General features: G+C 48.8%; 2 protein-coding genes across 4 annotated transcripts; both read left to right on the top strand.

Annotated features, from left to right (window-relative positions):
* Positions 1–230: 230 nt before the first annotated feature.
* MAPRE3 (microtubule associated protein RP/EB family member 3) lies at positions 231–48,175 on the top strand. Of its 3 annotated transcripts, none has more exons than XM_029232115.1 (7): positions 231–665; positions 43,126–43,253; positions 44,307–44,452; positions 45,047–45,248; positions 46,546–46,700; positions 46,827–46,979; positions 47,220–48,175. In XM_029232115.1, exons 2-7 carry the CDS (start codon positions 43,133–43,135, stop codon positions 47,286–47,288), a joined length of 846 nt encoding a protein of 281 aa, XP_029087948.1. In that variant the 5' UTR covers positions 231–665; positions 43,126–43,132; the 3' UTR covers positions 47,289–48,175. The 3 variants fall into 3 exon arrangements, with proteins under 3 accessions (XP_029087948.1, XP_029087949.1, XP_029087947.1); XM_029232116.1 differs by having other exon boundaries at positions 485–665; positions 45,047–45,203; positions 47,220–48,152; XM_029232114.1 differs by lacking the exons at positions 231–665; positions 43,126–43,253 and having other exon boundaries at positions 43,772–44,452; positions 47,220–48,149.
* Positions 48,176–52,024: 3,849 nt separating this feature from the next.
* Positions 52,025–60,437, top strand: TMEM214 (transmembrane protein 214). The gene is made up of 17 exons (XM_029232376.1): positions 52,025–52,190; positions 53,178–53,377; positions 53,939–54,089; positions 54,377–54,511; positions 54,759–54,841; positions 55,292–55,397; positions 55,509–55,590; positions 55,911–56,012; positions 56,386–56,527; positions 56,959–57,050; positions 57,344–57,392; positions 57,587–57,700; positions 57,936–58,053; positions 58,583–58,679; positions 58,863–59,031; positions 59,157–59,308; positions 59,505–60,437. Exons 1-17 carry the CDS (start codon positions 52,046–52,048, stop codon positions 59,629–59,631), a joined length of 2,064 nt encoding a protein of 687 aa, XP_029088209.1. The 5' UTR covers positions 52,025–52,045; the 3' UTR covers positions 59,632–60,437.
* Positions 60,438–60,948: the final 511 nt, after the last annotated feature.

The raw sequence follows: 60,948 nt of genomic DNA, 5'->3' as shown, positions 1-60,948 counted from the left end.
AGACAGATAAGAATCCGTCATCTAGAGGGAGGAGATATGGCGATACATGTATATGTATAGTTGGTTCACTTCGTTATAAAGCAGAAACTAACACACCATTGTAAAGCAATAAAGATATTAAAAAAAAAAAAAAAAAAGAATCCGTCATCTGGCTACTATGGAATCAGGTGTAAATGGTTGTTCTTTCTGTGATCAGTTAGGGTGGAGGAATTGTTACCCCGTTGCTAAGGAAAGAGGAAGGGGCTGTTTCCAGTTGCCATGGTGACAAGGTAAGAGCGTTCCCTCGATATCGCCGTAAATTTATGAGGCGGTGTCCTCTCCTTGTTGCTATGGCAACTTAGAGGGACTGTTCTCGTCGTCCCCACCTCCCATCGCAGTTGCTAACACAAGGTGGAAGTAGGGGCTGTCCTTCCCTCTCCAACCAGTTGCCTTGGAGACGGCTGGTGCCCTGGCCCCGCCCCGCTCGGACTGACAGCGGTGGCCGCATCGCGCCTGCGCAGTGCTCTCTTCCCCCGCAGTCTCTGTGCGTTGAAGCCGGAGACCGCGGCGGCCTCTGTTAGGACCCTCCGCCCCAGAGCCGCCGGCCGGAGCCGCAGCCTCAGCCGCAGCGCCCCCGCCGCCTGTCCCCCTCCCCCGCTGCCTCCGCCGGAGCCATCTCGCGCACTGTGAGTCCAGGCCGAGGCGGCTGACGCCGTGGGGCTGAGTCAGCGGGAGGCCCGGGCCCGAGCTGGGGGAGGGGAACCGAGTTGCCCCCCTCGCCTCCCGACCCGCGCACCCGCCCCCCAGCTGCGTCTCCCCCACGCCCGCCTCCCTTCCTCCACCCCTCTCTCCCGGGCTTCCCGCGGCCTCAGCCGTCAGGCCTCCCCGAGCCACTCCCCCTCCCCTTCTCTCCCCACAGACCCACCTTGGGGCTTCTTACCCGCTGGATGCGGCGCTACCGCACCTCTGCTCTGGACAGACTTTTCCCCAAAAAACTGCCCCCCGTTCGCCCTTGTCCCTTCTCCTTACTCCTCTTGGGCCTGACATCTACGGCCTCTCGGGTTTTCCCCAGTGATATGCCAGAAAAAGAGTGACAAGGGAGAGAGCGAGGGGAGACTGGGGGGAGGGGGGACGTTGTGCCTGCCCAAACGTTGGGGCCTCAGGTTTCCTACCCACACGCTCCTGCCCCGGCTGGCGTGGGGAAGCAGGTCTGGACAGTACTAGCTGGCTGCTAAGAGCCTGTGGGGCTTTCCGAGTAGATTTGCTGGGAAGCGTTCCGCCCCATCATCATGATGCTTAGTGAGCACTCGCTAGTGCACGGTGGCCTTCTAGTGGGCTGAGCTCTGGCTTTGGCGGGCGCTGTGGAGAGGGACTGGAGAGAGTGGAGGGAGGGGAAGAAAAGGGTGCGTTTGGGAGCTGAAGTTCCTGCGCTTCCAGTGCGTTGTTGTGAATAAGCATCTTGCAGTACTCTTTAACATGCTTTCCATCCCCCCCGCCCCCTTCCCTTCCCCCCCCCTCCCCGCCCCCGCAGTACAACATGGATATAATGGGAGGTTTGGAAACAGGCCTGATACCCGTAGCAAATGCTTACTGTTTGTATATTGAAGGGTTGTGATCTCTGATACCTGTAAATTCCAAGTGGTAACCAACTGGGCAAGAGTGAGTTTTAACATAACATGTGCAGAGCGGAGAAGGAGGAGGAGAACTGAGGTTTCTCTCTGGTGTAGGGCTGAGGCTTGCACCCCCTGTTTCCTGCAGCTGTGTCTCTGTGGGGACTGTCACCTGATAGGGGTTCTAGCATATTTGAACAATTCCCTGGGTTATGTTTGCTACCCATCCACCTGCCCATCGTGCATTCCCTGATCTTGGAATAGAGCAGGATCCCAAACTGTTTTCTTTTTTCGGAAGAAATGGAGCTGAAGTTAGAGTTGGTGCGCACAGCCAGAAGCTGTCTCTTAATAAACGTGCCTCAACTCGAGGGCTCCTAACTACTGTGTGTACCTCATTGCCAACTTCCTTTGATTCTTTTTTTTTGCTTGCAGATGTCAGTGTACTGTTAGAAAATGTGTGTAAATATCACCCAGTTAAACTGTAGAAGAGGCTTTGGGTTTTTTTACTTTAGGGTGCAAAAGGCGTAGATGGTTCAGTTCTAAAAATCATGGTGAAGAACCCACAAATTTGGAGTTTCTGGCTTGCAAACGGTGAGAAATAACGATTTTGCGCCTTGACTTTGCTCAATCATGGCCTATTGGCAGCCTCCTCAGAGCCACTCCCCGCCCCCATGCCCATCAGATTAGTTTACAGTAGCAAGGACGGCTGTCGCCCTAGTTTTAAACATAGAGATGAAGTTCAGGAAAACTACTGCCCCCGTGCAGCAGCGCAGTTTCTTCTGTTTCGAATGCCAGTCTGGGGTTTGGTGGGATGCACCTGCCTGCGGGGCGATGGGAACTGTGGGGCCTGAGAGTTACATTCCTTCTGTGCGGTCCTCTCTGTGTTGCATAGCTCACCGAAATACCCGAGCAGGGCAGGAGCAGACAGCTGTGCTGGAGAGCTGCTCCTCCTGGGTTGAGTGTATTTTGGGAATCAGCCATATTACTGGGGTGGAGGGCTGTGAATTAAGAAGCCAGAAGATGTGTCAAGGCTAGATAGATCAGGAGGGTGTGAGTAAAATGTCCCCTTTACAGTTTACTGTGGGATAGGACATTTCCAGAGCATCACAGTGGTTTTTATATAGGTTAATTTGCCTTTAAAATCCATACCTGTATTTTATGAGATAATGATGGAATGCCTTTTAAACTGCTGCTGTTGGGAAACAGGACTAATGCCTGTGTCTCATACGTTGCCTATGCAGTTGTTACTGAGTGTAATTGTTAAGATCAGGGAGAGGGACATGATTTGAACCAAATTAGACCTAAATCTATGTGATCTATGTTGTAGTTTTGTAGCACTATATTTCCTTGATTCTAAGACACACCAGCAATTTACCAGCAGCTTTTAGGTAAACTCATTTAACACTACCAGATCAAAATATATATGTTGAGTCTACGGTGCCTCCTAATTTCAGGAACATTAAAATAGCCAGGAAGCGGCAAGATTTGAAGGAGGGATTTGCGTGTCTTAGAACTGAGAATGATATTTATAATATTCCTGGGGATGTGATGATCCTGAGAGCGCATGCATTGTGAGGACGGATTTCCTTAAGTCCTTTCCCTAAGCCAGCCTACTCTGTGGGGTCGTGTACGTAAGATGATTGACTGCAGTTAGGCATGGCAGTTGGCTATTGAAGAGAGGAAAGTTCCTATGTGGGGATCCATCCCAAGGCCTTCATATGGTACCCTCCAGAAGCAGAGCCAACTAGCTGGCAGCAAACATCGTATGAGCTATACCTGAATTTAGCCAAGTAACATCTTTCAGAAGCTGAGCAGAAAATGTAATTTTTCTGAACCAAAATGCATCTGATTTGTTCACAGACATATTTGTAAAGACCCTAAGGCACGTGTCCTCCCCCACATAGGATGTTAAAAGTGGAGAGGACTTCAGATGGTTCAGTGTTCTCATTTCCAGATTTCGGTATGAGACACCAAGAGTTAGTGACTTGCCTGAGGTCACCCAACTAATGTAGGAAGTATGTGAAAACATTTTGTCAGCTGTGTACACCATGCAAATTAATGTTGGTAGTTATTAGTGGCTGAGTCAGGATTAGAACCCAGATTGCCAGTCTAGGGCTATTCTACAATACCATGTTACCTCATCCCTCATATTTAATATTCTAGACGGTTTTAATAAAAAATAATTTAGTAGTCTGTAATTAGCCCTGTAGACAAGGGCTTGTTTTTTGTCTGATTGCAAAGCCAGGTGAAATTGAGTGTCACACTGTCTAATTAAATATTTATTCTTGCCATCTCAAAACTATTTTTTCCCCACGCATTTCAACTTCAAGGAAGTTTTTCCTTTCTTAAATTTACATCATCTAACGTAAAGCAAACGCGAAGGTGGGTGTTTGAAGTCTTCGCAACTTATCTGTGAGGCTACTGCTGTATTCTAGGAAGCAAGGTGGAGAGGGCTGAAAGGGGGCCGAGAGGAGGAGCAAACTGGATTATCTTCCAGCTCCCAGAATGTAACCTTCTGTGGTTCCTGGAAGCCATAGAGATTTCTAACCCCTATCCTTGAGAAAGGGAGGTGGTCTGGCCTCTGGAAGCAGACAAACCTGCGTTCAAATCCCAGTCCCACCACTTCCTGACCATGTGGCCTTGCGTGAGTTATGGAACCTGAGTGCCAGTTTTCTCATCTGCAAGCCTGAAATGATACCCATCTGTTTTACAGGGTGGTTGGGAGGATTAAATGAAAGGAAGTGTGTAGAGTACCTGCTTAATAAGAGATAGCAACCATTAATTTATATTACTAAAGTATAAAATAAAAAATAATGCTTTCCAAATTTTATCATGACCTAAGTCCATCTTGGCCCCCCAGTTCAGCAACCCCCATCTCCCAGCAGGCCTCTCGGTGTGTTTGACATGCACAGAGGGATTTATCCTGTGAAGACCTGGCACTTGCAGTGTTATTTCAACTGCCAAAATAGGAGTATATGAACTGCCCCTTTGTCTCCATGTATTCAGCTGACCTGGTTATCTGAAAGGCTGGCAGGGCGGGAGCAGTTGACTGGGAGAGCAGAGACTTCGTGCGTTTGTGTATGTCATGGTGGCGGTTAGTCCTCCGCTGGGGAGGCCAGTCTGGGGAGTGATCTTAATTTGAAATGGAAAAGCTGCTGAGCTCTCCCCCGTGAGTCAAGCTCGCAGTGGCCTTCATTCAGTTCCTCTACTATTAGAGGTGTAGCTTTAATTGGTGACTGCTCAGATCAGCTCTGCATCTGGGAGATGTGGAGGGCCCAGGAGAGGAGCTATCTGCCTTAGGAGGGAAACCTCCTTGCTAGTGAGGAGAGGTAAAGGGAGGGCATTTGGGGTGGCAACGGTTCCAGATGGAGTCAAGGCAGAGACTGCCACGTAATTAGGGAGCCCGGGGAAGCCATTCAGGTGGGACACAAATGAATTTTTAAGTTCCTAAAAATTTCATTTGGAAAGAAAATACTCATAAATAGGCATCTTAGGACTGAAAATTTAAACACAATAGTTTTAACCTCTGGGAAGTGGAATTTGAGTGTGGAGGAGTGAAAAGGACACTCAAAGGAGAACTCCTTTTTTTCATATATAATTCTATCTGTGAATTGTTGTAAGAAGCATGTGTGCTTTTGTAATTTAATGAAGACCAATAGAGTTGGTATTGGTTGTTTTTCAGTAAGTACATTTTGGTGAGCAAGAAGCAGTTGCCTTTACTTGGAGCCGTCAATGCTTGGGGCAGATAGGGTTAGACTGCTTCCTTCAAACAGGCCAAGCCAGTTTGCACCAAACCAGGCTCGTAGGTAAGGACAGGACCCTCCAAAGTGGCTGCTTCCTGGCAGCCCAGGGTACTTCACTGACCTCCTACCTCACCACCTCTTCCTAGTCTCTTCACTCCCTTCTTGAGAATTGTCCCTTCCTTCTCTTGAACAGTTGAAGTAATCATTGTTATTCTAATAAGCTATTTTAATTTTCAACTATTGATGAAAATGGCATCTGACCAGATGACCTTTATGAAAACTCTGTGCCCCTTACTTAGCATGAAGAGGGCTTGAAGTATAACGGCGCCCAGCTGAAATGCTGACCTACTCTGTTATGGTAGCCGCATTTTAGATCAGATCGGGCTGATAGAGCACCACTTTCCCACAGTGATTTATTAACTGCTTCCCCTAGGAACCACTGATAAGCTGACAAAATTATTAGGTATGATTGAGCTTTAATTTTTCTCCTAAGTTGGTCAGTTGTGTTTCCTAGCCAGGTGTCCTGTTTATTATAGAAAGATGACACACCTGTCATTGGACACGTGCTTTGACTTGCTTAACCAAGCGTTAGGATGGGTTATGATGAGTATCCATCACGCAGTCTTCCCTTTGGCCAAGAGTACAGATTTGGGCGACAGTTGGCCAAGGTTGGTGAGGCTTCCTGTGGCCAAGGATGGTTTTTCCTCTGTGTAGAGTGGACTGGCTAATAGGGGCCTAAGTCCAATATCTTGTTCTCACTAGCATCGTGCCCTACCAACTTTCCTAAACGGGTGTAACGTTACATCGGTGTTTTGAGCTCTGGACACATTATTTGCCTGAAGTAAATAAAAGATTTGGCCTATCTAAATGTTGTGACTCCACGTAAAATGATTTTTTTCCTGAAACTATTTCTTGTATATAGGAGATACATACCAGTTGTGTGATATGTTTAAAATAACTGAGCAAGAAGCATGGCTTCAAATTTGCCCAAGTAGTTTTGACATTATGTATCAAAAACGTTAAAAGGAGCATATGTTTAGATCAGAGATTGCTGTTCTAGGAATATTGCGAAAATCAGAGATGTATATAAAAATACCTATACAGTGATTTTTATTAATGCAACATTATTGATTATAATCATTATTAATAACATCAAATAGTTAAAACAACCAAAAGGATCAATAATTAGGCATTGGTCAGTTCACCTAGATGAAATACTGCACAGGCATCAAAAATCTTGTAGAATATTTTTTGATATCAGAAACTTTTGATATAATCAATGAAAAAAGGATGCAAAATTGTGTGTCAAGAATGATACCAACTTTATTTTAAAATATATGAAAAGGTACTAGAAGGGCATATGCCAAAACCATAAGTGATTATCTTTAAGTAACGAGATTACTTTTCTTTCTGAGTGCTTTTCCGTGTGTCCCAAACTTTTCTGCATTAAGCAGCTATAACTTTCATCACAAAATTTTTAAACCAGCGATGTGTAGCTTCCATGTAGTAGAACAATCGCTGAGAAAATCTCAAGGTATTTAATTTTTTATTATTTTGTTTCACTATGGTCATGATTCAAGGTAAACACTTCTCAAAGGTGTTCCTTTAGATAGTACTTCATTTCTTCTTTGAGAGAGAGCGTGCCTGGAGTGTTACTGTGTGGGTGTGTGACTTAAAACCGTAGTCTAGAAACTCTCAAGTCCAACCGTCCAAATGAAGTAGTCTCTCTTGACTCAAATGAGATGTAAAAAAAATTATGAAAAGAAAGTGTCTTACAATATAGTCTTCTTTGCCTCTTAACTTTTGCTGTTTAGATTTATCAGATTTCAGTAAAACCCCGTGTACCACAGGGCTCCATTTGGGTGGGCTTTTTCTCCCCATGTCTTAGCAGATTCTCTGGTGTCCTGGTTCCCCCATGTCTCAGGGGCCTTATTTGAGGCTTTCTCCCTTGTTTTGGCGGTTGTGCACCTATCTGAACTATCTGTTCTGAAAGACTCCACCCAGGCCTGCAGCAGCCTCCTTCCTCCCTTTGCCCTGGCCATATTCTGTTCCGCCGTCAGCTCAGAGGCCCTTTTTCTTCCAGGCGTGGGTGGAGAAGGTTGGGTGGCCACCTGGCAGCAGAAGCCCACTGCGGGGATGGGCTGGGCGGGTCCCTGGAGCTGCTGACTGTGATGGGAGGGGCTGGCCCGGCCGCTGCTGTCCTCTCGTTCATTCTCCCATCCACGCACACACTGTGCATGATCTCTGTGGCCTGTCCAGTGGGCTGATACCTGCCCTCTACCAGTGGTGGTGTCGGCCCACCTCTGAGCACCGGGACGTAGAGCTGAGGAACCATGTGGTTTATCACACAGCTCGGCCTGTGCTGCTATATAAATGTTTTCTAAGCAGGGTCTGCCTCTTCTTCCAAGTGGTTCTGACTCCCCAGACACCTGTCCCAGACAGGGTGGAGGCCTACCCTGCCACCTAGGATTATTAGTGAACATGTCTTTGGGTGTGGCTCGCTGGGGACACTCCACCACCTGGAAAGAGCGACTGTGGGAGAAGCATTCATCTTCTCTTGAGGGTGTTGTCCAGGTCACCTGGTAATTTAAATGGTATTTCCTGCCTGGTAAGAAATGAAATCTCGGCTGCTCTGAGTCAGCAGGATCATAGTTGAACTGCTGTGTGTTGTGCCATGTGAAAGGGGCAGGCCTTGGACCACTGGATGAAATTAAATGTCCCTTCCCGTGTGGGGAGTGTCTCACTGAAGGCTTATCTCCCGTGGTGTAACATGCACTGTGTAGCTAGACTTTTCTGCAGCACCAGACTCTTGGCAGACAGCCGTCAGCCCCCACTCCCGTCCCTGCAGATTATTGCCACTTATCAGGGTCTCTGATTCAGTCTGTGATCTGTCCTGATTTTAGATGGGTAGAGTTCACTGCTGAAAGCTCCCAGTTTGGGCATCCTATTAACACCTTTAAGTGACAGGACCACTGCTAAGTACGGAGATGTGTTATGCTGGCCCTAAAATAGCAAGGTACAGTGTTTTGAGAGTTGATAACATTTGTATTCCCCAGACAGTATAGTTTCCAGGTTTATAGGTTATTCGTGTAAATTTGCGTATTGTCTTCTTAAGGCCTTATTCTAAGTATACTCTCAATAAGATCTCTCCAAGTCCTTTCTGTTTTGTATTCTGAGCCATTATGGGGTATAAAAGAAATGAGATTCAACCCCTGTCCATGAGAAACTTCAGTCTGGTTTGGAAGATAAGGTGGATGTGTGGAATGATTAGCATGCATGACGACACTGGGGGTTGATAATACATCTGTGCTCCTTTGTGGTATAAGCCATGGTCTCTGCCCTTAAGGAACTCAGCTAACATTCTGGCAGGAGAATTGGACACAAAATTATATAAATCGCTATCACACAATGGGGCGGGAACGCCAGCAGTGATGGGAAAGGGTGCTTTGGTAACCCAGGCAGAAGAGTGACCCTGAGCGTGTAAGAGCTGGGGAAGCCTTCAGAGAGGGAAGCATATCGGAGCTGGGTATGCAGGGTAGCACAGGATCCCACCCACCAGAGGACAGGTCAGTAGGAGAGTTGAGGCAAAAGAAATGAAAAGAACAGCATATTGTGAGTCACTGGCACTACAGAGTCTAAATTCAAAAAGGGCTCTGAGAGGAAAATAATCATTGTGAACTGGAGTAATCAGAAAAGACTTCACAAAGGGAGCAGACCCTGAGCGTGTCCTGAAGATGAGAAGGCTTTGAGTAGACAGGACACCAGAGAGGGCTTTCCACGAGGCAAGGTGCCGCGTCTTGGAAGGAGTGACTGGCCAAGGATGGTAAGTAGGTCACCTTTACCAGACTGAGGCTGTGAGAGTTTGCACAACACTGCGAACATTAGTCAGAAATTAGGAAGTTGAAGAGACAGTTTGGAGATAAGTTTTGGTTTAGGCATGGAGAACTAAAGATGACAATTGGAGACATCCAAGTGGAGTGATCACAAAAGCCCAGAAGCTGAGGATGAGGTTGGATGGAGCTATGGGTGTGAGAGTCAACAACACAGGAGCGATGGCTTCCCTGAAAGGGGGTTTCTCCAGGGGTCTCGGGTACAGAGCACAAAGACCACAGCCCCAAGTAGTAAGCTTTGAGAATTGTCCATAATTAGGAAAAAAGTGAAGCAATGTGGGGAAGTAGGAGGTTTCAGAGCAAGGGAAGAGAGCTTCAGTGCTGCTGGTTTAACTAGACTCAAGGATCCATCCAGAAGAAAATCATGGCTAGGGTGTCACTCCAGTGAAACGCTGGAGATGGAAGCCAGATTGGGTAGCGTTAAGCAGGGAACTGGGTACAGAGCAAGTAGAGGCAATAGACAGTCACCAGAGAACGGCAACAGGGAAGGGGAGAAAAGTAGTAACCAGAAGAAGCAGCGGGATCAAACTTTTTTTGTTACAATTCTGTTCCTTATCATCAAACATATATAAAATTTTAGTAAGCATGTATTTTTTGTTTATGTAGCTTTTGTGTATTGAAGTGTGCTTCATCTACAGATTTCTCTATATCAGCATAATCCATAGATTTGTCACTGCAAATATCCCATTCCCTCTGTGGTATTCCATTATAGCGATACCAAAATGTGCTTAACCATCAATCTATTATTGGGCAATTAGGGTATCTCCAATATTTTGCAAGCGTAAGTATCTCTGCTCTGAACATCACTGTACAAATTCCTTTTTTTTCCTTTTTGGGTTATTTCTTCAGAGGTATATCCTATAAAGCAGAGTTACTGAGGCAAACGGTACAAACCATGTTAGGTTTTTTTTAGTTGACATATAACATTATATTGGTTTCAGGTGTGCAAATAATGATTCAATATTTGTATACACTGCAAAAAGATCACCATGATAAGTCTAGTTAACCTACATCACCATACATAGTTACAATTATTTTTGTTATGATCTTTTAAGATCTGCTCTCTTAGCGACTTTCAAATACGTAATACAGTATCATTAACTATAGTCACCATGCTATACATTATATTCCCCAGGACTTATTTATTTTATAACCGGAAGTTTGTGCCTTTTGACCACGTTCAACCAGTTCCCTCACCCCCACCCCGACCTCTGGCAACCACCGATCCGTTCTCTGTGTCTATGAGTTCAGTGTTTTTAGATTTCACATATAAGCGAGATAATACAGTATTTGTCTTTCTCTGTCCAATTTACTTGCTTTAGCATAATGCCCTCAAGGTCAATCCGTGTTGTGGATGGCAGGATTCCCTTCTTTTCTTTGGATGAATAATATTCCGTTCTGTATATATACCACAGTTTCTTTATCCGTTCATCCACTGATGGACACTTAGATTGTTTCCACATTGTTGTTGTTTTAATGGCCTTATTACACATTGTTCTCCATGGTGATCCAACCAACTTACAATCAGAGTAAGAGTTTAGTATTGACTTGGAATAATTTCTGAAAATAAGGAGACATGATCATGTGTGATGGTGGAAAGGAAAAGGAGTTATTTGAGGAAAATAATCCACATACAAGAGAGAAAGCGAGCAAATAGGAATGATCTTGAGAACACCAGGGAAGGGATAACTTTGCAGGAGAGGGAAGGACTCCCTTCCTCTGAGACTGATAGGAGGAGAGTGTATAGCTCTTTGTACCCCTGACTTGCAGGGTGAAGTCCAGGGGAGATAACTGGAGTTCCTACTAATAAAAGACCTTTCCCTTAGTGTGAGACAGAGCCAAGGCTGCTTGCTGAGGTCGGGGGCGAGGTCCTGGAGGTCTGAATTAACCACTGTGAGAAATGAGCCTGGGCGTTTGAGAGGTGAATGAAAGTCTTGTTGTGCAAGGGTGAGGGCTGAGTTGGGCCCATGAATTCCTAAGGGCTAAGTCTCTGAAGTCCTCTAGCCTGGAGAAGCAGCAGTAAGTGGGGCAGCACGAGGACGGGGGTGGCTTAGCATGCTCGGGGCAAGGTTTCTTGGGAGGCAGAGTTTGAGATGGCAGTGAAGCAGCTGGCCCTAAGGTCAGAGGTGGAAGGAAGCACTGCAAATCTAAGACAGGCACTGGTTGTCAGCAGAATGAGGGGGAAAGTAATTACAGGCTCCAGTGAGAACAGAAAGGGGGGTTGGAAGGTGAGTGATGAGCCGTGAGGAGGTTTTTGACAGAGGAAGATTTTAATTTTAAGAGGCTGTTTTTACTTTTAATTATTCACCTTTGTAGAATGTTTGGGGGTGTTTTTGTTGTTGTTGTTGTTGTTTCTTCCCTTAACATATGGGCACGTATTACTAGCAACATTTTTGTAGCTAAAATCTCTGGTGTAGCGCTGTGCTTCCAGGGTGTGGCAGGATTACCTCTGAGGTTGATGGAGGTGAAACGCAGATGGAGGAGCTTCACAGAGTCCGGCTTGATAAGGGGCTTGCACCATGAGGTGTCTTTGGTTTCAGCCATTGCTCCTGTGGTCACAGCTTGTCGCTACGGAGTGGCACCTAACCACCAGCCCTTATCCACCCACATGGTTTTAGTGTTTAAAACCTGAGCAGGCTGACCTTCCCTAGGCTCAGCAGTCATATTTTCGATGCACTGTTGTGTGGGCCTGGCTGTTTCCGACTCTGCCCGGGAGCCCTACCGAGCCATTCCTCTCTGGCCTCTGTCCGTGAAGGTTCTTCCTCCAGGCAGATACAGCCCCTTGCCAGGGACGCAGTTTTGTGAGTGGACTGTGGGTTCCGTTTCAGCCTCACTCATCCCCTCCCTGGGTGCTTTGTGCAGTGTACAAACTGTACAACTGTATAGAGCAGCTCTGTTTCTCTCTTGCCTGTTTTGAAACTTGGCCTAAGGCCCTTGCCTCCTGCGACCGGTCTCCTTCTCATGTCCTCCTAGATCATCCACTTTGACCCTGACTCTGACTGACACCCTTGGTTGTGGCCTCTATTCCACTTGCCATATTCACATTACCATCATACCGCACAACTAAAGTGCTTTACACAGCTGACCATGCATAGCAGTCACAGGGGCCAAGCAGGGAACTGAGCAAGGTGGAAACACATGGAAAGGGAGTGCCAACATCAACACAGGGACATGGAAAAGCCAGGGCCAGCGCTCTGCATCCTTTCCAGGGCCTTCAGCTGAGTCTAAACCTTGCCTGGACATTTTGTAAATGGTGTTTCATTAAAGCCAGGACTAAGCAGGAGTACGGCTCCCAGCCAGTCCCTACCAGGAAGGAACAAACAGCTCGCCAGTGCAGGCCTCAAGCCAGGTGGGGTAGGCACTAAGGTGCATTGTTTTGCATGGAGAATTAAACGGGCCCTTTGTAAACATAGCCCCCTGCCGTTGCTCCTTTCTCTTGCCTCCTAGTCAGCCTAGGTCTGAATAATTAGCCCTTGGCCCATCAGTAGCAAAATGAAGAGGAAGACTACAGCTAATAGGCTGCAGCACGCTTGAGAACCTTGAACTCGGAGTTAGGAGACTTGGGCTTAGAGTTACGCGACCTTGAACAAGGCACATCTCTTCCTTGATCCCCACTCTCCTTTTCTATTAAATGAGGGGTCTTTGCATATGCCGTTCTCTCTGTCGGGAGCATTCTTTCCTGGCCTTTTTGGGCCGAGTCTCCGTAACCTCACTGTGTCTTGGCCTAAATGTCCTTCCCTAGGGGAAAGTGTTCTGTAACCTCCATCCTCACTCCACTCTATGTTGGGGACCCCACGACAGGGTTTTTCAAATGGTAGATTACAACCACTAATTGGTTGTGAGACCAATTTATTGGGTTGTAACCAGCATTTTCTAAATGAAAAGACCAGGGAATTCCCTGGTGGTCCAGTGGTTAGGACTCCGTGCTTCCACTGCAGGGGGGCACAGGTTCAATCCCTGGTCGGGGATCCCACAAGCAACGTGGTACAGCCAAAAAAAAAAAACAACAACAACAAATGAAAAGACCAGAAAATATCAGAGGGCATCACTCATAGTAAGAGTAAGAATTGTTTAATGGAACTTTTGTTTTATTATCTATGTCTGGGTGTGTGTGTTTGTGTATGTATTGTATTGAATATAAAATGTATCTTTCACTAAGAGGCAGAAAGCCATTGCTTTCAAAACACCCTAGTCGTATATGTTTACTATACAGCACTTAATGAGACTATAATTACATAGTTATTTGTATGATTTTATGACCACTTACCTATTTCACTAGGTAACAGGCTTCATGAATCAAGGATCAAGACTGACTGACTCATCCATATGAGACCTAGAAATTGTGGAGGCTCAACAAATAATTGCTGAACGAGTGGATTTCTGAGGGGTACTTTGTTGCTGTCAGTCCTTAGTTCTGTGAGGCAGTTCCTAGGAGTGACTAGATAGTGGCTGCAATAATAAACCAAAAGCCCTCACATTCGTCCCTACTGGACAAAAGTAACAGAAGGAGCGGCTCTTGGACCTCTCGGTCTCCACGTTAGCAAGGAGTGGCACCGGAAACCGGGAAGGCCAAACCAGCTCCCCTGAGAGGGAGAAGGGAAGAAGAGGACGGATACCACCACCCTATTCAGCAAGGCCTAACTTGGGCAGAGGTACCTTTCCAGTAACAGAGAGACAGGACGTTCAGAGACCAAACCCTCCACGTAATCTGTGCTCACATAAAGACAAAGGCGACTTGCCTAGTGTAAGCTCTCCCAAGGTCCCATTTCCCACTCTCCTGGGTATGGGCGACCAGCCCATGACCCAGGAGTCCCCTGGGTTCCCAGGATAGACTCCAGAGCTCCTCTCCCCCCTGTAGCGCCCTCACCCCGCCCCCCAGCTTCCAGAGAACTTATCTGCTTCTTTGAGGCGTCTTTCCGAACCTAGCCAGCCTCACAACAGGTAGAATCAGTACCCTGCGCCTTCCCAGACGTGGCAAGCCTCTGACTGTAGCCCAGAGGACTCCCCATGGCCTGGAAGGCTCCATTAGCAAGACCCAGCCAGGCACTGCCTTGGCCCAGAGCTGTTCTGGGATGTGCTAAAGATCGTAACTCGAGAGGGCTTTGTTTCCGAGGCCCTGAGGCCCTGTCGGGAGGACTTCAGGAGGTCCGATTTGCTGCTTCATCTTCAGAGTTCAGCATCTGAACTCAGATAGTTCTGGCAGCGTCTAGCTGCTCTGTGGAAACCATGTTACTTCCTGCCTGGAGCAGATGACCCCTTTGGGAGGGACGAGGGGATAATAACTAGATGTTTTAGAGCTCCTAGAACTCTTTGGTCTTCTGGCATCGACAGCCCCTTCTAAAAGTCTCTCCCGAGAGGCTGCCAATTGGCTGCCTTAGGAAGCTTTCTCAGGCACCCGAGCCGCCCTTGGTGGTTGAGGGCAGGAGGCGAGCTAAGAGAAAGGACCGAGAAGCCTTTACTACAGGTTGTCCCTAAACAGCAGCCGCCTCTCGCCTCTGGTCCTTTGCCCCCTGTTGGAGATTTAGGGTTTGGAAAAGGATTCTTCAGAGAGCTGCTAGGTCCTGTCATTCCTCTGAACAACACCCTTGAGAATTTTTGTATCACTTGTCTCATTCTCACCCTAATAATCCGTGCGTCCTAATTTGTATCCATACGTTAGCTTTCCTATGAATTAAAAGAAAAATTATTCTCAAAAATCACTGTCACCTAGCCCATATTTCAGAAAAATTTCTTAGAGCAATGTGCGTTTAACTAATGCCTTTAGTGTATAGTAGTCGTCAAAAAAACCTTTTCTGGATAACAAATGTAAGTCAAAGTTCCCTTTACAATATTTTAAAATTAAAACATTACAGAAATGCTTAATGTAGAAAGTAGAAGTCTTCCATAACCTTGTCCCCCAAGGAGAAATAAGTGCCACAATTTTGTTGAATATTCCAGCTTTTTTTCTGCATACATACTCTAACGTATTTATTATTTCTTTCTAAAAACACGAGATCCTACTATTTTTCATTTATAGAAAAAATGGAAAAGATAGAAAAAAGTAAACAAGGAAATTAAAGCCGTTGTAATTCCACCACTCAAACAATAGTGGCATCAAGGGGTGGCCATGGTGGGCTTTAGTACTGCCCCCTTGCAGAGCCGCCCAGGTGAACCTATAGTCCAAACACAAATGTGTGTGGTTCTGCAAACACAGTTTCAAGACTCTCTTCTGTCTCCCTCTTCCCACCAGATTACCAGCCCCAAGCCCCTCCATGCACGAAACCTGTTGCCACCACTGTTGTTTGCTACGGTGAATGCCTTGCTACATTTTCTTCCAGTTTTTAATTACGTTAAGATCCTGTCCACTTGCAATGTCTCCAGTAGTCATGGTCAAGAACCAGTGCAAGATACACGTGGAAAGCACTTTCCATTGTCCCAGGTAACATCATATTTGGTTTTGTCCCCAGTAGCACTATTTCCAAGACACTGAAATAACGTCAGGGAACTTTGTTTTGAATTCATCCCTGGAAGATGCTTTCACTGTGCTAGTGAAGAAGCTGAAACATAGGGCCAGTGACTTGTTTAAGCAGAATAAAACTCTGCCTCAGCTAGACTTACCTACAGATGTCTAAATGTGTCAGGATTGCTAGCTGAATTGCCTAAATTCACTGAAACACCGAAGGAGCAGAAGGGACATTCCCAGGTTCTGAATTCTTCCTTCCCCAGCCTAGTTATCAGCTGCCTAGTACCGTTTAGAAAGATGCGCTTCAGCCCTGAGGGAGGTTAGGGTATGTGCTGTTGAAACTCTTTTCTTCCCTTTGGGGAAGGATGTTGGCTCTTCCTCAGAGTCAGTCCGAATCCCACCTGGGCCATCCTCCCAGCTCACGAGATGTTTCACGGTATTCTAGTTCTAGGTTCTCTTCTGTACATCTCATTTCTCCATGTTCTGACAGTGTGGATCTGAGTAGGTGAAGCCATCCTCGTAGAGGTAACATGGCAGAGGTAGGCTCCACCACCTCAGGTCTGGCCTAGGCCAGTGCCAAGGTCACAGAACAACCAGCATAACCCAGAGCCATCTCCACAGAGTAGGAGAACAAAGAGGGACTCCTCAGCTTAGAGAATCCAAGTGAGAGGAGATATGATCAGTCTGTGTATTAGTTTCCTATTGCTGCTATAACAGATTACCATGAACGTAGTTGCTTAGAACAATGTAAATCTATTATCTTACAGTTCTGGGGGTCTGAAATAGGTATAGTGGGCCAAACGTTGTCTCCCCAAGTCCTAATCCTCAAAACCTGTGAATATTACCTTATACGACAAAAGGTGTGATTAAGAATCTTGAAAGGGGGTGCTTACCCTGGATTATCTGGGTGGGCCCTAGATTCAGTCATAGGTATCCTTATAAGTGAGAGATGGAGGGAGTTTTGAGAGAGAAGAGGAGGAGACAGTGTGACCACAGAGGCAGAGATTGGAGTGATGTGGTCACAAGCCAAGGAATGCCTGGAGCCACCAGAAACTAGAAAAGGCAAAGAACAGATTCCCCCTAGAGCCTGCAAAGGGAGTGCAGCCCAGCTGACACCTTGATTTTGGACTTCTGACCTCCAGAACAGTGAGAGAATAAATTTCTGTTCATTTAAGCTATCCAGTGTGTGGCAGTTTGCTACAGCAGCCCTAGGAAACCAATGCAGTGGGTTAAAAATCAAGGTGTTGGCAAGGCTGTGTTCCTTCTGGAGGCTCTAGGAGAAGATCCTTTCCTCGCCTTTTCCAGCTTCTAGAGGCTGCCTGCATTCCTTGGCTTGTGGCCCTGCATCACTCCGACCTTGGCTGCCATCATCACATCTTCTCTCTTACCCCGCCCTTCCCCCTTATAAGGACCCCTGTGATTATGTTAGGGCCACCTGGATAACCCAGACTAATCTTCCCATCACAAAATCCTTAACTTAATTAATCTGCAAAGCCTCTTTTGCCACTTAAGGTACCATATTCACATGTTCCAGGGATTAGGACGATGACATTTTGTGGGGGCCTACCACAGTCTGCAGATCCTAAAGGGTGTGGGTAAGAATGATGGATCCGGGCTTCCCTGGTGGCGCAGTGGTTGAGAGTCCGCCTGCCAATGCAGGGGACACGGGTTCGTGCCCCAGTCCGGGAGGATCCCACATGCCGCGGAGCGGCTGGGCCCGTGAGCCATGGCCGCTGAGCCTGCGCGTCCGGAGCCTGTGCTCCGCAATGGGAGAGGCCACAGCAGTGAGAGGCCCGCGTACCGCAAAAAAAAAAAAAAAGAAAAAAGAATGATGGATCTGTTTACCACATCCCTGAGTGTTCAAATTAGATGCTACTCCCTGAAGTGAGAAAGGCAGTATCAAAGGAAACACGTCTTTTGCAGAGGTAGTAAACATGGAATGCATTACACTCACAGGTTCTTCTAGGCAGAAAATGGTAATAAATAAATTTTTTAAAGAGATGGGTTATGAACGTGAGCTAGGCAAGGTGAAGTTCTCCCCTTAAGCTTTCGAGGTGACGACATGTGGCGGGGGTGTCTCCTACAGCCTTCACCTTTGGTGCTTATCAAGCAGCCTAGCTGAATGGGTCTGTAAGGGCATTTCATGCAGCCATCAGTCATAGAACTGTTGCCCTGTTGGAGATGAGCCAAAGGATGAGTCACAAGAAGTATACATGGTACTGGGGTTAGAGGTAATGGGGCAAGTTCATTGTAATGGCTTGGGGAGTTCAGCATACAGGGCATGTGGGAGATGTTATGGCTCCATCGTAAAAGATGGAAGTGGTTCATGGGGGTGTTGGTCAGACGGGAGAGTGAGAAGCTGAAGATCCACCGTTTGAAACATATTTCCACCTAGAGGGGTCAGTACTCAAGAGAGAGCAACCCAGTAATAGTTGCTCTTGAAGGCAGGTGGAATTTCTCGAGGCAGTCTGAACACACATCGAGACCATCAGAAGCAGAGTCCCCATTCTGCTCCTACCCGTCTCTCTGACTGTGGGAAATAATTATTTCTTCCTCAGAAGTGAATAAAACTTCCTACTTGGAGAGGATGATAAGTCATTAATTATTCATGTTTGTTTTCATATTTACAGATGAAAGGCATGCTGACTTCAAAGAAGTAGAGTTAGGACAGGAGGAAGAGAATTAATTCTCAACATTAAAATTATCTACTAGAAAACACTCAAGGCCTATTTTGAAAAGGTTTTTCATGATTGAATATAAAGCTGGAGAGTGTTCAAAGGAGATTTGACAACCAATAAAGGGATCAGAGAATAGTCCGTTAGGGCAGAAGTGTTTGTGTTCCTAACCACTCAAACTCATTTCTAGGACGAGCCATTAGACAGAGGTGTCCTACATGCTTGTGAAACACGATGAGAAGTTATGGTGAGTGCTTTGGAACCTCGCCAGATAATTAATGGCTTAATTCTGCTTCAGCTCCTCTCTTCATAACACAAAGGTCTGAGACTCCAATTAATGAATTTCACTTTAAAAAGAAGCAGCTTATTGGATACATGCTCTAGTTTAGCGCATGAAGCTCAAGGTAGGGGACAAAAAAGAACCCATCATCCTAGGGCCACCTGTCTATAGACCACACTACTCTCCTCTCCTAGGCAGACGCACCGGCTGGAGGCCAGGCTCTAACTGCCAGTGCCACCGTTACGTGGTGTGCCTCTTGGCTCACTGGCCTGAGCAGCACATCAGGAAACACCCACCAAGCTCCGGAGGCCCTGGGCAGCTCCTGCTTGGTTGTTACCAGGGGAGAAATGGCTTGTCTCTGCTGTGAGCTGGATACTGTGCAGGATGCTTTCCACATACTGCCTCGATTAATGAGAAAAGTGATCCAAAGTCTGTAATTCAGGGGAAGGGACAATAATATCATGAACAGGATGAAAGGCAGGTTTGAATTCTGTTCTCAACTTCCGTGTTCACTCACTGTGGTAGGAAGTTGAGTTCCCCAGTGCCTCTATGTATCCTTCTATAAAATGAGGCTGTTACCTGTTCCCATCACCCAACCATGATGTCAACATTGGGAATACTTTGAACTTCTCAGATGAAAGATGATATAAAACTACAAAGTGAAAAGTTGGTGTAGGAGAGGATGCTAGAAGGCTGAGAATGAAATGGCCAAGTGAGAGTAAAACGTAAGGATGCCAGGATTTTCTCCTGTGCCACCACGGGGGCTTTCTGGGCCTTCCATTTGCCTTGTCTTATGGAGGATGGTGTGAATCCACACTATCATAGAAGCGGAGACAGACTAGTGTATTGGTAAGAGCAAAGACTTGGGTTCGCCAACCTGCTGAGTCTCAAGGTAGGAGACAGCACAGCTAGTTTTAAGAAACTCCCAAGGTGCTTCTGATGCGCGGCAAAGTTCGAGGAACAGCGTGTTCCAGACTGCTGATGGTCCCTCAAGGACGCTGTGTGTTTCCACACCTCGCAAGCGCGCTCGGGCTGTCCCCGCTCCCTTCCTTCATCACAAGCATCGGCTTTTCTTACTGTGATGAACTCCAGTTCTTCTCTCAAGGCCAGATCACATATCACCTTTTGCCCAAAACTTTCCCTAACCTTTTCAGAGAAATTAATTATTCTTGAGTACAAAAGACTATGCAACCATCAGAGAATGAGGTGAACCTCTGTACACTGCATGGAAAAGTAACCATGACATTTTTAAAGGGAAAAAAGGTCATAGAATGTTTATATTTTCTTTAAACAATGGAACAAATGTGTGTATACGTAGTTTGAGTATGTATATTAAAAGATCTGAAGAATACACATACCTGATACCAGGACATTTTTTTATTTTATACACATCTATAGTATTTGAATTTCAATACCACTTTTTTACTTTTTCAAATTCAATAACAATTAAAGTGATTACCAAGGGAGTAATTGCTCAAATAATTACCAGGGAAGAATGGATTGGCTTTATAGCCCCTGTATGTGTCATCATTCTGTGTGTCTCTCTCCGTGGGTCAGCTGTGATCTCCTTGACGGCAGGGGCCTCATCCTGTTCATCTGCCTGTCACCGGTGCCCGACACTGTCCCTGACACGTGGTGGACACACAATGTGTACTTACTGAATTTAGAAGACCTAAAACAGAGTCCGGGGAGGCTTGGTTGATCAGCCCCAGGACCATACATATGAAAATTGATTTCCTGTCCTTCCCCACCACCAACAACCCTCACACATCCTTCCTTTATGCCAACTTCCTATGGAAAACTGGATGTGTATAATTGTTTAGCCTCATGATTTGGGGAAATCAGAAACTGTTATTCCTTCTGTAAGTAAGGGAGAAGAATAAATGAGATATGTTCATATTTATTATATTTACATCTAAAAACTACAGCAATGCTTTTTGTCCAAAAAAGGTTTTCAAGTCATATTTTATGGGAAGCAGGACACTCATTCTCACTGAGTAATGTTCTCAGATTTTTTTTTTAATACTAACCTATTCTAGAAGTTGTGGATGGATTGTTTGAGGGGAAGAGAAAACAGATCTCTCAACAAACATTAAGCACCTACTTTGCACCATGCTTTAGAATTAAAAATACTAATGTAAGTCACTGCCCTTGCCCTGAATTCATGTTGTAGTTTTAATACACCCTGCTATAATCACTTGGTGCGTATGGGTGTGACTCCCTGCCCAGTGAAATGGCAGGTTGAGGACCAGCTGCCGAGCCCTCTGCCCCCTTCTCAGCCTTACCAACACTGATGCTTGCTAGATTTAGGAAATACGGCAGTTCTGGTACTTTGTCCTACTAGTGTAGGCCCAGCTTGGTCCTGGCCACTGGTTGGGTCTGAAAGTTCATGCTCAGCAGGAAAGCCAGAACTATAATGGACACCTTAAGAGCCACGTTCTCCTGCGTAGAGGGTGGGCTTTTCCCACAAGACAGAAACTTATTGAGAATATTGACTTTAAGGAATGCTTCTAGATACCTCAGGATTTGGCTAGAGCCCTAATCTTTGTAGGTGGGAGCTGTCCAACATTTCAGCATACTTTTGCATCGGCCCGCTTTGAAAGAGGTGTATTGACGATCGATCTGTCTGTTTTCACTGTTTTGTTTTGTGCCATATTCTAAGGGAAATGACACAGCTCAGGATCTAGCCTCTCAGGTCTTTAGATCTGATACTTTAATGATCAGCTCTACTTAAGGTCACTAAGCCCTGAGAAAACCGACTTATATTTATTTGCTCAGGCACATTTGTACCAGAAAGTACATTTAATACAACAAGGGATATACTTCTTCCCTATACGGGGCCTTGAAAATCAGAAAAGCAATCAGAGCTTGCTCTGTGAGCATAAAATCAGAGCAAATAGAGTTGCAAGATGTTAATAAATGATATATCATCACACTCTGGTCAAGCTTAATTAATTCTCCCCTCTCCACTAGAAGAGGCACTGTCCTAGTGACTAGAATGCCAGTGTCGACTAAACAGAGTGCCACTCCTTGGATAATGTTAAAATTGCACTAACATAGTTTTACTTTCCAGGCACTTTTTTTTTCTAGGTCCCACAATAACCACCCCTCCGTTTATTATTACCTTTACAACCAGATTCTACATAATGACATGTGACAGTTTTTCTAAGTTTGTAGCTTATTTTGCATTGATAAAGGTGCTGCCTTGTGACCTCTAGGGAGAAGTATTTGTCTTGTTTACAGTATCTCCAAGTCACACTATTCCTCATGATAGGTAATCCTGTCTATACCATGTAGATACTTGTTAGCAGGGATCAGTAGACATTTTCTGTAAGGGCCAATATTTTACACTTCGCCACCTGCACAGTCTCAGTCAAGACTATTCAGTTCTGCCGTTGCAACATGAAAGCAGCCACAGACAATACGTAAATGAGTGAGTGAGTGTGGTTGTCTTCTGATAAAACTTTGTTTACAAAAAAAGGGAGCTCTATGCATAAAACTGATAACTAATAAGAACCTGCTGTATAAAAAAATAAAATAAAATTCAAATACTAAAAAAAGGAGCTCTAGCTCATAATTGCTGACCCTACTTACTAGTCATAATCACTGAGGGGGCTCGTTTTTGTCCTTTCCTGACTTTACTTCAGTCCTCTTTTATCATAAATATTAATATGATGCTTAAGTCTTCAAAAGAGGTTTTTACTCTCCCCTAAGAGGACCAGGAATCCTTAGAGAAATGGCTTTTTCCAAGATGGAGGCAGGAGAGGTGCAAGTTGAGCCTGGAGCATCTTTTTACACCAGAAAGTAAGGAACTTCTCCAAGAATGTTGGGGATGTGTCGTAAAAGACATAGGAACCAGCTGAAAGGGGCTCCCAATGGCCAACACTGGGACAGTTTGAGCATCCAAATAAATGATAGTAATGTATTATAGCCCCTTGAATAAAATAATCTGTGAGTTTATACTGATCTAAAGAGATAAATGAAAAATAAATGGAGGGGAATGATGGTGTTAATGATGGTGTTAGGAGAAAAACGTGGTTCTCAAACAGGCTGGAGGTCAAATAAGAATCACTTGGCGAGCTTTTCCACATACCTGAGCCTCTTTTTAGAGAGGGTGTGTGTGTGTGTGTGTGTGTGTGTGTGTGTGTGTGTGTGTGTGTGTGTGTGTTGGAAAATCTCTCTCTGGGAGACACTGCTGAGCCTTCCCTGTTTGGAGACCACCGGTGTTTGGGCCATAGAGGACAATGGGAAGACAGCAGATGGGAGTATTGTATCTTCAGTCTGCTTGGCCCATTCATGCCTGTCCATCGTGTCTATTCCTTCTGTTATCCTTATCAGAGTGTATGGTCTTCTTGGAAGCTGGTGGGTCCAAAAAGTGGAGCTCTTGCCTCTGGGGTCCTTGAGCAGCCATGAGAAATAGATGAGACATTAGGAGATTGATGTTTCCTTAACCAGCAGGGACCACCGCCTACAATGTTTCCTTTTTAAGCTCTTCACCCGAGGAACAGAAAATATCTGGAAAAAAAATATCTAGTGAAGAACTAGCTCTTACTTTCCAGTGAATTTTCAGGAGGGAAAAGACAGGCCCACTAGCAGGCAAATTAAAGTTGTGAAGTGAGCATTTAAAACATTTTTATTCTACTGTGAACAATAGATATGTGGGACCAAAATGTATAATACATGATATGCGATCCCTGACTTCAAGGCACATATGTTTGGGAAAATATTGGGGAAAAATTAAATGACAATATAAAGGATAGATTGGTACCTTAAATGTTGTGTGGCAGGCCACATATATACTTAATCACCAAATGAATTATGTACTCATAAAATTCATTAAATATAGAGGGGTAAGGAATTTCCAAAGGCTAGAGTGGTCAGAGAAGACAGAGTAATACAATCAGCATCTATTGGAAGGGACCTTAAGAGGTCACCTCAAAATAAAAGCTCACCTAGTCCAGCCTTCACTCTGGTTCTTGACCTTGCTAGACGTCCCCAAAGGGTGTCATCCAGCTTCAAAACTTGCCATGATGGGACCTTACCCCTTTCTGGGATAGCCATGCTGCCTTTAGCTCCGCTGGAAAAATTTTTCTTCAGTTGGTCAAAATCTGTCTTTTTGTACCTCCAGCACTTTGGTCACAATTACATCCCTTGTGGCCACAGAGAAGTCTAATTCTCAGTCTTCCCCGGGTAGCTCTTCAAGTCATTACAGATAGTTCTTGGGTCAGCCTGAGTTTTTCTTCCATCTCTAAACTAAACCGCCAGTTTCTCCATCAGATCCTCACATGACCTGGATTTGAGTATATTCACTGCATCCACTATCATGGTCACTCTCCTTCAAACATACCCCTGCTCGTGAATGTTATTCTAAAAGTTTGCTTCCCAGAACTGAATCCAGTATTCTAGGTGTGGTCTGACAAGCCCAGAGGGGAGCAATACTTTTTTCATCCTAGAAGAAGGACTTTATAATCAGATATCTGGCTTCAAACCAGTTCTGTTCCTACCAGCTATGTTACATCAGGCAAGTTACTTAAGCTCTCTGAGTCTCAGTTTAGATCTACTAATACCTGAGAACATACCATGTGCTGGGCACCATACTAGGGATGCAGAGACTTAAGCCCAGCCCTCAAGAAGTTCATAGTGAAGTGGAAGAAAAAGATATGATAAGTATTGTCTATGTTAGAAGTACACCTACACGTATTACAGAAACACCTAGAAGGCCAGGCCAACCTAACTCAGCCCAGCGGAAGGGGGTGAGAATCAGGGAATTGACACTTGAGATGAATCTGGAGGTTAGGCTGGCATTTTCCAGGTGAAAATCAGTGGCAAGGAAGGGAAGGCATTTCCAACAGAAGAAAAGTATGAGCAAAAAGCGCCAAAGTCTGACTCAGCCTGGTATGGTGTCTTAGAGCTGGAACGTAGAGTGGGAAGGGGACATGATGGTGCGAAGGGAGGCTGGAGAGGCAGACAGGTGCCTGTCGTGGGAAACGTGATGGAGGGCAGGGGAAGACATTGGATCTGGGGTTGCTTTAATGGTAGTCTGCAAAGTAGTGGGTATGAAGCCCAGAAAATGGAGCTGATGATACCCTTAGCCCAGTCATACTCCCCATGTTGTGAGGAGTAAGTGAGGTAAATAAAATGCACAGCAGGGTCAGGGCCATGACGGGCTCAGTCAGTGGGGTCCTCTTCCCCAGCCTCTGCCACTGTTGCCTTTTGTCAGCCCCATCACAGTGGCAACTCACACGGAGCTCTCATCAGTTCAAACCCCATAAGTGTTTGCAGATCCTTAGGTCCCCTGCCACATTGCTTCCTGCCATTTGGTTTTCAAGATCAAAATGTAGAACCTCATGTGTATTTCTTTGGAATGGTTTAGCCCCTTGCCATAGGCCATCACAGCAATCTGGTATCCTGATTCTATCAGCCAGTGGTTGCGGAAGTGGTGGAACATAAGCCTCATCTTGAAAGGAAGAAGGCATCCAGGTATGAATCAGGGCTGGCAGGGCTTCAGTATTAGGAAGAGTGGTGGCAGGAGAGCACCAGTCTGAGGCTGAGGGTCTAAGGAATGGAGAAGGCAAAGAAAAGAACAGGAGGGAAGGAGTGGAGTGAAATTGTGAACACCAGCGCAAGAAGTTTAGTCTCTATCCTATAGACTATATAGGTGTAAAGGGCCACTGGAGGTTTGGTGTGGGGGGGAGGCAAGGATTCAAAGCGGTGTTTTTAGAAAGTTTGTCCTGCAATGAGGGGTAAGAAAGTTTAATGGAGACTACAGTCAGGAATACCATCAAGTCACAAAGTGACAATTTGGACAAGGAGGATGTCAGTGATAATGGAAGGGATGAGATGGATGAGAAAAATCAATGACTTGACAACTTGGCCATAATGGGAGAAATAGGATTAGATCCAAATACATTTTTTTTTTTTGCGGTACGTGGGCCTCTCACTGTTGTGGCCTCTCCCGTTGCGGATCCGGACGCGCAGGCCCAGCGGCCATGGCTCACGGGCCCAGCCGCTCCGTGGCATGTGGGATCCTCCCAGACCGGGGCACGAACCCGCGTCCTCTGCATCGGCAGGCGGACTCTCAACCACTGAGCCACCAGGGAAGCCCTATTTAATATCTTTATTGGAGTATAATTGCTTTACAATGGTGTGTTAGTTTCTGCTTTATAACAAAGTGAATCAGCTATACATATACATATATCCCCGTATCTCCCTGCTTTTTTTAAAAACTATATTTTATTGAGTTTTTTTCTTGTCATAAAAGTTATACATATTCACTGTAAAAAATTTAGAAAATCCAGATAACTCCAAAGAAGAAAATCAAAATCCCCTGTAACCCCACTATCGGACAGAACCAAAATTATTATTTAAGAATATACCCTCACATTATTCTTCTATGCCTGTGGGTATATTTCTGCTCTGTAACACTTTCCCCCAATTTAATGTATTGTAAACATCTTTCCATGTCTTTCAGTTGGGATTATGTTTTGGTACAAGTAACAGCAAACCCTAACCCAAACCAACAGTGGCTTAAACAAATTATAGGGGTATTTTCCTCACATGCCAGGAGTCTGGAAGTAGGAGATACAGGCAGGGAGAACAGCTCAAGGACGTCATCAAGGACACTCCAGCTCCTTAGCTTGTTGGGTGTTACCTCATGTCTCCAGGTGGCTCTTAGTTGTAAGAGAGGCTGGGAAGCAAGTATTTCATTTTTCTGACCTCTCTAGTGGAGAAAGGCGGGGGAAAATGCTGTTGGGAGTGGGTGCTGAGTCAGCCAGCCAACGGTGCCAAAGAGGCGCTACATATTCTTCTACAACATTGTTTTCTTAAGCAGCTGCATAGTTTAGATGTTCCATGATTTGTTTAACAATTCATTGTTGTTGATCATTTCACTTGTTTCCAGTTTTTCATTATTATGAATATGCTTCTATGTATTAAAGCTTTATATATAGCCATAATTGTTGCTACAGTATAAAATTCCTTAATTCTCTAAGTAGAATTAAGGTCCAAAAGTATGTAAAAATGTAAAGGCTTTTAATATATTTTTTGGCCAAATTGCCCTTCAAAAAGATTGTACCGAATTACACTCTCACCACAGTACAATTCCCTGCACCCTCAACAACAGGTTTTTGTTTGTTTGTCATTAAGCTATTATCCTATGACCATTATGCGGATTTAACTTAGTACTAGCCCTGACCAGACTGAAGTGCCCTGAAGCCTCTGGGAACCCAGAGGAGGGACACTGAGAACCTCAGCCAGCCCCCACCCTTCCCCATCCCTGCCCAGAGGTGCAGGTCTGCAGGGCGTCCTGTGCTTCCAGGTGGCAGGTGCGAGTCCTCGTCCTGGCAGGCATTGCAGAGGACTCGTGATGTTTCTGGTGAGCATGTACGTCACTCATCTACCTTTATTTTGAAAGTCCTTTCTGCCACTGTGGAGTCATCGTCATTTGTCCCGTCTTAGCCCTAAGGCAAGGCCCTCCTGGCCTGTCTGGGACTGAGGTGCTTCTGGGAGCTGGCCTCTTGAAACAAGGCTCCCCCCACCCCCGCATCCGGATGTGCCTCAGGTAAGGTAGCCTTACAGACCTACTTCACTCTGTAACAGAGGGAAGGCCGAGAAGACGGTATTGGTAGATTCTTGGGAGGTATTTTAATCCTATTAAGCTGCTTTGGGGACATGCTGCAGTTTCCTGGGGAGGCGGCCAGAAAAGTAAATTATCCCTGCACATCCCTTTGAAATAATTATTAACTAGTCAGCAGTTAGCCACTGCGCACAGTCCTTCTCCTCAAATGAGGAGTCCTCTAGGGGTGAGAGGATTCCTCTGGCCAAGTCATGTCTGTGCACACAGTAGGTGCTTAAATACTCATATGTGTAGGCATAGATTCGTGTGTGAACAAATGAGTGACTGATGAACCCCAGTGAGTCTGTGCTCAGTGCAGGAGCAGAGGCCAGGCCCTAGCACCACACCACCACCATGCAAAATAAGAAAAAGAAGAGGAAAACACAGGCAGGACACTCTATGACAGAAGTCACAGCAAGATCCTTTCTGACCCACCTCCCAGAGAAACGGAAATAACAACAAAAATAAACAAATGGGACCTAATGAAACTTAAAAGCTTTTGCACAGCAAAGGAAACCATAAACAAGACGAAAAGATAACCCTCAGAATGGGAGAAAATATTTGCAAATGAAGCAACTGACAAAGGATTAATCTCCGAAATATACAAGCAGCTCATGCAGCTCAATATCAAAAAAACAAACAACCCAATTCAAAAATGGGCAGAAGACCTAAATAGACATTTCTCCAAAGAAGATATACAGATTGCCAACAAACACATGAAGAATGCTCAACGTCACTAATCGTTAGAGAAATGCAAATCAAAACTACATTGAGGTATCACCTCACACCGGTCAGAATGGCCATCATCAAAAAATCTACAAACAATAAATGTTGGAGAGGGTGTGGAGAAAAGGGAACCCTCTTGCACTGTTGGTGGGAATGTAAATTGATACAGCCACTATGGAGAACAGTATGGAGGTTCCTTAAAAAACTAAAAATAGAACTAAACTACCATACGACCCAGCAATCCCACTACTGGGCATATACCCTGAGGAAACCATAATTCAAAAGGAGTCATGTACCGCAATGTTCATTGCAGCTCTATTTACAATAGCCAGGACATGGAAGCAACCTAAATGTCCATCATCGGATGAATGGATAAAGAAGATGTGGCACATATATACAATGGCATATTACTCAGCCATAAAAAGAAACAAAATTGAGTTATTTGTAGTGAGGTGGATGGACCTCGAGTCTGTGATACAGAGTGAAGTAAGTCAGAAAGAGAAAAACAAATACCGTATGCTAACACATATATATGGAATCTAAAAAAAAAAAAAAAAGGTTCTGAAGAACCTAGGAGCAGGACAGGAATAAAGACGCAGATGTAGAGAATGGACTTGAGGACACGGGGAGGGGGAACGGTAAGCTGGGACGAAGTGAGAGAGTGGCATGGACACATATACACTACCAAATGTAAAATAGATAGCTAGTGGGAAGCAGCCACATAGCACAGGGAGATCAGCCCAGTGCTTTGTGACCGCCTAGAGGGGTGGGATAGGGAGGGTGGGAACGAGAGGGAAGAGGGAGGAGATATGGGGATATACGTATATGTATAGCTGATTCACTTTGTTATAAAGCAGAAACTAACATACCATTGTAAAGCAATTATACTCCAATAAAGATGTTTAAGAAAAAAAAACTATTCAGAGGAAAAGTAAAAAGATAAGAAAAAGAAAACACCAGAATTGTGATTCCAGGAAGGAAACGCTAAGGATTCTATTTAAGCGGTCCCTTCACGACCTTACCCTGACCTCCAGAGAGGCTGCACGCAGAGTGTGAGAAGCAGTATCCTGAGGAAACTGAGCTCTCTGCGAGCTTTCCTTTGAAGGCGTGGTTTGAGGCTACCGTCAGTTACTACCACCGTGAGGGGAGAGAAGGGAAGAGAATGTTATGTACGTGTGAGATCTGGAAAAACCTTCAGCGTTACAAGAAAAGAAAGCAACCCTGATTCCCCATTAGTGGCCAAGCTTTTGGTTCTTAGATCAAGGCCCAGTTTTTCTCCTTCTTGAATTATCCAACAGTCTCTTTTTCCTAGAGTGGAAACCAATAGGCCAAAATGACCTCATTGAGAACAAGACATCTAAAAGTAGAGCAGCAGGATTCAAAGTATTACTCCAGTGACTAGAAATATGTGGGAGAGAAAGTAATAGGATTTCACTGGGGGTAAGCCTGCCTATTGAGAAACGTTGTGTATTTTCAGTGAGCTACAAACATTGTACAGCATGAAGGACCATCAAATTTAAAGGACACCTTAAAACCAAGTGGACAAAAGCCCCCACTAGCTTAGCCGCTAGGACTAATTCCCTTCAGAGAGCTAAGTAGGCCTTGCCGCAGTCAAGAGAGACTGCAGTAGACTTGATGTCTGATGAGTCCCATGAAATTGACTCATAACGTCAACAGTTTATCCAGATCTCACACACACGGACAGACATGTTTATGGTAATTAGGTGGGCCCAGAGTGGGAGGTTGCTGAAGGGCTGATTTAACTCACAAAAGGCCTCTTCATGTTGAGATTCCCAGGGAGGGGACTGGTATACCAAGGACTAAGTTATAAATGTGATAATTTCAGAAAAGTTGGAAAGTTTTGAATGGCCTATAATCAGAAGTAAAGGATTTACCTCCTTGGGATAAATCATGCCTGGGTAATGAACTTTACTTTGACAAAATTGTAACTTCTCTTTAAAAACCGTATGCCCTTGGGGACTTCCCTGGTGGCCCAGTGGTTAAGACTCCATGCTTCTACTGCAGGGGGCACAGGTTCGATCCCTGGTAAGGGAACTAAGATCCCACATGTCGCGAGGAGCGGCCACAAAAACAAAAACAAACACAAACTTATGTCCTTTCTGAAAGAAAATAATAGCTAGAAACAGTCTTAGAGCTTCCCTCATCTTTGGGATACGACAAAAGGTCATCCACATAAAGAATCACGGGGAAATTTAAGGTCCTTGAGGCTGTGGTTGAGGACTTGTGAAAGTAGGAATAGCCTCAGATCTTTTGGCCATAACAGTCCAGTTATACTGTTGATTTTCCCAGAAGGAGGCAAACACATGTTGACTATTTTGGTCTAAAGGAACACTAAAGAAAGCAGAACATGAACCTATGACTGTAAAATATGCAACCTCAGGAGGCACTAGAGATAAAAGAGTATTTGGTTCTGGTCAGGGAATGACTATTCTATTTATGGCCTCAAGGTCCTGAGTAAATCTGTATCCCCACACCTTGGGTAGGGTTATTACGAGGACTTGTTCAAGATATGATGTGTCCTTTCTCTATTATGCCTTTGACTATTTATTTTAGTCTTTCTTTAGCTTCTGATTTAAGAAGGTTTTGTGCAAGTTCGGGTAGAAATTTAGACAGGTCATTCTGAACCTTAATGGATTCAGCCTCAATAATCCTGCAAACGCTTGATGTTTGAAACTTTGTTCCCCTTTCATTTTAAAGCGCCTCTCAATTTTGTTCAGCTTGAAGGCTGCCTGAACTGGCCACTATGATTCTAAAGCATGCTTGCTGAAATTATGCCACCTAGAAAGATAAATTCACACACTTGGGTTACAGTATAAATGCCTGTAAGAAGCAGGAGCCTGGGCTGGAGGGGCACAAGCTCAGGTTTAAACTGAGACAAACCCATAATTTTTGGAATCGTCAGTCCGAAGCGTTGCTTGTGTACCTGTGTTTTCTCAACCCCCTCCCCAACCTAATGCCTGGGTCTCCCACCTACAAAACCCAATCAGATTTGTAGTTCCAGAGGACAGAAAAGTATGGAGAGATCTCTGCCAGAGCCAGACTGTCATGGACAAAGCAAGAGAAGATTGAGGAAGGTTCTCACAGGGTTTTTTGTAATTGCCAAAAACTGGAAACAACCCAGATGTCCTTCAGTGGGTGAATGGATAAACCGTGGCATATCCATACTTGTACCATTGTTTGGACTACTATGCAGCAATAAAAAAGAACTATTAATCCGTGCAACAACTTGGATGGAACTCGAAGGTATTATGCTAAGAAAAAAAAAGCTGATCTCAAAAGGTTGTTGTATGATCCCATTTCTGTAACATTCTTAAAATTACAAAATTATAGTGATAGAAAACATATCTTTGGTTACCAGGGATTAGAGTAGGAGGAGGGCATGGCTATAAAGGGGTAGCATGAGGGAGTTTCTCTGAGGTTATAGAATAGTCTGTGCCCTAGCAGAGCGGTGATTACATGAATCTGTACATGTGATAAAATTTCATAGACTGGACCACAACAACACAAAATAAGGGTGAGTGTAAAAATTGATGAAATCCAAATGAGGTCTGTAGCTTAGTCAATAACGTACCCATGTCAATCTCCTGGCCTTAACAATTGTTATGGAAGATGTTATTGGGGAAGCTGGATGGGGATATGTGGGAATTCTTTGTCCTATTTTGCAATTGTGAGTCTAAAATTATTTCAAAATAAAAAGTTTACGAAAATTTGGAGGGGCACTGATTTCTGCAAGCAGCACTTGGGAATCTCTTCAGTTCTTACTGGAAAAGATAATATAAACTAAAGCCTCAAGAGTTATCAATTTAATGCAGTTTCTAAGCATTGTAATTTCATTTTCTATATTTTTGATTTGGAAATTACACTCAGCTACTATTTTAACTATAGTAGTGTTACAAATATTTTTGTATTGTTACAGATATATACATGGGGGAAAACATCCCTTGCTGAGTTTCCCCCAGGACGGAATAACTCCCAGCTGCCTTACAGAGCTCTCGGTTGTAGCTTCTGTCTACCTTTAACCACATCTCCTTCTGCCCGCAACATGCATTCTGGGGTGAACTATTTGTAATCCTCTCCTTCCTCCCAGTCTGTTCCTCTATCCTTTTGACTCTTATTTGCTTGATGAGCTTTTCCTTCAAGACCCAGCTCAAACTATGCTTCCTCTAGAAGCCGTCCCTGACCCAGGAAGCAGAGCTGCCCAGCAGCATGCCCTTCCTGCATCTGGGGTTGTAGTGTAATGTGTCGCCCTTTGGTTATTATGTTCACTTGTCTAACTCCCACCCTAGTCTGCGAACTCCTCAAGGGGCCAGACTGGGTCCCTTTCCTTTCCTTAGGCCCCATGCCTGGCTCAGTGCCTGGAACACACACTCCATAAACGGTGATCAATGAGTAAGTGAATCTGAGGCTCTGGAAAGTCCTTAGTAACAAATTTTGTTTATTCTACCCTTCCTTAATAATTGTCAACAAAACTAAAGACCAAAAGGGGATTTGATTAACCACAGTTAAACAACAGTATATTAATATTTAAAACATTTTCCAAACATTCAACTTAGTCAAGACTTTATTATATTAAAATTTGTTCCCATTCTTTCTTTTTGTTCATGACACCATGTTGTAAAAAGCTTTAGTAAGACCATGAGGTTGCACTCATGAGCCTCCTTAGACAGATACGATCTAGAATTTAAGGATAGGACATGAATTTTCCAGATTTTACTGAAAGAAGCGAGGTGTTCTCCACCTCGCAAGCCGTCACTCTCTAGTCCACCTGCAGTGCTGCAGCGGACCCAGTGGCCTTGGTGACGACCCCCTGATTTCCCTCCTCAGCATCCTCTCGGGCAAATGATCCGGGACTCTGTAATTGTCTGCAGGTCTAGCTTCTGTCCTCACACTCCAACAAAACGACTCAGAGTTTCATCATTTCTTTTTGCACAATCTAATGACCATTTCTCTATCCAAGGTCTGGTAACTTCATTAAACAGGGCAGGTAACCTCCTCCTTGAAATTGGCCCCTCCCTTGGCTCCTGGGACACCACATACCTCTCCCATTTCCTCTCTTGATTGCATCCTCTAACATTCCTCTAAGATTTAATCATTGGTCTCATGCTCATTTTTCAAATGAAAGTAATAATAAACATGTTTCCCAAGTCCCAAATTTTCCATATTCTCTTCACTGCTTTCTGTTGTCCTGTCATCTATAAAGGCCTAAATTAGGTGCCACCTACCCCCAGAAGCCGTCTAACTACTGAGGCCCCACTCATCCTTTACACTCTCCTGGAGCACTTAAAAGCCAAATACCCTTGCACAAGTTAGTACTTCATATATTCTCTTGGAACTATAAAACAAGGAAATCTCTTATTTTATGAATTACTCTTATTTCTTCAAACAAACAAAGGCTCCTTAAGGAGAAGACCCATGACTTAAAATCATCCCATGTCCTCATGGTGCCTTGTGGGGTGCTTAGCACATTATGGTAGTGGTCAGTAAGCACTTGCTGAGTGACATTAGAGCAATGTTTCAGTAGCTTGGAAAGAGAAATATGAAGAAGAAAAACCAGGACTTCCCTGGTGGCGCAGTGGTTGAGAATCCGCCTGCCAACGCAGGGGACATGGGTTCGAGCCCTGGTCCGGGAAGATCCCACATGCCGCAGAGCAACTAAGTCCATGAACCACAACTACTGAGCCTGTGCTCTAGAGCCCGCAAGCCACAGCTACTGAGCCCACGAGCCACAACTACTGAAGCCCGTGTGCCTAGAGCCCGTGCTCTGCAACAAGAGAAGCCGCTGCAATGAGAAAAAGCCCGCGCACCACAACGAAGAGTAGCCCCTGCTCACAGCAGCTAGAGAAAGCCCACGTGCAGCAACGAAGACCCAATGCAGCCAAAAATAAATAAATAAATAAAAATGAAAAAGACTCAAAATTAGAAAGAGCACTATGGTCTTTGGCACACGGTGACTGTCAGAAGAAACAGCTCCTGACTGGGTTGTGGCAGGTCATCCTGCAGATCAGCTGGAACCCCATTCAAGGATCGGACTGAGGTCGTGGCTTTGGGACCAGCCTGCTCTGCAGGGTCTTGACTCCTGCTACCCAGGTCTGGGGTCAAGGGAAAGAACAGTTGAGGAGGTCTAGTCTGGTGATTTGCTAAACCGTTTCCTATGCTAGGACCATAAGGTTCACGGTGCAGTCACTGGTAACAGGAAAGGCAGTTATAGCTCTCATCAGGAGAGGTGCAGCTGCTGGCCATTCTGCAGCCTGCGGCTTCCAGCATGGTCCTCAAAACCAAATCTCCACATCCTGTGGCCGGGAAGAGCTTCTCGAGACCATCCAGCTCCTTCCCAGATACCTAGGACTGTACTTAGAGCTAGGCATTATATTCCTTATTAAATCGTAAATAAGGCTGCGTAACTCTGAAAGCTCACATTCTAATATTTAATAACCTTGTCACTGGCCTAAATCTAATTTTGGCTTTTTGTTTTTAAGCCTTCAGTGGAACTCTGCCTTCCACAAATATGTCTTGAAAATAATTCGGGGACCCTTGGTCTTCTCTAATTCTTTGGTTCCTAGAAGAACTCCCTGCAGTTCCCAGGTCTCTACCCTCTGCGCCCAACGGCTATGAGGGAAACACCAGGTCTTTTGGTCCTGCAGGGGGTGTTGGGCATGCCTCAAGCAGGCTCCTTTAAGAATACCAGATCTCCAGTCAGACAACTTGGCTTTAAATCCTCGCTCTAACATTTCCTAGCTGCTTGACTTTGGGCCTCAGTCTCCTCATCTATAAAAAGGGGACAAACCAGTCCGCATTTCATAGAGCTGTTACGAGGACTAGGTGAGTCATGTATACAAAGCGCTGAGCAGAGGCCGGCACACAGCAAGTACTCGGTCAGCGTTATCAGCGTTACTGAGGCAGACACCGAGAATCCAAGGGCACCTGTTTGAGAAGCAGGCGCCCAACACACATCCAGCTTCAGGCCTCCGAGACTGTAGAACACCAGTCTGAGAGGGAGACAGACTACAGAACTGTGCTTTTTCTGCCCCTTCTGCCTGGGGACTGCCATCTGGGCTTCCTGAAGCTGGGCCTCTAACCACGATCCTTCCCCAACTCCAGATTTCCCATATATTCTGCTTTGTAGATGCATCCTACCGGCCAGGAAAACTGGAACAGATGCTGTGGGATCAGAGGAGAGAGAACTCTGATGAGCTTGCCAAAACGTTTCCCACTCCTGACACGGGGCTATGCCCGTTGTCACTGGGCTACCCCTTCCTGCCCGGGCCCAGGGGGGCTGAAGTCACCTGTTGGGAAAATCTGCAAAATTGTTACTCCTTGCCCCGCTTGGTCACACATCCAGATTATTCTGGGGTTGCATGGGGGCAATATGTGCAGGCAGGGATGAATGGTTCTGAGAGACTGGAAGAGCCCTGCCGGCGGGTCACAAAGCCCTGGCAGACGCAACCAATCACCTTCTTCTCATGGCTGACCAAAGACCTGACTCACAGGGAGGCTCAGACTCCCAAAGCTGAATTTAAAAAGTGGAGATGGGGCAGGTGGAGTAGTTCCGCGGCTGGTGGGGAACCAGCGCACGCCTACTCCAGCAGATCTAGGACAGGGATCTGGACGGTGTAAGTTCAGGTAGGGACTGGAGCTTCTCCAGGATTCTTTTCTCACAACACTTTTAGGTCATGTCGCTCTTCCCTAAGATCCTGAACCCTGCCGAGGTCCCAGCCACTGGAGTCTTGAACGTGTCCTGCTGAACACGATGTAAACTCTGAAGAGGCAGATCTGGATCATGCTGCCATGCCCCCTTGTAGCTACTGTCCCGGGGAAGGAGTCCTCTGGGGAGTCCTGGCCAGATTGCTCTATCTGGTCATAGAGGGTTAATGGAAACCCGGGAGGGGAGTAAACAGAACTCCTCACTTGCTAAAATTAATCCATTTTTAGTAGGATCCGTGTCGGTGGGCAGGTAGAATGTTAAACCTTTCTTTCCAAAGGTTCTCTACTGGACATCTTTAAGTTCCACAAACACCTACTTTTTAAGTCAACAAACTTCCACGATGGGAGCTGCCATCAAAACAAGGCTACCAGCAGCAGGCTCCTGGAGCTGTGCAGTGTGGGGAAGCGAGGCTTAATGGTAGAACATGTGGCTTGGCCGTGGGCTCAGCCACCAACTGCCTGTGAGACTTTGAGCAAGTAGTTTGAAGTATCCAAGCCTCAGTTTTCAAGCCTGAAGAATCAGAATGATTCTCTTGAGCACGGGATTGCTGTGGGGTTAATGAGGGACCCCGTCGGTGGGAACCAGAGGTTAATCCTCTCTCCACGTTGCGGGCTGAACAACCTTCATGACAGGCAGAGGATGACTGATGTGTCTGACTCATGTTCTTCCCAGCACCCTGGAAAGCTCCCCACAGAGTTCCGGTCAGGGTTCTGAGCAGGGGGAGAGCAGGGGCAGGCGTGGCTTTTGGTTGTGACCCTCTGGCAGCTATGCTGGAGCTCTGGTGCCCATTTCTTTCCTTAATTAGTACTGGCTCAGGGCCCCGGATGCAATAAAATATTGCTGAATGAACGAATGAATGAATGAATGGGAGAGGCTGAACTGCAGTGTGGGGTTTCAGGTGGCAGGTGGGCTCAGAAAGTGTGGTTTTCTGGCCACATTCCCTATCTGTTGACCCCAAGGAGCAGGAGAGTAGAAAGCTGGCTGCACCTGCTGGCCACACACAACCAGATGCGGCACATGGATGCAGCATGAAGCCCCTGGATGCTCAGCAGGAGATTGAAAAACACCTCTTCCTCTGATGCAAGGAAAAGAGAAACTATATAACATGGCGATATAGCTGCCGGACTCCTCAGAGCAGGGCTTTGGGGTGGATCTGAGAGCAGAGCTCGGTACCTGTTGGGAGGATGCCCCAGTCGGACTGGCTCTCAGTCCGGCTCTGTGCACACCGCCGGGGAGGGGATTGCTGGCCCATCTGCGGCCTGAACATAAAGAGAGGGGGGGACTGCAGCGGCTGCTGGGATATGTGGGGAAAAGAACGTTTGTGTCTGTGGCACTAGTGGGCCTGGTGTCTCCTTACTGATCCTTCATGCTTCAAAAGCAGTTCTGGTCTTGGGGGGCACATTCAAGCCATGTCACTTTATGTTCCTTTCAAATGATGTTTCTTCAGCCCGTGTGGCTGACAGCTGTCATCTGGCCAAGTGGCATGTGCTCCCCTCCTCTGAAACTGGAGTCTATGAATCATTCAGCCTACTTTCCCTCAACCCCAGGCCCAGCCCTTCTCTGCTCTCAGAGCCCCTCCCCCACCACAGCCAATCCACCAGTTTTATTTCCATGCCTTTTTGACAGACTGCTCATTTAATACTCTAACCTTTCCACCAGCAAGTCTACCTAACAATGTCCAGAACAAACCTGACAAGGTTCAACATTTGTGTCTCTGTCCTCTCTTGTGCAGACTCTCATTCTGCGCGTCCCTGAGACTCGACTCTACCTGCCCCCCCCCCGCAGGCGATGGTCGTTCCCCCTCAGTGGGGACGTGCACGGGAGGGGTACGTTCAGGCCTGCCCACCTTCCAATAGCTTCTCTCCTGGTCTGCCATGGTGGTTGAAGTTCCCACCATGAATGCTACTCTTGTGGATTATAGCATTTGTCTCCCAAAAGCCTTAGTTATCATCTCAATTTCGAATATGAGGAGATGAAGGCTCTGGGTGCAGCCACTTGCTCAGACTCAAGATCATCCACTGGCAAGGCCAGAGCATGAACCCAGGCCATCTGCACCCAAACCCTTCGCTCCTCCCACACCATGGCACCAGGGAAGGAAGAGCGACTTGATTTTGCACAGCTCTAGTGCAGGATGACTTGCTCTGATTTAGGCCACTGAGCATTAAGAGAAAGGAAAGGAAGTGTCACAGGGACGGGGTTGGAAGACCCTGCTATTGTAGCCCTTGGAACAGAGCCTGCCTCCTCTGGGTGGTTGCCTACCATTCTCTCAGGGGAGGTGAAGCAGCCCTTGGTTACAGGTGTAGTCAACTTTAAGAGTTGTCTCAGACATTGTCTCTGCTGGATTTGGAGGCAACTGGTCCACTTAGGGCTAGATGCTTGGGCAAATGCTTTATATGCCTCCTCCACCCCCAGAAGCTGCTCTGATTTGAATCGAGGCCTGAGTCAACCCCCAAAACAGTAAGTCATCAGAAGTTGGACCCGTTGATGAGTTTAACTTATGGCTTTGGGGAAGCGGGAGGTTGGTTTAGTTGAGTCCAGAATCTTAGAGTAGGCCTAATGCCCTAGGGCACTCCAGCTGGTTCAGTTCTCAGAGGACACCTGGGTCAGGAACAAGGACTCCACTCAAGCCCGTGCCCTGACACCACCAGGTTTTGACCAAACCAGGCTTCCTCTTTGAGGGACAAGGTCAAAGTTAGGGGCTCTCCCTTTTCTAAACTGAGCTAGGGAGAGAGGGATTTGGGGATGGGAGAAACTTTTAAAGGAGTCTTTGCCCAGGACCTGGGTGCCACCTGCTGGCCATAATTTAGTTGTATTTATAGGGCCAAATCTGGGAGAGGAAAATTAAAAGGGCATCCTGCCCTCCCCACCATGATGAGGAATAAGGGAACTAGGAGGCTGGTTTCTTCGTGACCGCCGCCCCCCCCCAGCAAGTGTGACTGAGAATCCTTGCAGAGACCCCCCCAAGTGTCTTGGATGAGTCCTCCTGAGCCAAAATGGACCTCAGCTGGGCCAGAGGGTAGCATCACCTGAAAGAACCAGAGCCAGTCGCAAGTGGAGACAAAGCTCTGCTCCACGTTATCAACTGCCCACTCACACCCACTTCCCCAAAAGCGCCACAGGAGGTAAAAAGCATAATTGCTGGTTTGGCCCTGAGAGGAGCCATTTTTTTCCAGCTTTCTCCTTACAGGCACTGTTGGCTCTTTGGGGACCCTAGATTCAGACTAATCAAAGGTGTGGAAAATGCCCTTCCATCATCAGGCACGGACAGAGCTGGGAATTTCTGGCCAAGCTGAGAAGATTTGGGCATTTTTCCAGTACCTGTGTAGCTTTTGGTGACTCTTAGGGCCCTGATAGCAAGGTCTTTAGTTGTGTTCTGGAAGGGAGACTGGAGATTTTTCATACGTACCAAGGAGGAAAATAGCCAACGCTGTACCCCAGGGAGGTCGCAAAACACCCCAATATCCCAGCCTGTGCCATTGCAATGCAGGCCAGGCAATCCCAGCCAAGCACATGCATCAGATGAGGACTTTGGTTCTAATACCTTGTTGTGCACCAGGAGGAGTTTTTAAATTATATAGATATAAAATAACTATAAAATATATAGCTACACACGCACATATATATAGATATAACACTAAATATATTATACGGTCAGCCCTCCGTATTCGTGGGTTCCATAGTCATGAATTCAACCAACCATAGATGGAAAATATTTGAAAAAAAAAATTCCAGAAAGTTCCAAAAAGTAAAACTTGAATTTGCCATGAACCAGCAACTATTTACATAGTGTTTACATTGTATTAGGTATTATAAATACTCTAGAGGTGACTTAAAGTATACAGGAGGATGTGCATAGGTTATTTGCAAATACCATGCCATTTTACATAAGGGACTTGAGCATCCACAGAGTTTGCTATCCACGGTGGTCCTGGAACAAATCTCCCATGGACACTGAGAGCCAACTATACTATACATTATATATAAATAGATTGGTATATATCATATGTAGTGTATCATATATAGTTATACATACTATATATGAATATGTACTATGTTATATATAAATATATATTAATGTATATTTATATCGTGTGTTATATATAATTGCATATATACTATGTAATAATATACATGATGTGGTTATATATAATATTTAGAGAGGCTAGGGAACCACAGGAAGGCTGCCCTCAGGTTAGAAGACCCTTGAAGCTCAAATGATTTCAGTCAGAAACTGGAGGATTAGTTTAGACTAGGACCGGTGCCTCTGCTTTTCTTCAATAATCAGCACTTGAAACTCACACACAGTAAACAGGAAAAAAATCCCTAAAGTGGCTCAGGAATTCCCAGGGCCAACCTAAGACCACCCTACACCTCCCAGAACCACCCCTGACCAGCCCAGACTCTGTACCCCAGGAGCACAGGGACAGAGCAGCCCCCAAGACCTCATGGAGAAATGAGTCCCAAAGCCTGTGGTAGGCCAGTATCCAGAATGGCTTGTCCCCTCTGCACTGAGATCCCACAGGCCTCTGCAGACCCCCGAAGGCCTGGCAGGTTCTGACCATTCTTATTGGGGCCGTTCAAATCCATTCTCCAGCTGTGCATGCTCTCTCCTTCCTGGCTTTCTGTAGCACCTACCGTTTTCACCACACTTTGGGGCATTTGGTTATACTGTCCTCCTGTGTGTTGGTCTCCCCAGCGAGACTATAAGCTCCTTGATGACAAGGGCAAATCTTTCTGTTTCTCAGAGTCCCTAACTAAATACTCATCAAAATACAATGCACTTGCCTTGACCCTACCCATCTGCCTGTCTAATCAAGTCTGGTGTCCAGGCGCTCCTGCCACGCCTGCTGAGGTTACTTTAGGTGAGCTTCCTGGAAATTAAGAAGCGCTCTCCTAACTCTAGTCTCTGTGATTGTCATTCACTGAGAATTGATCTAGAACCCCAAAGTGAATGAAACAGCCTGGCCATTGAGTTTACAGTCAGGTGGAAGGGACAGACAAGAGAATGTGATCAACGCCATGATTGAGTAAGCTCAGGGTGACAGAGAGACACAGATGAAGGCCATGTCTCCCTGCACAGGGGCTCAGAGAATGTGTCTTGGAGGAGATGGAGCCCAAGCTGAGTCCAGAAGGTTGAGTAGGGGAGGGAGGGTCCCGGCCAGAAGGTGATAAAAGATGGTTCAGAAAGAGGAGAAAAGGTGAGGAGGTGTCACTTAGTCATTCAACAAATTTGCTGAATACCTTGCCTGTGACAGGCCTAGAAACACCACTACTGGCTTTGAGATGCTTACTGATGAGGGAGGCAGGCATTTCAGCAAGTCCAGTGGTTAGTGCAAGGGTCAGGTTACAGGGCGGTGGCTCAAAACCACTGTGTAAGAGGGGACTCAAGTGCAGTCAAAATTACCCTCAGAAATCTCTGGAATTGTCAGCTCCTGAGTCCTTAGAAGCTCCCAAGATGATAATTTTTGTTGCTCTTGGCTTTTTGGCTCTGTCTGGCTTCCCTTTCCCTGGGCAATGAAGGACAAGGTCTATTTTTAAGAGGAAGAAGGAGGACTAAGAATAAACAAGAGGGTTTCTTGATTTTTCTTCAAAAAATTTATTGAAGTTAAATGTGCATCTAGCGAGGTTCCATTATATATACTTGGGGTGAGGCCATGGGGGAGCACAGCCTAGCAGATACCAACTGAGCCTCTTCTCTAAAGCAGCTTCTCTAATTTAACTGTGCCTGTAGACGCTCTTGGTCAAGTACAGTTTCTGACTCAGTAGATCTAGGGCGAGGCTCAAGAATTAGAATTTCTAACTTGAAATTTCTAACAAGCTGATGCCCATAGAGCACCAAAGCTGCTCCAGGAACCACAGTTTGAGAACCTCTAGAGCAGAGACTGAGTGGACTTTGGGGGTGGCGGCTGCATTCCAGGCGGAGGGTGAGTAGAGAGCTGCCCATGGCTCCCAGTTGGGGGATCAAAGTAGAAGACAGGGCTGGAGAGGGAGGGCTCATTGAAGAGCTTCATAAGTGATGGGGAGGGGGTCACATTATAAGAGCAGATGCCCACAGGGGACCCGGAAGTGGGCTGGGTGTATTCTTCCTTCAGGGAGACAATCTGCGTATTAAACCTAAATATTCTTCACTCCAGAAATATGTACTCTCACAATTGGTGAAATGCGCAGTCCTATTTCTCCATTTATGATAAAGACCTACTTACAAGAAACATTTCCCTCTCTCTTAACAGTGCAAGTCAGTAATAACAGCTGACACTTGACCTCTGCGTGGGGATGGGGGAGGGTAAGGAGGTGCTTACACCCACTGGCAGGGGGGTGGGGGGGGCGGGGGGGAGAAGGGGGGGTAGGGGCGTGGCCAGGGCTGCTTTCACATAGATTCTGACCGCAGCAGTGTCAGGGATGGACTAGGGGGAGGGAGTGCCTGGGGGCTGGAAGGCCCCCTAGGAGGCTTCTGCTAGCCTTGGCTGGAGAGAATGGATGCAGAAACCCCAAGGCAGCAGGAGGCGAGGCGAAGAGCAGGACACACTGGGAAGGCAGAAGAGCCGGGCTCACTGAATGATGGGCTCTGAGCATGAGGGGGAGTAGGCTGTCTGGGACGACCCCACAGGTTTCCAGTGTGGGTGACTGGGTGCCTGGTGGTGACCTTCACTGGGGTAACGAATACAAGAGCAGAAGCATGTGTTGAGGGAAGTTTCTGGATAAGTGGAATTTAGGTGCCTGTGGATGGGCCAGCAGGCCACAGGGATTATAGGGCATGAAGTCGGAGCAGAGGCGAAGGTTAGTCAGCTTTCTAGAACCCAAATCTGGTCAAGTACTGTCTGCTTAAAATCCTCTAATGGCTTCCCTTGTTTAAACAGGGAGTCCAGACTCCTCCTCATGGTAACCAAAGCCCGTCGCCACCAGCCCCTTCCAGTCTCGTTGCGCCACACCCCAACACAGACACCCGCTCCCCAGGCCTGCTGAACAGCTCAGAGTCCCGGAATAAGCCATGCCTTTGTTCTTGATAGTCCTGGGGCCTGCACTGCTCTTCTACCCCATCCCCTGTATGTTCAGAAAATTCGTACCCCTTTCAGGCTGCTCTGAAGTCTTCGCTGACCCTGTCAAGCAGAAGAGATCCCTCCCTTCTTTGTGCCATCCCTGAACTTTGCATGTGCTGCTTTTCCTGCCCTGTCACTCCCTGCTGTGGGGATTTGCCTGTCTGTAAACTCCTTGGAGGTAGAGACCACATCTGACTTCACCACTTCTTAGTGCAGGTCTAGCATATAGTAGACACTCACCAAATGTTTCAAGAGTGAATGAGTACCCCTTCTCCAAGAGGTAAACTGCTGGCCTGGAGGAAGATGCTTCTCGTTTCCCCAGAGACCCTCCAGCTCCCCCTCCTTCGGGCTCAAGAACAGCACAAGGCCCCCAGGGTCTTACCTTGCCTTTCTTCTTTCTTTACAGCTGGGGTATGGCCGTCAATGTGTACTCCACGTCTGTGACCAGTGAGAATCTGAGTCGCCATGATATGCTCGCATGGGTCAATGACTCCCTGCACCTCAACTATACCAAGATAGAGCAGCTCTGCTCAGGTGGGAGGCTGGGAATCGGGGGGAAGTGGGCCCTGCTGGGGGGACAAAGGGGGGTAGGCAGGAGGCAGAACAGCCACAGCGGACAGCAGAGCTTGTAACTGGGATTAAGGAGGAGTGCTGCAGAGCCCTCAACTAGCCAAAGTGTTTGGAGTTGGAGTAAGGAAATAGGGGTCTACGTGGGATGGAAAGAGTAAAAAGCAAAGAGCAGGGGCTTCCCTGGTGGCACAGTGGTTAAGAATCCGCCTGCCAATGCAGGGGGACACGGGTTGGAGCCCTGGCCGGGAAGGCCCCACATGCCATGGAGCAACTAAGCCCGTGCACCACAACTACTGCGCCTGCACTCTAGAGCCCGCGAGCCTCAACTACGGAGCCCATGTGCCACAGCTACTGAAGCCTGTGCACCTAGAGCCCATGCTCCGCAACAAGAGAAGCCACCGCAATGAGAAGCCCGTGCACTGCAACGAAGAGTAGCCCCCGCTCACCGCAACTAGAGAAAGCCCGCACGTACCAACAAAGACCCAATGCAGCCAAAAATAAATAAATTTATTTTTAAAAAAAAAAAACAACCCACAGCTTCCTAAGGAGAGGTTAGGTTACTGTGTTAAAAAAAAAAAAAAAAAAGCGAAGAGCAGGAGAGGCACAGTAAAGGGCTGCAGAAGGGGAGCAGCAGTGGGGACAGACAGTGAAGCCAGAGGTCACGTGCACCAGGTCCAGCCTAGCCACTTCGGGGGGGGAGGGTCCAAATCTCAGCTCTTCTTGTAGTGCAACCCTGGACAAGTCACCACACCTCTCTAGGTTTCAGTTTTTCCATCCATGAATGGAGATGACATCAGCTATCTAACCAGGGTTGCGGTTAGGATTAAAGCCCATACATGCAGTGTTTGATATGGTGCTGGTACATAATTGCATCACTGAATGGTAATTGCTCTCACCCTTGGGAAGTCTGGCCCCGGCTCTGGGAACAGAGAGAGAGAAGAGGAGACGGAGAGGTTTGGGGGAGTGGCCCCAGTTGGCCTGGGGAAGTGAAAACGAGCATCTTGTGTTTCTCCACAGGGGCAGCTTACTGCCAGTTCATGGACATGCTCTTCCCTGGCTGTGTGCACTTGAGGAAGGTGAAGTTCCAGGCCAAGCTAGAGCATGAGTATATTCACAACTTCAAGGTGCTGCAAGCAGCATTCAAGAAGATGGGTGTTGATAAAGTAGGTGCCTGCGCTCTGAGGGGCCCCGAGGAGCTGTGTGACCCTGGGAAAGAAGATGGCCCGCCAGCCAGGGCAGCAGGGGCTGTTGGGGTCAATCCAGTTCTCACGCCTCTCTCCACCCCAACTCTCCAGGGGGAATGTTCCCCCAGCCCCAGGCTCAGTGGAAAACCCCACAACTTTCGACATCCCATCCTGATGACATTCCTGTCCCTTTCTCCTCTCCGGACCCTACACCCCAGCACTTGAGCCTCGGTATATTGGTCCTATTAAGTTCCTCCTCTGTAAGGCCCAAGAAAAGTCTCTTGGCTCACTCGACTGCCTCAACGGCCCAGGACCCTGGTTCCAGCAGCCCTCACCCCACATGCAGGCACAGCACCAAGGGATGTCTCCCCACACACTTCCTCCTGTGCCTGGAGGAAAGGGCCTGCAGCCTACCCATCTGCTCTGGTGGCACGGGAGGGGGGCCAGGTGGAGAAGGTGGAGGATGCTGCAGCCCAGGGGCTGGCTTTCCTGAGAGCAGTGGCCCTCTCACAGAGAAAGGCAGCCCTGCAGCAGCAGGAGGTTAAAGTTCTCTGCTTATGTCGTCTATTTCAGATCATTCCTGTAGAAAAATTAGTGAAAGGAAAATTCCAAGATAATTTTGAGTTTATTCAGTGGTTTAAGAAATTCTTTGACGCAAACTATGATGGAAAGGATTACAACCCTCTGCTGGCGCGGCAGGGCCAGGACGTAGCACCACCTCCTAATCCAGGTGATCAGATCTTCAACAAATCCAAGAAACTCATTGGCACAGCAGGTAATGTGCCCGAGCTGGGGGAGGGAGTGTGGGGGGCCGGGCCGGAAGGGCTCTACAGCCAGGAGCGGCCCCTGGGCCACCGGCCCGGCCCTGCCAGCCTAGAGGAGACTGTTATCACGGAGTTCAGATGACGCCGCCTGCTGCCCGCTTAGACCAGGGGGAGTCACAGTAGGGAGGAGAGGGCTCCAGAGACTGCTACAAAAGGAGAGCCACCGGCACCGGCCAAGGTGACAGCTGGTGATGGGAGGCCCCGGGGCACTTCCCTCTGTAGCCCGAGCTAACTCCTCTGCCTCAAGATGATGGGGCAGCCCCTGGCTTGGTTCCTCTGTCCAGGTCCGTCCAGGTCCATCCAGGCCAAGGGCCTGGGCCGGCACTACAGACACTTCTTGCCCTCTGCCCACTTGACTCCCCGGGGATGGGAGTTGGCCAAGCTTGACCATATCGTCCCCCATTTCCAAAATCCCACAGCCCTAAGTCCTCAAGAGATGAGTCTCTGGAAACGAGGCTTTGTCTGGGTTCCAGAGGAGAAGGGGAAAAAGCAACAGGGCCTTTGGGGGATGGGAAGGTTGGCGAGAGCAGAGGCGCAGCCCCGCACGCGTCTGAACCCGTCATAGCAGAGCGGCTCCTCTGTGTGTGCTGCTGCCCGCCTGGGGCTGCCCCCACTCCTCTGCTTGCTTTGCATCAGAAGCTCTGTCCTGGGAGCCGCCATAGCTGGACAATAAGTGGCCACAGCATGCCGGGTGTGCAGGGGAGGAGTGGGGTCCCTGAATCAGGCCCAGCAGAGGTCCCAGAGACCATCCTGAGGCAGGGAGCCCAGAGGGGCAGGGGCAGGCTTCTGTGGTCTCCTCCAGAAGGCACCCCCGGGGAGGATGGCTGTGGGCTGGGGTATCTGTTAGCAAAGACCCAGCGAGACCCTGTGCCAGCTGCTTTTCCCCAGGCCCAGGCTGTCAGTGCAAGAGGGCCCTAAACCCTCAAGCCCCACTCCCCAAATTCGCCATCCCAGTTCCCTCCTCTCCCCCTCAGGCCAGCTCTCCTCCCTGCCTACACCTTACACTTTCTTTAGTTCCCTGTAGAGCCTGCTCTCCCAGGCTTGCCAGAGGGCTGCCCCGCTGCTGTGGTGTCACGTGTGGCCGTGGCTTGAGGCCTAGATGTAGATGCCCATCCTGAGAGGGAGAGGTGGGGAGGGCGAGAGTGCCTGCCTTTCGCATGGGCCTGCCCCGCAGTCACACCAGGCTGTCTCGTGCCACGTGAGCTGTGGGCTCACGCAGCCCCGATCTGACTTTTCTCCTCTGGGCAGTTCCACAGAGGACGTCCCCCACAGGCCCCAAAAATATGCAGACCTCCGGCCGGCTGAGCAACGTGGCTCCACCCTGCATCCTCCGGAAGAATCCTCCATCAGCCCGAAATGGTGGCCATGAGACCGATGCCCAGATTCTTGAACTCAACCAGCAGGTGAGTGGCGTGGACACTGGCAGCTGAGAAAGCCCCGCCACAAAAGCCAGGCCCCTGGGGCGTCAGGGCGGGAAGGGAGTCCGAGGCGGGCGTCTCTGGCTTGAACACCACCTTCTCCCCGAGCAGCTATTGGATTTGAAGCTGACAGTGGATGGGCTGGAGAAGGAGCGCGACTTCTACTTCAGCAAACTCCGGGACATTGAGCTCATCTGCCAGGAGCACGAAAGCGAGAACAGCCCTGTCATCTCGGGCATCATCAGCATTCTCTATGCCACCGAGGTGAGTCCCGCCAGTGCCTGCTGAGCCCCCGCGCTCCCGCCGGGCCCTCACACCAGAAGGGGCCTTGGAGAGCGTGGGCCGGTGAGGGCAGCCAGCCGAAGTCACCAGCCCAAGGCCTCACGGGGCGTGAGCAGGGCAAGTAGGACAGGAACCTGGGCCCTGGCTCCCAAGCTACCCTCAGGAGTCCGCACCCTCAGCCTGCCTGCCTGGCTCACCTCCTGTCTCCCTTCCACCCTCCAGGAAGGATTTGCACCCCCGGAGGACGATGAGATCGAGGAACACCAGCAGGAAGACCAGGACGAGTACTGAGGGCGGCTCCAGCCCTGGCTGACTGCACGGTTGCCGTGCCCCTCACCCCGCTCCCATGCCCACATTATAATCCTTCCCTGACAGCCAGCTGGCCGGGTGCTTTGTGTCAGTGCCGTGGCCCTGGGGAGCCTGGCGAGCAGGGCTTGGGGGGTGGGGGGCAGGTGAGCAGGTAGAGGCCCCTCCTCCTGTGGCAGAGGCCCAGTTGGGCGGGATCCCTGCCCACTCCCCACCCCTACTTATTTCCATGGTCTCTGTGCTGTGTCGGCCAACACTTCCCAGGGGGCTGCTGCCACCCACCCCAGCCAGCCGCCTGCTCCCCTGACAGCCAGCAGCTGTATATTTGACAAAGTCATTGGTATATTTTTACTTACTGGATTTTCCTTGCACTTTACCTGTTCTTTTCCCAGGGCTGACAGCACGGGCTCTGGGGCAGCGTGTCTGGCTTGGCCTCCCTTCCCCGTTGCCAGGGCTGTGGCAGGACTCACCGATTCTTATTTATTTTGTCTTTTGACTTCCCAGTAGTTGAGGGAAAGGCTGATGTCAGGAGAGGGATAGGGTGACTGAGGAGGGGGTGCCTTAGGCCCCGGTGGTCAGGGAGAGTGAGGGGAGCACGTGAGGGATGAAAATGACCTCCTGGCACCAGGCTTGCCCACCCTCGGCCCCCTGACCCCAGCACCGAAGCCCAGCACTGCCCCGAGGCCCCCAGCCACTCCCCCTGCAGCTTGGTTCATACCACACATTCTCTGCCTGGACCCTCCTGTACGTCTGCCTCCCCTCTGCCCGCCTCCCCAACCCCTGCCCCTCGGGCCACCCAGCCTGCATACGTGTTCACTTTTATTTAAATAAACTTGTGTGGTAAAAGTCCATACCACGTCTCCCTCCACTGAGCCACAGCCTGGCTCTAGGCGCTCTTCTCCTGAGCGACCCCGTCTCCAGAGGCGATGGCCATGGAGCACAGCACCCCTGCCGTCCTCCCTCGGGCCCAGAAACCACCACTGGCTTAGCCTCAAGAGCCCAGCTCTGACCTAGCCCCCATCTCCCAACGCTGATGCCCGGGCTTTAAGGGCTTGCCATTCCCTGAAGAGGAACAAAGTTCAGGGCCATGGCTGTGATGATGGGCAGCCCAGTAAAGCAGCTGTGGGGTAACAGGGGGCCCTGGCTGAGAGGTGCTTTGTTTCAGTCCCCTTTGGGCCAGTATGACTGCATATTGTCCCCCACCCTTGTCAAAGCTCATACGCCCCACAACAGTGATCCAGCTGCGGACAAGGGCTCATGTGACAGAGCTGAGTGGGCTACAAAGAGCAACGGCTCTAAGAACTGAAGCCCAGAAGGAAAGCAATGTCCAAGGGGTTCCTTCCACAGAACAGGCTCTAACGGGAGCCGAGAACTCTGTCACATCCTCCGTACAGCCCTGCAATCCTGGTGTGTGCCGGCCAAGGGCCTTGATAACCAGTGTCCCGGAGGCCCCGAGGGCGCTGAAATGCATGTGGATACCGGGCCCATTCAAACAGAGCCTTGGCTGTCATCTAGAACAGTCCTGCATTTACTGATGAAAGGACTGAGAACAACATGTGACATGGCTTGCTCAAGGTGGTAAAAAACTAGACTAGAACTGAGATCTCCTGACTCAGGGTTCAGGGCTCACTTACAAAGACCACAGAGGTGTGACCTCCAGAACGTTCCTCTAGCTTCAGACTAGCCCTGGTAGATGTTTCCTTGCCATCCTGAGTATGCCTGAGATACTACGGGGATTGTGTTTCTTCCATGGCCCTGCTCCATGACCCTCCTCCCAGACTCCCACCACTTCTCAGATGACTCCAGTTATAAGCCTGAAATAAGCAAACTGTGTCTGTTCGTTCCTCATTCACTTCAATTCCTCCGTTTGTCTCCCACCCCCACGCACAGAGACTTCTGATCTTATTCTGCTTTTCTTCTCCAACAATTCCCTGCCTGCATTTATTTATCATTATGATTTTTAATTCCTGTGCCTAATTTTAAAAGGCTTTCCCCCCCCACCATTCCAGGTAGATATAGTAAAAGATAAGGTAGTTTCCCTGCGTTGCCCAATGTTCATTTTCAGGCCGAGACCTCACCCTGCTGGTTAAGTGGGTGTGGTAGACAGAATAACACCTCCCCCAAGATGTCCACGTCATAATCCCCAGAACCTATGGCTATGTTAGGTTACATGGTGAAGGGGAATTAAGCTGCAGATGGAATTAAATTGCTAATCAGTTGACCTTAAAATAGGGAGAGTGTCCTGGATTATCCAGGTGGGCCCAATGTAATTGCAGGGGTCCACAAAATTGGGGCAGGGGGCAGGAGGTCAGAGTGATGCAATCTGAGGAGGACGTGACCCGCCGTTGCTGACTTTGAAGATGGAAGGGAGCTATGAGCGAAGGAATTCGGTCAGCCTCTAGAGGCCGGGAAAGGCAAAGAAACTCTCCCCTAGAGCCTCCACAATGGACCACTGCCCTGCAGACACCATATTTAGCCCAGTGAGACCCTGACAGACTTCCCCTTCCGGAACTGTAAGATTAGAAGTGTGTGTTGTTTTAAGCCAGTAAGTTTGTGGCAATGTGTTACAGCAGCAATAGCAAACTACCACAGTGGGTCAAGCTGCTTCAGTGAGCTCACTCTTCTTCTCGCCTCCACACTGGACACCCACCCGTCCTCCTCTTTTGATTCTTCCCTCAAACCCCATGGGTACCTGCCTAAGCCCACCTCCATGGCTAGTGTCTAAGGCTGCTCTTTGAACACCCAGAGCTCAAGGATGTGAAGCCACTGCCTCCTTCCCAATGTCTGCAACATTTAAGATGGTGAACCATAATTTTCTGTTTACACAGTTGTCTCCCACACAAGCTTCGAGTTCCTCTCAAGCAAGTGAGGTGTGTCCTCTAGGTCCACCTAGCACCGTGCTAGGTGCTTAGGTAGAGAAGAAGGTGCTTAGGAAATGCTACTGGATAAGTAAGTGAATGACTTCTATCCCTTAGATGCCAAGTCACAACAGATGACCTGCCAGACTCTTCTAAGGAAAGATAGGAAATAAAGCCCCTCCCTTTCTATACATTTCCACCGTGGAGCACCCCCCTTCTTTGCCTCTATGGAAAGCCCGTTCTGTTTCTCTTCCAAAAACCGTGTCTCTTCTGTGACCATACATGTGACACAGAAGAGGTAGAACAAAGAGAAGATAGTGTCTGAGTAGAGCTAAACCAATGATCTGAAAAAAATGAATTGATTAATGATCAGCTCAAATCTGTTCCTTGCCAAAAGCACTGCATCTCAGAGGCAAAGTCAGCTATGGTCAGGCCTGAAGGGGCTGGAGGGCAGGTAGGAGGAGGCAGCAAGAGCCAGTTATATCCCCCTTCCTGCCTTTCCCCCACCCCATCCCATCCTTCACATATCCCCATTTACCTTCCCAAAAGCAGATGTGCCCCTTTCCTACTGGCTTCCCAGGGTCTGGAGGACAAAGTCCGAATTTGGCAGGCAAGGCCCATGGCATATGGACTCAGATCCCTTTCCAACCGCATCCCCTCCAAAGTCCCTTAAGCACTGTCACATTGAACTACTTCCAGTCTCCCAGCCTTGCCATGCTGTGTCCCACCTCTAGGCCTCTGCTTAAATCAATAAATCCATACAACTGGCCTGTTCTCTCCACTTGTCCTAATCCCCAGCCAATGAAAATTTGCCCATTCCTCAGGACCCATCTCAAGTGCCGTCTCCTTCAAGAAGCCTTCTCTAATCCCCTTCCTAAAGGAGTTCATCACTCCCTAAGCTATTCGTCCTCTGGGAAACTGAACTCTATTAGTTCTTACTATAACGGCTTGCCTGTCTTGTTCCTCAGTATGGCAGGTGTGAATCCCGTCCTCAAATGTAGGAATGTACATGAAATAGCACATTTCCTTAATCGTGATAGATCCCTTCCAGTTCACCTTCGCTCATCCTCCCCTGCTGGGATGCTTCAAGTTTTGAGGTCTCACGTGATACTACAAGCCTGGCAGAGGGCCCTCGGGAGATAGTGGATGTCTGAGCAGTAACCTGTCTGAGTGGTTCCCCAGGTCTGCAGCTCTCGATCCCTTCCCTGCCACATCTGGGACTTGGGACTGACTCTTGTGGTGGGAGTCAGAATCTTTTCTTTCCCATTGCCTGGAAGGGGAAACCCAGCGCTGGCTGTACCAGGGCCCCAGACTTTTCTGTGCCTCCTACCAGAAGGACTCTCCGCTCTCCATTTCCTGCCCTCCAAATACTGCCTCTTCCCTCAAACTCCATCCTCTTCCTTGTTCCTGCAGAATAGATTTTTATAGCTCATTAAACCCAAAGTTTAATCACTAGCAACAGAAAAACTAGCACTTTCCTACAAGGAAGGAAGCATTTAATCTTCAAACTCTCCTGGGAGATGAGGAGAACTATTTTCATTCCATCCTTCTTGCACAACTAGAACGGAAAGAAAAACAGAAACAGTTAAATTTCCACCAAGTCACCCAATGCCTTCACATTTTGCTCAATAAAAGTTGTCTGAATGCAAAAGCTGCTCATCTCAACATCTTTGCCTCGCTGGTTTTTTGCTGCGAAAAGGCCCCGACGCCGACCCGACCCCTAGAGTGGAAGAACCAGGCAAACACGAAAGACTACAAGTCCCAGGCTGCCTTGCGGGTGGCGTCACGCGCCGCGAGGCCCTGCGAGGAGACGTGGCAGAGCGCTGCGCGTCCGCGCCGGACAGGAAAGTCCGGGGAGGTGGCCGTGGCGGGAGGCTCGGAGCCATGTCGGCCAGGGCGGCGGGTGGGGGGCGCTGGGAGGTGGTGAAGAAGGGGCGGCGGCCTGGGGCCGGCAGCAGTGGTAAAGGCGGCGGAGGGGACCGCCGGGCCCTCGGAGAGGCGAACGGAGTGTGGAAGTACGACCTGACCCGTGAGTACCCACCCGGCCCGCTGCCGCCGCCCGGCCCCGGGCCTGCCCCCACGGGTGGTAGGGAGCAGCTACCCGATCCCAGAGGGTCAAAACACCCCCGGGCTCCTGGAGGCGCAAGCTCTCCTGCCGATCGGTACCTCCCAGTTCAGCCGGCGCTACCCTGGCGTTGCCTATTTTGAGCCTCACTGGAGGTAGACAGCGCGAGGGAAGTCGCTGTCCTTGCCTCTCAAATGAGTAAACTGAGGCCCAGCGAAGTTAGATGCCTTGTCCAGGATCCCATGTCAGTGGGGACCGGGATTCTGGTCTTCGGACGCTCAGCTGACTGCACATACGCCCTACCAGCTGTTCCCGGGCCCTGGCCGGGCCTCTCCGGGCAGGTGTCCGAGAGCTGCGGAGAGGCATCCTGGTTCATTATACACGGTGCCCCCGCCTTAAGTAACCAGCAGGTCGGGAGTGGGCGTGGGGACTGGGACGCACATGAGGCCCTGCACTGGGAGAAATGACCCACCACACGCTGTCCACACCCACCAAGCATTATTCTAAGTGGTGCCGGTTTCCTCAAAGCCTCCTGGAGGAGTGGAGAAAGCTTGCCACTTGTTGATTATAGAGTTGTCACATCTGAACCAAAAGGAACTGGGGTAGAACCAAGATGGAAAAATCCTGACCTCCCAGACTGGTAGCCATTCAACAAAGAAGCCAGCCGTCCGTATCCCACCCCCGACCACCGATTCTCACATACTCTGATTTCCTAATAAAGAAACGCCTCATCTCTCTGAAAGAGCCCATGAACTCACGAGCTGTGATTACTGAAGAAGCAGCCAGGAGGGCTCCCTGCCCTGCTCCTGAAGCAGGACAGCAAGAAGGGGCTTTGAGGCAGGATCCTCCCTGGAGATGAATTAGGTGACAGTGTGGAGGAAGGGACCACTGTTCCTGTGAGGCCCTCCTGACTCAGGGCTGCCCCCCTTTCTCTGCCTGTCATTACCCCAGCTCCAATCCAGACGACAAGCACCCTGTATGAGCGGGGCTTTGAGAAAATCATGAAGCGGCAGAATAAGGAGCAGGTTCCACCCCCTGCTGTGGAGCCTAAGAAACCGGGGAACAAGAAGCAGACTAAGAAGGTGGCCACGCTCACCAACCAGAACCAGAAGCAGGGCCGCTTTCGCAGCCTGGAGGAGGCACTGAAAGCTGTGAGTGTGCCTAGGCTTTAGGCAGGGCAAGAATGAGGACTCAAGGAGTAGAGAAAATGAGAGGAGCGGGAGGGGGACAGGCGGCTCAGGGACCTGTGGAATGTGGGACATTGCTGGCTGAGAGGAGGCGTTCAGGAAAGGATGGAAACCCCAAGGGGCACAGTGTTTGCACTTAGGATGGAAAGGAAATACGTTTATAGAGAAAGATTAGTGAGAGGGGGGCCTTGAAAATCCAGAGATACAGGGAGGATTTAGAAAAACTGCTTGTGGTTCCTCTCCACAAGGAAGGAGTGATCTTTCATTTTCCATCTAGTCTTCTGTTTTTCCCCTTGAACCTGTGAAGGGCCCAAGAGTATTAGTCCTTGAGATCAGCAATTGCAGCTGTCATGGTCTCTGTTTCCTAAAGATCTGGATTCAGCAAAAGTGTGGCATTCCACATACTTTCGTTTAAAAGCAGAAACCCTTTGTTCTTCCTACCACCACCTAGTTCAACCATTTTCCCACCTGTACCCCATTACCCTGTACCCACAACTCACCATGAGGGTCCTGTGTCCCTGGCAGCTGGACCTGGCAGCTCTGCAGAAGGAGCTGGACAAGAGCCAAAGCGTGTTCTCTGGGAACCCATCTGTGTGGTTGAAGGACCTGGCCAGCTATCTCAACTACAAGCTCCAAGTACCTCCAAGTGAGCCCACACTAAGCCAGCATACTCACGGTTAGTTCTCCAGACAAGTTCAAGGAAATTATGAAAGGGCTGTGCGTAAGCATGTCACTTAGTAACTGAGCCCAATGCCCCCTACTGCCCTGATTTACGTGGGTGATTTCAGCTGTTCTGAAATCATCATGGCTTAAAAGTTTCCGGACCCCATTGAAAAAGGGAGGATGCCAGCCACAGTGCAGTGACCTCTGCCTCCACTTACCGTTCTCAGGGGGCAAACCAGAGCTCTCAGAGCTGGCAGGGGCTTCTGGTCCTAGCACTCATACGAGGCCTCTCGGCCGCAGATTATCCCTACAGCCTGGTGAGCCGGGAGCTGCGTGGGATCATCCGAGGGCTACTGGCAAAGGCAGCGGAGTCTCTGGAGCTCTTTTTTGATCACTGTCTATTCACCATGCTACAAGAGCTGGATAAGACGCCAGGTGAGAGGGGCCCGTGAGGAATAGCCCAGTCCCATCTGGGGAGCCTACCCCCTTTTTCCTGCTTCAGGAGTAGCTGGGTGGTTCCGTTTCAGCGGAGAAGCGTGCTAACCTCAACACTCTTTTGGAAAAGGAGGAGGATGTTAGGACTCGCTGGGCCTGGGCTCTGGGCTCTCAGCTGTCAAAAGGGAGGTTACAGGTTTGGGATGCTGATCAGTATATGTAGGTCTGAGAATGTATCTGTCTCCAGGGGAGTCACTACACGGTTACCGCATCTGTATCCAGGCCATTCTGCAGGACAAGCCCAAGATCGCCACCATGAACCTGGGCAAGGTGAGCTCAGGGTCGTGGTGGGGACATCGGGAGGCTAGGATTGGGGAGACTGTGCGGAATCTACACTCTTAGACCCGATTAAGGGGTGGTGGGAGGTCCTGTAAGACAGATGATCACAGCTAACACTGTTAGCGCTTACTGTGTCTACTTTGTGCATTATATGAGGTAGGCACTGCTGCTGTTCCCATTTTGTAGATGAGAAGATTGAGCCACAGAGGGGTTCAGTAACTTTCATAGAGTTGGTCAACTAGTAAGTGGCAAGTATGGGTGGAGGCCACAGCCTGGTGCCGGAGCCTGCCCTCTGAATCGCTCCGCCACGCTGTCGTGCTGCTGCCCTGTCCCACAGCCTGCCCCTCCTCTCTCAGTTGACATCTCTCTTCCTCCCTGGCTTGGGGAGTGCTCCTGGCGCTCTGCCCTATCCCAACCTGTCTCTCCCACCGGTCTCCTCAGTCCCTGGAACTGCTGAGGTCCCACCAGAGCCGACCAGCAAAGTGTCTGACCATCATGTGGGCCCTGGGTCAAGCAGGTTTTGCCAATCTCACCGAGGGACTGAGAGGTAACGAGGAAGTGGGGAAGAAAGAGGGAGGTTTTGGAGCCAGCAAGTTGCTCTTTAATGTTCTCAGTGGATCCAGGCCTGAGGCTTCCTCCCTGACCTTTGTCTCCACAGTGTGGCTGGGGATCATGCTCCCTGTGCTGGGCATCAAGTCTCTGTCTCCATTCGCCATTGCATACCTGGATCGGCTGCTCCGGTGAGTAACGGCAGGGAACAGCAAGGCCAAGGCCCAGGGTGTTTTCCAGTGGCTGTTTCAGCAAAATGGGATGCTGTGATCCTGGTTTCCGTAGATGTGAGGAAAATCAGGACCAGCTCCTCCCAACTCACAATGTGATGGGGAAGAAGGAAAGGGAGGGAGCCAGGAAGGGGAGGGGGATGGGGTAGAGTTTATGCCCTTTTTCTTTTTTTTTTTTTTTACAGCTAGGGTATGCCCTTTTTTCTTAGATGTTATTCTTAGCTGTGTCCATGGCCCGGGCAGGTGGTCCCCAACAAGCCTGTTTCTTTCTTCCTCCACAGGATGCACCCCAACCTCACCAAGGGCTTTGGCATGATTGGCCCCAAGGACTTATTCCCACTTCTGGACTTTGCCTATATGCCCAACAACTCCCTGACTCCCAGGTAGGGCTGCCCTGGGGCACACCTGCTGTGAAAGATCCCAGCAGAGGGTTAGGAGTAGACAATATATGTCCCTTCCCCTCCAGCCACTCTACATCTGAGATTATCAGCCTGCAAGTACAAGGGATCATTGAACCCCTGGAATTATATGGGCCCTCAAGTGTGATTGGCATGTGGGCATTTTCCTGGGGAGGAGACCCATGACTCTGAGCAAATTTTCCAAGAAGTCTCCGAGTCTAGAAAGATGCATAACCATCACAAGGCCCTTCATGACTGCCCGCCTTGGGCAGGGTGTGGACTCTGAGGCAGGCAAAGGGACACAGCGCACAAATCCATTTAGAGCTGTGCCTGGCTCTCCTCTCAACCCCCTCCACAGCCTGCAGGAGCAGCTGTGTCAGCTCTACCCACGACTGAAGGTGCTGGCATTTGGGGCGAAGCCGGAATCCACCCTGCACACCTACTTCCCCTCCTTCCTGTCCAGAGCCACCCCTGGCTGCCCTCCGGAGATGAAGAAAGAGGTGAGGGAATGGTGGGAGGCTCCTTTTTCCTTCCCAGGGGTCTGCTACAGAGGTCCTTATCTGCTGACAAAGGCCCTGCTTCAGGGAGCCCGTTTTCTGGGCATCCCCTTAGCTCACTCCTGACAGCCGCCTGCCCGGCTCCCTCATGCTCTGCCCTCAGAAGAATGGAGCTGAAAAGAGGCACATTCAGGTCTGGCTGGTCTCTGATATCCTGCCCCTTGCAGACAAGTGAACTTCGAGCTCAGGAGCCCTGGCCTCCCCCTTTACAGCCTCTTGGAGAGGTTTGGGGTATGGGCACAATTTCTCCATCCTTTAGGGTGGATGTGTTGCCTGGATGGCCTCACTTAGGAGAGGGGGATTACCTCCCAGCAATCTCCCTGCCACCAGCCCCGGGCCCCAGCAGTCTCTCCCTTCTCCTGTCCCCTGTGCAGCTCCTGAGCAGCCTGACCGAGTGCCTGACGGTGGACCCCTTCAGCACCGGCGTCTGGAGGCAGCTGTACCCCAAGCACCTGTCACAGTCCAGGCAGGTGGGGGTGGGAGGGTCACCTGCCCCTGATCCACACAGAGAAGCCTTAATTCACGCTTCTGGTGTGTCCCTGTCCTAGAAGCAGAAGGGGGACGTTTGTCACTTGTTCAGGCTCATGCCCCTCAAGTTCAGTGGGAACACTGCTGGGAGGCCTCTAGGAAGCTGCTCCTCTGCAGGGGGCGGGGAGGTGGATATCTTTCAGCCTGAAGGAGCGGGGCCTCATGGAGGACAGGGGGATGGAAGGGGCCAAGTGGGCCTCCTGATTGGAAGGGGTTGTGCTTTCCCCACAGCCTGCTGCTGGAGCACTTGCTCAGGTCCTGGGAGCGGATTCCCAAGAAGGTAAGGAGCTGGGAGGACATGGCAGGCTGAGCCTCATCTGGGTTCTGGGTTCATACCCCTCAGCCACTGTCCCCCCTTTCTGAGAAGGTGCTCTGTTAGCACATCTGGCATGGAAAACGAAGCAGAATGGAGGTTCAGGGTTCCCTCCTGGGCCAAATCTTATGATCTCAGCCTAGACTTTTCTTACCCTATAGACACAGAAGTCTTTGCAAGAAACCATTCAGTCCTTCCAGCTTACCAACCAGGATCTGCTAGGGAAGGGCAGCTGCAGCAACCAGGATGTCATCACCTGTGACGCGGCCTGCAAGGTGCCAGCGTCCAGCCCTCCCCCAGCCCCACAAACTGTTCTGCGTCGCTGTCTCAGCACACCCTGGGGTGGGCCTGTGTCCCATTCCTGCCCCACCTGTCCTTGGAGCCCGCACTACCTCCTGGGTAATGTGAGGGCCGGGTCCTCTCCCTGGAAGGCCTAGCTCGAGGCCTGCCTTACGAGGCAAGGAGCAGCCCCTCTCCCTTCTGACCGCTGCTCTCTACCCCTTCTCCTAGAGTCTGTTGCAGCAGGCACGGGGCTTCTGGCTGCCCTGGACGCAGCTACTCCTGTTGGTGCTGGTCTTTGCCATAGGTTTCCTGTGCCATGACTTCCGGTCACACAGCTCTTTCCAGGGTAAGCAGGGATTGGCAGGCAAGGGAGACAGCCTGGGGCTCTCTATGGGGACACAGAGCTGGATGTAGCACTCCCCGCCCCCAACACAATCCGGAACAAACACTTTTCTGACAGACGTTTCAATCACACCTCAGATCAGACAGGTGCTTTGCAGTATAGAAATGCTTGCATATTCATGGTCTCATTTGAGTAGATGTGTATCTTGCTTTTAACTTCTGAGGAAATTGAGGCTCAGAAAGGTTTACCAATTAGCTAAAATACAGCTAGGAAGTAGAAGGGCCGACCCTCAAAGCCGAGGCTTCTTGACGCCTAAGCCCTGGGCTCCACCTGGCTGCACCCTTCTTGCTCCCCTGGCCTGCATCCTCCCTCCGTGTATGCTCCAGAGCAGACTGGAGGCAGCTCTGCAGCCCCAGGAGCACACTGAGTTCTGCCCCACCCCTCACTGGGTCTGCCCTGGGGCCTGTAGTGTCTGTCTCTCCGATCCCTTCCCCGCTCACCTCCCAGCTCACCCGAGGCCCCCTTTACTCAGCCTCCTTTTCTGGCCGGTTGCTTCATTCATCTGGTGTCTTGCTTGCTGGCCAACAAGCATGTACCAAGATCTACTCCTACAGCCTGCAAGGCTACAGGTGAGCACCTCCTGGGGAGGGGTGGGGTGGGAGAGAGAGGGTTTGCGTTTTCAGGCATTGACAATCAGTGGGAAGTGATGGTGGTTTTCCTTTCCCAAGGCCTCCCTTGCCCCAGCTGTTCTTGGGCCAAATTGCCTGTGAAAACTCAGAGACCTCCTTCCTCCCCTATGTCTTCTCCTACAGCTGGCTGGAGGAGACATTGCCGACCTGGGGTTCCCACTTGCTGACCATGGTGAGGCCCAGCTTGCAGCTGGCCTGGGCCCACACCAGTGCCACAGTCAGCTTCCTTACTGCCCACTGTGCCTCCCACCTTGCCTGGTTCGGTGACAGCCTCACCAGCCTCTCCCAGAGGGTAAGCCAGAGACAGGGAGGTCAGAGAAGGCTGCTCTCGCCAGGGGCTGAGTTCTTGGGAAGGTGCAGCCCCATGTGGACTGCATTCCCTGGCCACTCTAATCCCATCCATTCTCCACGGTCCAGCTACAGATCCAGCTCCCTGATGCCCTGAACCAGCTGCTCCATTCTCTGAGGGAGCTGCTCCTGTTTCTTTACCAGAACGTCCTGCTGCCCACGTGGCACATGCTGCTTGAGGCCCTGGCCCGCGTCCAGGAGCACTGCCATGAGGCGTGCAGGTGAGACCCTCGCCCAGGGCACGCCCTTTCTCCAGGGACAAGGCTCCTCTGTTGAGTCTCTCGCTCTGCCCTGGCCCCTGCTCATCCCTTGGCCACTTTGGGATGCGGGTTGTGAGTGTGAGCTACAGCCCTGTGACTTGACGCAGCTGCACATCACCGCGTTCCAACCTCCACAAATGTTCTGCTTTCCTCCCAGAGGTGGGGTGACCTGGGACTGCGTGAAGACACAGCTCAGTGAGGCTGCCCACCAGACCTGGCTCTGCCTACAGGAAACCACAGTGGCCTTCTTGAACTGGGCATTTGCCATGATACCCCAGCAGTAGGCCCTGCCTCCCTGGCTGCTGGGTTCTGTCTGGAGCAGACCATCTGAGACTGCTGGCGGGGAGAGGGTGGCAGTTCTGCATGGGAGTCTTTGTTACGTGGTGCCTAAGTTCTGTCTCCTAGGCAAGTGGTTGGCTGCCTCTGCCTCAGTTCTTCCACTTTGGCAGCAGCTGAGCCCAGGGGTATCTCAGCCTCCTACCCACGATTCCACTGAGCACTGCTCTGCCCGATTGCACACAGCTCCCAGCCTCTGTCCTTGGGCTGGTAGCCTCTCTTGTCTCCTGCTCTCCACTTCCTTCTCTCTCATTCCTGAAACCTCAGACAGCTCATCTCCAAAAAGGTGGGACTCCAGCAAGTGGTTTCTGCCTTCTTCCGACAAATGATTCCTGCTCCCAGACTTCAGCCGCAGCAGAAAAAAGAAAGGGACCTCCAGAAGAATCCAGAAGAATATAGCACCTCAGTGGGTGGCAGCAGCTTCGCCTCTACCACACCCTGGGTGTGGCTGTCAGTGGACATGGAGGCCTGGGTGGAAAGGCCTCTCACCTCAAAATGCTCAACTTAGGTCCTTCAAGGCCCCTCACTGCCCCTTCCATTGTGGTCCTACTTCCTCACTCTCCATTCCCCTTCAGTGCTGGGGGATCTCTGCCCCAATGTTCAGCCTTTCTCTGCTGCCCACCCCTACCATCTGTCTGGAGAGCAGAGCCCAGGTAATCATGTGCCTTGGGCCCAGGGAACCTTCAGCAGTCGGTTGAGACAGGATGTGGCCCATGGGTATGCCTACTCGGTGGAATAAAGGACACAGATTTGATTTCTAGCTTTCCTCTGTGCCTCTTCATACAGGAATTCCTGTAGTTGTGGACAGGAGGACAAAATTGGAGCACCTGCACGTTCTTCAGCCCCCTGCCCTCCCGAAGGTTGTAGCCACTGGCTGTAATTGAGCTTCTGGCAAGGAAAGCCCATTCTAAAGTTTGGTCTGTCGAGGGTTCTGGACACACTCCTCTTGCTCATGTATTGTCTCACTTGTCCCTGTGATTTGCGTCCCAGGATTTGCCTTGGTAGCTTGAGTATTTTATGCTTGGAAAAGTTGGAGAGAGTCTCCTAGAGGAATTCTTGGCCAGTGATCAGAGGGTGTCTCCTTTGTTCCCAGGACCTTAATTTATTAATTCGTTCATTTTATAGGCAGTGAGTGAAAGGTTTAGAACTCCAAGAGTCAAGGGTTTATCACCAAAGTCCCTTTTAATTTTTGACTTGAGACTATAATAATTAGTCAGCTAACTGCATGGGTTTTCGGTTCTCACCTCAAGCTTCTTTCCTTGAAT

The sequence above is a fragment of the Monodon monoceros genome, unplaced genomic scaffold (assembly GCF_005190385.1).
Source record: "Monodon monoceros isolate NGI ecotype Baffin Bay Population unplaced genomic scaffold, NGI_Narwhal_1 Super_Scaffold_19, whole genome shotgun sequence".
NCBI classification, from domain to species: domain Eukaryota; kingdom Metazoa; phylum Chordata; class Mammalia; order Artiodactyla; family Monodontidae; genus Monodon; species Monodon monoceros.
Note: the sequence above shows the minus strand (reverse complement) of the source record. Positions and strands in the feature narration are given on the sequence as shown.

What these genes read in the sequence shown, in the direction of transcription:
- MAPRE3 (XM_029232114.1), top strand. Translation starts at nt 44,126, where the DNA reads ATGCAGTGTTTGATATGGTGCTGGTACATAATTGCATCACTGAATGGT. An exon ending in AGAAGATGGGTGTTGATAAA is followed by an intron (nt 44,453 to 45,046) that starts GTAGGTGCCTGC and finishes CGTCTATTTCAG; the next exon opens with ATCATTCCTGTAGAAAAATT. An exon ending in GCATTCTCTATGCCACCGAG is followed by an intron (nt 46,980 to 47,219) that starts GTGAGTCCCGCC and finishes TCCACCCTCCAG; the next exon opens with GAAGGATTTGCACCCCCGGA.
- TMEM214 (XM_029232376.1), top strand. Translation starts at nt 52,046, where the DNA reads ATGTCGGCCAGGGCGGCGGGTGGGGGGCGCTGGGAGGTGGTGAAGAAG. An exon ending in ACTAAGCCAGCATACTCACG is followed by an intron (nt 54,090 to 54,376) that starts GTTAGTTCTCCA and finishes TCTCGGCCGCAG; the next exon opens with ATTATCCCTACAGCCTGGTG. An exon ending in CCACCATGAACCTGGGCAAG is followed by an intron (nt 54,842 to 55,291) that starts GTGAGCTCAGGG and finishes CGGTCTCCTCAG; the next exon opens with TCCCTGGAACTGCTGAGGTC.